Source organism: Cervus elaphus, chromosome 20, assembly GCF_910594005.1.
Source record: "Cervus elaphus chromosome 20, mCerEla1.1, whole genome shotgun sequence".
NCBI lineage: Eukaryota > Metazoa > Chordata > Mammalia > Artiodactyla > Cervidae > Cervus > Cervus elaphus.
In genome coordinates, this window is record NC_057834.1 from 63,079,319 (window position 1) to 63,140,266 (window position 60,948).

At 35.3% G+C, this 60,948-nt stretch overlaps 1 protein-coding gene across 1 annotated transcript; it reads right to left on the reverse strand.

Annotated features, from left to right (window-relative positions):
- Positions 1-46,827: 46,827 nt before the first annotated feature.
- On the reverse strand, positions 46,828-59,489 carry LOC122676563 (pancreatic alpha-amylase). Its single transcript, XM_043875945.1, has 10 exons — positions 59,322-59,489; positions 58,683-58,829; positions 53,850-54,047; positions 53,239-53,469; positions 52,258-52,391; positions 51,322-51,444; positions 51,128-51,227; positions 49,361-49,479; positions 48,793-48,918; positions 46,828-47,041 (listed from the first exon to the last, which is right to left on the reverse strand). Exons 1-10 carry the CDS (start codon positions 59,487-59,489, stop codon positions 46,852-46,854), a joined length of 1,536 nt encoding a protein of 511 aa, XP_043731880.1. The 3' UTR covers positions 46,828-46,851.
- Between the last annotated feature and the right edge of the window lie 1,459 nt (positions 59,490-60,948).

The following is a 60,948-nucleotide window of genomic DNA, read 5'->3' on the forward strand; positions in this document are numbered from 1 at the left end:
GCAAGGATCTCATTCAGATATGAAGGAGAATTCAAAAGCTTTACAGACAAGCAAAAGCTGAGAGAATTCAGCACCACCAAATCAGCTCTTCAACAAATGCTAAAGGATATTCTCTAGACAGGAAACACAGAAAGGTTGTATAAATGCAAACCCAAAACAACAAAGTAAAGGGCAACGGGACCATACCTATCAATAATTACCTTAAATGTAAATCGGTTGAATGCCTCAACCAAAAGACAAAGACTGGCTGAATGGATACAAAAACAAGACCCCTATATATGCTGTCTACAAGAGACCCATCGCCAAACAAGGGACACATACAGACTAAAAGTGAAGGGCTGGAAAAAAATATTTCATGCAAAGGAAGACCAAAAGAAAGCTGGAGTCGCAATACTCATATCAGATAAAATAGACTTTCAAATAAAGGCTGTGAAAAGAGACAAAGAAGGACACAACATAATGATCAAAGGATCAATCCAAGAAGAAGATATAACAATTATAAATATATATGCATCTTACATAGGAGCACCACAATATGTAAGGCAAACACTAACGAGTATGAAAGAGGAAATTAATAGTAACACAATAATAGTGGGAGACTTTAATACCCCACTCACAACTATGGATAGATCAGCTAAACAGAAAATTAACAAAGAAACACAAACTTTAAATGACACAATGGACCAGCTAGACCTAATTGATATCTATAGGACATTTCACCCCAAAAGAATCAACTTCACCTTTTTCTCAAGTGCCCATGGAACCTTCTCCAGAATAGATCACATCCTGGGCCATAAATCTGGTCTTGTAAAATTCAAAAAAATTGAAATCATTCCAGTCATCTTTTCTGACCACAGTGCAGTAAGATTAGATCTCAATTACAGGGAAAAAATTATTAAAAAATTCAAACATGTGGAGGCTAAATAACATGCTTCTGAATAATGAACAAATCATAGAAGAAATCAAAAAAGAAATCAAAATATGCATAGAAATGAATGAAAATGAAAACACAACAGCCCAAAACCTATGGGACACTGTAAAAGCAGTGCTAAGGGGAAGGTTCATAGCATTACAGGCTTACATCAAGAAACAAGAAAAAAGCCAAATAAATAACCTAACTCTACATGTAAAGCAACTAGAGAAGGAAGAAATGAAGAACCCCAGGGTTAGTAGAAGGAAAGAATCTTAAAAATCAGGGCAGAAATAAATGCAAAAGAAACTAAAGAGACCATAGCAAAAATCAACAAAGCTAAAAGCTGGTTTTTTGAAAAAATAAACAAAATTGACAAACCATTAGCCAGACTCATTAAGAAACAAAGAGAGAAGAAACAAATTAACAAAATTTGAAATGAAAATGGAGAGATCACAACAGACAACACTGAAATACAAAGGATCATAAGAGACTACTACCAGCAGCTCTATGCCAATAAAATGGACAACTTGGATGAAATGGACAAATTCTTAGAAAAGTATAACTTTCCAAAACTGAACCAGGAAGAAATGAAAGATCTTAACAGACCCATCACAAGCAAGGAAATCAAAACTGTAATCAGAAATCTTCCAGCAAACAAAAGCCCAGAACCAGATGGCTTCACAGCTGAATTCTACCAAAAATTTAGAGAAGAGCTAACACCTACCTTACTCAAACTCTTCCAGAAAATTGCAGAAGAAGGTAAACTTCCAAACTCATTCTATGAGGTCAGCATCACCCTAATTCCAAAACCAGACAAAGATGCCACAAAAAAAGAAAACTACAGGCCAATATCACTAATGAACATAGATGCAAAAATCCTTAACAAAATTCTAGCAAACAGAATCCAACAACATATTAAAAAAAATCATACACCATGACCAAGTGGGCTTTATCCCAGGAATGCAAGGATTCTTTAATATCTGCAAATCAATCAATGTAATACACCATATTAACAAATTGAAAGATAAAAACCATGTGATTATCTTAATAGATGCAGAGAAAGCCTTTGACAAAATTCAACATCCTTTTATGATTAAAACTCTCCAGAAACAGGAAGAGAAGGAACATACCTCAGCATAATAAAAGCTATGTATGACAAACCCACAGCAAGAATTACCCTCAGTGGTGAAAAATTGAAAGCATTTCCCCTGAAATCAGGAACAAGACGAGGGTGCCCACTCTCACCACTACTATTCAACATAGTTTTGAAGTTTTGGCCACAGCAATCAGAGAAGAAAAAGAAGTAAAAGGAATCCAGATAGGAAAAGAAGAAGTGAAACTCTCGCTGTTTGCAGATGACTTGATCCTCTACATAGAAAACCCTAAAGACTCTACCAGAAAATTACTAGAGCTAATCAACGAATATAGTAAAGTTGCAGGATATAAAATTAACACACAGAAATCCCTTGCATTCCTATACACTAACAATGACAAAACAGAAAGAGAAATTAAGGAAACAGTACCATTCACCATTGCAACAAAAAGAATAAAATACTTAGGAGTATATCTACCTAAAGAAACAAAAGACCTATACATAGAAAACTATAAAACACTGATGAAAGAAATCAAAGAGGACACAAACAGATGGAGAAACACACCATGTTCATGGATTGGAAGAATCAATATTGTGAAAATGGCTATACTACCCAAAGCAATCTATAGATTCAATGCAATCCCTATCAAGCTACCAACGGTATTTTTCACAGAACTAGAACAAATAATTTCATAATTTGTATGGAAATACAAAAAACCTCGAATAGCCAAAGTAATCTTGAGAAAGAAGAGTGGAACTGGAGGAATCAACCTGCCTGACTTCAGGCTATATTACAAAGCCACAGTCATCAAGAAAGTATGGTACTGGCACAAAGACAGAAATATAGATCAATGGAACAGAATAGAAAGCCCAGAGATAAATCCATGCACCTATGGACACCTTATTTTTGACAAAGGAGGCAAGAGTATACAACAGAAAAAAGACAACCTCTTTAACAAGTGGTGCTGGGAAAACTGGTCAACCACTTGTAAAAGAATGAAACTAGAACACTTTCTAACACCATACACAAAAATAAACTCAAAATGGATTAAAGATCTAAATGTAAGACCAGAAACTATAAAACTCCTAGAGGAGAACATAGGCAAAACACTCTCCGACATAAATCACAGCAAGATCCTCTATGACCCACCTCCCAGAATATTGGAAATAAAAGCAAAAATAAACAAATGGGACCTAATGAAACTTAAAAGCTTTTGCACTACAAAGGAAACTATAAGTAAGGTGAAAAGACAGCCCTCAGATTGGGAGAAAGTAATAGCAAACGAAGCAACAAAGGATTAATCTCAAAAATATACAAGCAACTCCTGCAGCTCAACTCCAGAAAAATAAATGACCCAATCAAAAAGTGGGCCAAAGAACTAAACAGACATTTCTCCAAAGAAGACATACACATCACTAACAAACACATGAAAAGATACTCAACATCACTCATTATCAGAAAAATGAACATCAAAACCACAATGAGGTACCATTACACGCCAGTCAGGATGGCTGCTATCCAAAAGTCTACAAGCAATAAATGCTGGAGAGGGTGTGGAGAAAAGGGAACTCTCTCACACTGTTGGTGGAAATGCAAACTAGTACAGCCACTATGGAGAACAGTGTGGAGATTTCTTAAAAAACTGGAAATAGAACTGCCATATGACCCAGCAATCCCACTCCTGGGCATACACACTGAGGAAACCAGATCTGAAAGAGACACGTGTACCCCAGTGTTCATCGCAGCACTGTTTATAATTGCCAGGACATGGAAGCAACCTAGATGCCCATCAGCAGACGAAGGGATAAGGAAGCTGTGGTACATATACACCATGGAATATTACTCAGCCATTAAAAAGAATTCATTTGAATCAGTTCTAATGAGATGGGTGAAACTGGAGCCCATTATACAGAGTGGAGTAAGCCAGAAAGATAAAGACCAATACAGTATACTAATGCATATATATGGAATTTAGAAAGATGGTAACGGTAACCTTATATGCAAAACAGAAAGAGAGACACTGATGTACAGAACATACTTTTGGACTCTGTGGGAGAAGGCAAGGGTGGGATGTTTCAAGAGAACAGCATCGAAACATGTATATTATCTAGGGTGAAACACATCCCTAGCCCAGGCTGGATGCATGAGACAAGTGCTCCGGCCTGGTGTACTGGGAAGACCCAGAGGAATCAGGTGGAGAGGGAGGTGGGAGGGGGGATCGGGATGGGGAATACATGTAAATCCATGGCTGATTCATGTCAATGTATGACAAAAACCCCTAGAATATTGTAAAGTAATTGGCCTCCAACTAATAAAAATAAATGGAAGAAAAATGCTATTCATTAGCTTACACACACACACACATATATATATATACATATATATATATATATAAAGCCTAAATTAGAAAATTATGAGATTGACCAAATATGTTATCTCCCTAGCTATGTACTTCCCTACACCCTTTAGTAGTTTTTATATTAAGGTATACTTGTGCTCGCTTTGGCAGCACATATACTATATTAAGGTATACTTAACTTGATTCTTAGCTTAGTGCCTGTCAAGATTTAAAATTGTGCTAACAATGATTTTGTGCATTTGGACAGAATAGTCATATTTTCTTTATGGCCTCCTTAGAGAAATCCTGAAGGAGGTAAAAATGAATGAAAGCTGAGGTACCTTAATATTACACAGTTTGCGGAGGCTCCTTCATGTTAAATTACTTGCTTATTAGTGGTAGAGCTGGATCAAGATTTTAATACTCCTGATGTCAGTAAGATCATAAGCAGAAATTATCCATACATTTTTGCTTGGAGTTCATTTATTTGGCCCCTGCTTTGTTTGTTTGACATTGTGTTGGTTAATAATGTGTTGGTGCATTGCTGCACACTTGATAAAAGAGTAACTATTCTGCTATATGTATATGCTGCTATTTGGTAGAGTATGATAAAAATGTCAGTTAGTTGAAGTGGGTTGATTGTATAGTTCTCAGTTTTCTATAGCTTTACTGATCTTGCTGTTTCCTTGTTCTATCAATTAGAGAAAAGTACTGAAATGTCTTGAAGGAGGAAACGACAATCCACTCCAATATTCTTGTCAGGAAAGCTCTATGGATAGAGGACCCTGGAAGGCCACAGTCCAGGAGGTTTCAAAGAGTCAGACCCGACTGAGTATACACACACACACACACACACACACACACACACTGAAATGTCTATAATCGTGCATTTGTATGTTTTTCCTTTTAGGTTATTTATTTATTTATGCTTCATGTATTTAAAATTTCTATTACTGGGTTCAGGTTATATCTTCTAATGAGTTGGTAGTTCAGTTACTCTAATGTCTCCCTTTATCATTGGTAACGTTCCTGATATTAATATACCAACTCCAACTTTCTAATGATTAGTGTTTCCATCATATATTATTTTCTACCTTTTTATTCTCAACCTGTTTTCATCTTTACATTTAAAATTGGTTCCCTGTAAATTCCATGTAGTTGGTTTTTACTTTTTCAAAGGTCAGAGCAGAAATAAATGAAAAATAAATGAAGGAGACAATAGCAAAAATCAATAAAACTAAAAGTTGGTTCTTTGAGAAGATAAAATTGACAAACCATTAGTCAGATTCATCAAGAAAAAAAGGGAGAAGACTCAAATCAATAAAATTGGAAATGATAAAGGAGAAGAAGGAGAATTACAACAGACGATGGAGAAATGTAGTACAAGGGATCATAAGAGACTACAATGAGCAATTATATGCCAAAAAAGTGGACAACTGAAAGAAATGGACAAATTCTTAGAAAAGTACAACCTTCCAAGACTGAACCAGAAAGAAATAGAAAATATGAACAGATCAATCACAAGCACTGAAATTAAAACTATGATAAAAAAATCTTCCAACAACCAAAGTCTAGGGCCAGATGGCTTCACAGGCAAATTCTACCAAATATTTAGAGAAGAGTAACACCTATCATGGTTGAACTCTTTCAAAAAATTGCAGAAGGAAAACTCCCAAATTCATTCTACAAGGTGACCATCACCCTGATTTATTTTTAGACGGAGGATAGTCACTTTACAATGTTGTGTTGGTTTCCGCTGTCCTACAACGTGGATGTTATAAGTAAACATATATCCTTTCCCTCTTGAGCCTCCCTCCCACTCTCCCCTCCTATCTCTCTAAGTCATCACAGAGCACCAGCTGAGCTCCCTGTGTTATATAGCAGTTTCTCAACTATTTTATACATGGTAGTGTATTTCTGTCAGTGCTACTCTCTCAATTTGTCCCATCCTCTCCTTCTTCCACTGTGTCCACAAGTCCATTCTCTATTTCTGCATCTCTATTCCTGCCCTGAAAATAGGTTCATCAGTACCATTTTTCTAGATTCCATATGTATGTGTTAGTAAACATCTTTTTTTTTCTCTTTCTGATTTGTTCACATTGTATGACAGAATCTAGGTAGGGTTCTCCAATGAAATCATCTGGTCCTGGAGATTTTTTTAGGGAATTTTATAATTATAAATTCAATTTCCTTAATAGCTATCAGGCTATCGAAATTACCTATTTCATATTTGGTGAGTTATAAATTGTGTTTTTCAAAAACAAGTCTACGTTGCCTAAGTTGTCAAACAGAGTTGTTTATGCTGCTGTTCAGTCGCTAAGTCAGGTCTGACTCTTTGCGACTCCAAGGACTACAACATGTCAGGCTCTCCTGTCCTTCACTATCTCCCAAATTTTGCTCAAGCTCAGGTCCATTGACTTGGTGACGCCATTTAATCATCTCAGAAGTGCCACACCCTCCTCCCTTTGCCTTCAGTCTTTCCCAGCATCAGGGTCTTTTCCAATGAGTCTTCTCATCACATCAAGTAGCCAAAGTATTGGAGCTTCAACTTCAGCATCAGTTCATGTAATAAATATTCAAGTTTGATTTCCTTTAAGATTGACTGGTTTAATGTCCTTGCTGTCTAAGGGACTCTCAAGAGTCTTCACCAACACCACAATTCAAAACCATCAATTCTTCAGGCTCAACCTTCTTTATGGTCTAACTGTCACATTCGTACATGACTACTGGATAAACCATAGCTTTGACTATACGGACCTATGTCATGAAGTGATAAAACTGGATGCCACAATCTTAGTTTTTGAATGGTGAGTTTTAAGCCAGCTTTTTCACTCTCCTTTCACCCTCATCAAGACTCTCTCTAGTTCCTCTTCACTATCTTCCTTAGAGTGGCACTGTTTATAGCACTCCCTTATCCTATCCTTTGGTTGCCTGCAGGACCTGTTTCATTCATCATTTCTGGTATTAGTAATTTGTGTCTTTTGTCTCATTGTAAGCATTGTTATAATTTCTCAATTTTATTGATATTTTCATAAACTAGCTCTTTAGTTAATTTAGTTAATGACTTTGGCTTCTTTTATATTTATTATTTTCTTCCTTTTGCTGGATCTCAGTTTATTTAGCTCTTCTCTTTTTCTAGATTCTTGAAGTGGACATTTACATTATTGAATTGAGAATTTTACCTCTCAGCACTCAGTTTTGTCCCACAGTTTTTGATGAATTTTATTTTTATTTTCATTCAGTTCAAGGTATTTTTAAAATTTTCCTTGGGACTTCCATTTCAACCCATGATTTATTAAATGTTTCATTTCCAAATAATTGTACATTTCTCTGTTATCTCTCTGTCATTCTAGTTTGACTCCATTGAGCTCAGAGAATACACTCTGTAATTTAAACAATTTTAAATTTGTTGAGGTTTATTTTGTGGATGAGGATATGATCAACTTTCCATAGACATTTACAAATAATGTATATTTTGTTGCTGTTTGGGTGCTCTACAAATGTTGATTTGAATGTGTTGTGTGGTGGTGGTGGTATTGATTTTTTTCTATATTCTTTCTGATATTCTACTTATTCTATAAGTCCAGTTTACAAATATAGTCATAATTTGTCTATTTCTCTTTCAGTTATCAGTTTTTGCTTCACATACTTTTTCAGATCTGTTGCTTGATGCATACACCCTTAAAATTACAGGTCCTCTTGTTTGACATTCTTATTACATAATGATCTTCTCTGTCTCTAGAAACTTACCTTGCTCTTGTGTTTACTTTATTTGATATAAATATAACCACTCCTGCTTTCTTTTAATTAAATGTTTGCATAAAATATCTTTATTTTTTAAAACACTCTTAAATTTGAAATGATTTTCTTATAGACAAAACAGAGTGCTTTTTAATCTATTCTGTCAATCTATGCTCTTCCTAGTCATCATTCACCACCCTAAACCCCAGCAACTTCTGATCTTTTGATCAGTCTATTGTATCATTATTTCTATTTTTGTATACATTTGGAAACTTTTTTGTACTAAAATTAAAGAAATAAAGAGGAAAAATATAGTATCTACATTGAAGACATATTTTGTTTATCAGAGCCTGTACACTTGATGAATAATAAGTAAATAACATAACATAAAATAAAATATCTATATGCTCAAAATATTTCTTTTGGTATTTTAAGGTTAAACTTTATAAATTGAGGGTGGGGGCTATGTTGAGATTGTTAAGCCTATATAATAAATCTGGAACTTCAAAATATGAAATATCAGAAATGAGAAACAAACTCTGTTTTTACATAAAAATTTCTCTTGTTCCTTAGTTTAATTTATACTCCCATAATTTTTAAGGGTGGGGAGTGTCAGTATGATAATACAGTTAAGATATATTTAATACAAAATGAAATTGTCTGTTTTTGATTTCTTCTCTTATTAAAGTTTCATATTAATGGCCTGTCATCCTAAAATATATGTTTAAAAATGACACACTATAGATTTGAACTTTGGATAAACTCACATTATGGGACATTTTATTATTTATTTATAGTTTTTCCTGCCCTTCCAAAGTGACAAACTTCCTTCAGGCATATTTAGGAATTTTGAAAGAGGTATATATTAGAAACTAGAACCTGATCAATCATGTAATTTAAAGCTCTCATTTTACAGATAAAATCATTTCGTTCCTCTCCCTCAGATTTCCTGGGAACTACATTTCACCTGTTTCATCCACATGATTTCTATTTTGATCTTCTTCATTCATTTTCAGTTTACCCCTGGCCACAGTTGATTGTTCTAGAAGTTGGTATCTTTACAAAGATTGTTAGAGATTGATAAGGTCTAAGTTTAAAATTGTTAGCAGTTATGCCTTCTATCATTTAGGAAAAAACTCATTGGCAACAAGAGAAAAAGCTAAAACTGATAGGGAGAAGCAGAGATGAGAGACTCCTCAGGACTCAAGTCTCCAACCCCTGAACCTCTACCCAAACCTTGTTTATTCAAATAAATACCCCAACATCCTCCAAATAAATTTCCTCTCTTCCTTTGGCTAATTTATTAATAAGTAAATGTCACTGCAACATAAAGAACCCCAATTAACAGCACTATGAAGATTAAACAACTTATCCAAAGCTTAAAAACCAGTTCAAATTTGCTTTGGAACCCAATATTCTCTCAGCCTAGTAATAGGAACTAATAAATTCTTGTTGGAATCAGACTGCAATATATCATGTTTTTTTTTTTTAATTTGTCACACATTTCATATATATTTATGACATTATGTTGCACTATCTTTAGTAGAAGTTTGCCTCAAGTAATAAAATATGCTGTGTGCTATATTTGTGAAGTGAACTGAAAGTCACTCAGTCACGTCCGACACTTTGCTACCCCATGGACGATACAGTCCATGGAATCCTTCAGGCCAGAATACTGGAGTGGGTAGCCTTTCTCTTCTCCAGGGGATCTTCTCAAGCCAGGGACTGAACCCAGGTCTCCCGCATTGCAGACAGATTCTTTACCAGCTGAGCCACAAGGGAAGCCCAAGAATACTGGAGTGGGTAGCTTTTCCCTTCTCCAGTGGATCTTCCCAAACGAGGAATCAAACCAGGGTCTCCTGTATTGCAGACAGATGCTTTACTAACTGAGCTATCAGGGAAGATATATTTGTAAATTCTAACAAAATTGGGCATTTCTTAAAGTGGAAATAACATTATGTCTCGGATTTGTTTTAAAATACTGTAGCACAAAAAATGGGGGGTGGCAATATATAAAACAAGATTAGCAAAACAACAATGACTGTTAAAGCTGAGACATGACTAAGTGAAATTCATTACACAATTTGCTCTTTTTAGTGCATGCTGGAAAAATTTCATTATACAAAATTATAAGAAAAAGTATAATTATAGGTTCTTATTAAATACTGGCAATCTCTAGTACCCCCCCCAGCCCCCCCACCCCCCATAGCTCAATTTGGGGAAAAAATAGGAAGAAATGAGAATAATCAAGAAAGGTAGGGGTCATACTTGCTAACTCTGGTACATCTGCTTTCTGAATTACGAGTGATAGAAGAAATTTTAAAGCTCAAATCTCTGAATAACTAGTTCCAAATTCTATCCACTTTTCTCATATCTTTCACCATTTGACCATTTCGCCATTTGGAAATTAAATTTTTTTTAATTTTAATTTTCTTTTTGCATTTTATTGCAGTTTTACTTTTTGACTCACTCTTTTATAGTGAATGAAATGAAATGAAATGAAATAGCATAGGAAATGCAAACGTTTTACTTGTAAAAATGGGATTATCACTTTTACTTTGGTATCTTTTAAGTTTACAGGTTTTCTCAGCTTCTTTGTTGTAGCTAAATTTAAATGAAACTAGGGAAGTTCTCATACTGTATTCACTGGGGGAAAATATGTACAAATGCATATACAGTATATTTTCTTTGTTCTTCAGTGTTTTCTTTTGCCTTTTAAAAAATGAAAATAAAACCCCAAATGCTAATTGTAGGTTTCAATCTAGGATATAATTTAAAGATCCACCATTCAGATCATCTGACTGAATAGCAGACTATATTGATTCTATTTATTTCTATATTATTTTTTGTTCTGTATACATGTTAAGTAAATGTGTATTGCTTTTATAATTAGAAAAAATATATTAAAATTTAAGATTTCTGCAGTGTATTCTAATCTGGGTAGCAAGGTCATTTTCGTTGGGATAGAAAATAATCCAAACAGAGCTGAGATGAAATGAATCATTATAGAAAGGACAGAAATTCACCTTTCTTCAAGGAGAGAAAAGGCAAAATTCAATGGAAGCCCATAAGAATGACCACGTAAGGCCAATTAAAGAATTCCTCAAATGTCCATGATGAAAGAAACTAATAACTTTATATAAAAAGAACTTTTTTATAAAAACTCTGTAAAAATTACACAAATATGCAGATACACACATATAAGTATGTATATACATATATCTATAATGAGGAAATTATGTTTTATGTATCTGTATAACACAAGCATATTTGAAAGATATGCAAGGCTATTTGTTACTTAGGATAGGAACAAGGTGAGAAGGTAAATAAAAGTAAAGAGTTGGTTGAAAAGAGAGGGACAGAAATAGAGAAAAGAAATAAGAACAAAATAAGCAGTTTTATAAAACAACATTTATATATGACTCCACTTATGCAAATTTACACATTTGTGTATATGTTGAGAGAATCTTGCTAAAAAAAGATCACTCCATCTTTAACAGTGGTATTGTTTGTTGATGGACCTTCACTAGTTTTTACTGTCTTTTTGTTTTGTTTTTAAAGTTAGCATTTCACATGTATATAACGAAATTACATTATTTTCATTTTCTAAAAACAAAGCACATGGAGTGAAGTCAGAATATCTGGATCCTTATCCCAGCTCATTGCGTGTATTAGACAAACTGGCATATCAGGCTGACTGCTGAATCTAACTCTTCCAGTTTTCTCTTCAGTAAAATAGAAATAATAAATACTATATCATCGACATGGGGTCAGTGAGAAAATTGAAATAATTCACATATGTATCAGTACTGCACGCTGAAAGTAATCAGTAAATATTAACTATTATCATTATTTTAAGATGGAAAAGAATTTTTGTTAAGTGAGAAAAGCCGAGTAGAGGTGGCTGCATGTGGTGATATGCTAGCATGTGTCAGGCATTAAGGTAGAGATTAGTTAGTTATTCAGACTGGTCTTCATGATTGTATTAGTTTTCTGTTGCTGCATAATAAATTACCCAAACCATTGGCTTAACACATTGCCCATTCTGTTCACCACAATTAGGTAGGTGAAGAGTTCAAAACAGTGAGGTTGGACTCTCTGCTCAGCATTTCAAATCAAAGCCAAAATTAAGATTTTAGTCAACCTTCATGTTCACCTGGAGTTCAGGGTTCTCTTCCAAGCTTATGTGGCTGTGGCCGGATTCAGTTTCTTGCTGTAATGGGACAGAGGTCCCCGTTTCCTTGCTGGATCAGCAAATGACCCCTCTAAACTCCTAGAGGGTTCTCACATTCCTTGCACACAGCTCACTTCATCTTCAAAGCCAGCAATAGAGAACCTTCCTAACATCAAAATCGTTCTTCAGGAAGAACTCAGTTCCTTTTAAAGGCTCACTTGATAGATCCGATCTCAGATAACTGCTTTTGTGCCATAAGGGCTTCCCAGGTGATGCTTGTGGTAAAGAATCCATCTGCCAATGCAGGAGACTTAAAAGATGTGGGTTCAATCCCTGGGTCTGGAAGATCCTCTGAAAGAGGAAATGGCAACCCATTTCAGTATTCTTGCATGGAGAATCCCATGGACAGAGGAGCCTGGCAGGATATAGTCCACAGGGTCACACAGAGTTGGACAGGACTGAAGTGACATAAAAGATAACCTGATCATGAGAGTAACTATCTCATCATATCTGCAAAATTCTTGTGCAGAGAAAGAGGAGCTTGGGGGGCTGTGTCAGAATTTGACCTAACACAAGGATGTTTCATTATCTTAGACTATTTTATTTATGAAAGTCAGATATTCAGATTGTCTATTCTAGTAATTTTTTTTTGTGGGATCTACACCATTTAGTAAGGTTTGGTTTGGGTTTTATTAGCCTAATGGCAGTCTTTTGAGAGTACACTTGGTTACACTGACTATGTCAGTTTACTATGAGAGATATGTGGGAGAAAATGTAGTTACTTCTGTCTAAGCTTAATTGTATGCCTTATATGTTGGATTACATTATCATCATTTAGGACTACATAATGTGGTACTCAAGTTCCAACAATAATCTCAAGAAACAGCAATTTTCCATAAGTCAACATAATTTCACTTCTATATGTTCTTCCTTCTCTTTTTACTTCTTCCACAAAAAAAAGATGCAAATGAAGAGGGGCAATTTTAAAAGATAAATATATATTAACAATGACAAATATAAGCCTAGTATATAGAAGTGAAAGTAAAATGCCACACATGGCTTGCAAATAAAATAATTTTACCTTCTGGAATTTAAATACTGTATAATCAGAGCAGAGATATGTCCTTGTAAAATAAACTAAGGAACATTATTTTTCCCTTCATTATTTGATACTCTTTAAACATTTTAACATCTCAAATCTGGATCATGTTACAATTGATGGATACATTTAAAGTAAATTATGTCTTTTCAGAAAAAAAAGAACAGTTAATATATTGATAGAAAGCCTTACAATAAATAGAGAAAATACTAAATAACTCCTAGCCAGCAAGACTAAAGTATTAACATAATTAAAGAAAAAAGTGCCATTTAACGAACTCTCTGCCTCACTTCATTTGTACCTTTCTGCTCTCAGCCCCATGGAGAACTATGAATGTGGCACTCAGCCAGCTATTCCCAGGAGGCAGACATGCCTCAATCTGAGAAGCTTAAATTGGTTAAATTATCATTCTGAAAATAACATTGTCTTCAGTAAGAAGATTGAATAAGAAGACAATGTTTGTCCAAGACTAAAGTCAGACCTAAAATATGACAACTTTACCAAGTAAATGCCCCTCAGCAAGTCCCCCTGGTGACCACAGCCCAAATATTCTGACTCCTCAAATTTGACATATTTCTTATATGTTCTATGTTACATATTCATTACAGAAAATGATACATCCAAACATCCAAAAATTTTAATCAGTTAGGTAAAGCCAGGTTTCGGGCTTTGTCTAGCAATAGCACTTCAAATTCATGTTTAATAAATATTTACTATAGGTTTATTATGATGAAAAAAGTAATTGTATATCTAAATCCATAATGTATGAAAATTCACTCATTTATTGAACAAATATTTATTGAGAGACCTATTATGTGTTAAGTGTCTCAAACACTGAGGAAGTGAGAGTAAACAAATCAGTTATCTGCTCCCATGGAATTGGTAGTCTAATGAGGGAGACAGACAACACACAAGTCTAAATCTGCCCTGTCAGGACACTGGGAGTTAAGAGGAAGGAGGAGTGAATACTCAAGGAAGGGGCCCTCTGCTAAACTGATATTAATGGAGGAATCTCTTACTGGAGTGATTTATGCTGTTTGGTCTTATTTTCTTTTCTTCTTCCTCTTTTCTACTTCTTATTTCCAAGTAAGTGAAAATGAGAATATTCAGAGAATTGACTTATTGCAAACTAACTTCAGAGGATATACCTAGAGAATGGCATCCTGTCTATGATGCTAGCAAGACCAAACCAAGTATTAAATCCAGAGACAAACACACAATCTGTTTATCTATGGCAAGCAGGTTCATTCAAAGTTTGAGATGTAACTTAACTATTCCTTAAGAACGTAAAATTTGCTGAGTTTAAAGCTGTTGTGCTATTCTTTCTAAAACTGTACTTTTAAACAACTTCTATCTCTCTTGGTAACTTCAGGCAGAAAGGTTGTTTTTAACATTATTCCTTTCTCTTTAAACTTGTGAAGGTGACTGTTTGCCTTTAGCAAACGTTTATTCTTATTAGTCTTTCCAGCCTGCTTAATGAGCATCACCTCTCACCGTTTGGCTTCTGTAGCTCAGATACTTTATTCTGAAAGTGCTGCTTTCATGTGAAAAATGATACTCTGTAGCTGTAACTATAGCTATAGAAATCATATGTACAGTGAAAATAAGTCTAAATGAGTATTTCTCACAGAAAATGTAAGAGTACATAATGGTATTTTATTCTATTTTTATTTCAACTTTGTGCATATGAGATGTACTTTGGTAGTAAGCTCTAATATACTGCCTTCTTTTCAAAATACCAATTCAGAAATTTGAATTTTTCTCTTTCCTAGAAATAATGTAATTACTAACTTTATGGAAAAAAAGTTGATTGTCACACCCTAATAACAACATTAATGAAATTGATTATTTTCTTAACAAATTAAAAAGAGAAACACAGAAGTATTATGGCCTGAAATATGTCTGTCTGCTTACTTTTGTCCCCTAAGAGCATTGGATTAAATTAGTATGTCTAAATTCAAAGTCAGCTGTTAGAGACTGGGAACTTCACAAACCTAGATGGGAAAAAAAAAAAAAAAGAGCCTGGGAAAATTATAGCCAATAGGCAACACTAATTACAGATGTTACTCTAAAAGTTTATCTGAGATTTAAGTTCCTTAAGGTAGTATGAAGTATTTTTAAAACATTTAAAACATTTTAAAAGATCACCCCAAAAAAGAGAAAGCATAGGTATAGCTTCATATTTGAAACAGCAGTGCCACCTTGTGACAAGCTACTTCAACATAATTCTGTTCCTTGTTTCCCTATGCCTAGCCAATTCTATTTACTTATGCCATATAATGATAGATGAGAAAAATAATGCACTTCGATTTCCTTCAGTCAGTTCAGTTGCTCAGTCATGTCCGAATCTTTGCCACCCCATGGACTGCAGCATGCCAGGCCACCCTGTCGATCACCAACTCCTGGAGTGTACTCAAACTCATGTCCATTGAGTTGGTGATGCTATCCAACCATCTGTCCTCCCCTTCTCCTCCCACATTAAATCTTTCCCAGCATCAGGATCTTTTCAAATGAGTCAGTTCTTTGCATCAGGTGACCAAAGTATTGGAGCTTCAGCTTCAGCATCAGTCCTTTCACTGACTATTCAGGACTGATTTCCTTTAGGATGGAGTGGTTGGGTCTCCTTGAAGTCAAAGGGACTCTCAAGAGTCTTCTCCAACACCACAGTTCAAAAGCATCACTTCTTTGGTGCTCAGCTTTCTTTAAGGTTCAACACTCACATCCATACATGACTACTGGAAAAACCATAGCTTTGACTAGATGGACCTTTGTTGGCAAAGTAATATCTCTGCTATTTAATATGCTGCCTAGGTTGGTCATAACTTTTCTTCCAAGAAGCAAGTATCTTTTAATTTCATGGCTGCAGTCATCATCTGCAGTGATTTTGGAGCTCCAAAAATAAAGTCTGTCACTGTTTCCATTGTTTCCCCATCTATTTGCCATGAAGTGATGGGACCAGATGCCATGATCTTTGTTTTTTGAGTGTTGAGTTTTAAGCCAATATTTTCACTCTTCTGTTTCACTTTCATCAAGAGGCTCTTTAGTTCTTCTTCACTTTCTGCCATAAGGGTGGTGTCATCTGCATATCTGAGGTTATTGATATTTCTCCTGGAAATCTTGATTCCAGCTTGTGTTTCAACCAGTCCAGCATTTCTCATGATGTACTCTGCATGTAAGTTAAACAAGCAGGGTGACAATATACAGCCTTAATATACCCCTTTCTCAATTTGAAACCATCTGTTGTTCCATATCTGGTTCTAACTGTTGCTTCTTGACCTGCCTACAGATTTCTCAGGAAGCAGGTCAGGTGGTCTGGTATTCCCATCTCTTGAAGAGCTTTACACAGTTTGCTGTGATCCACACAGTCAAAGGCTTTGACATAGTCAATGAAGCAGATGTTTTTCTGGAACTCTCTTGCTTTTTTGATGATCCAATGGATGTTGGCAATTTGATCTCTGGTTCCTCTGCCTTCTCTAAATCCAGCTTGAACATCTGGAAGTTCATGGTTCATGTACTGTTGAAGCCTGGCTTGGAGAATTTTGAGAATTACTTTGCTAGCATGTGAGATGAGTGTAATGATGTGGTAGTTTAACATTCTTTGGGATTGCCTTTCTTAGGGATTGGAATGAAAACTGACCTTTCCCAGTCCTGTGGCCACTGCTGAGTTTTCAAATTTGCTGGCATATTGAGTGCAGCACTTTCACAGCATCATCTTTCAGGATTTGAAATAGCTCAACTGGAATTCCATCACCTCCACTAGCTTTGTTTGTAGTGATGCTTCCTAAGGCCTACCTGACTTCATATTCCAGGATGTCTGGCTCTAGGTGAGTGATCACACCATCATGGTTATCTGGGTCATGAAGATCTTTTCTGTATAGCTCTTCTGTGTATTCTTGCCACTTCTTCTTAATATCTTCTGCCTCTTTTAGGTTCATACCATTTCTGTCCTTTATTGTGCCCATATTTTCATGAAAAGTTCACTTGGTATCTATAATTTTCTTGAAGAAAACTCTAATCTTTCCCATACTTGTTTTCCTCTATTTCTTTTCATTGATCACTGAGGAACGCTTTCTTATCTCTTCTTGCTATTCTTTGGAACTCTGCATTCAAATGAGTATATCTTTCCTTTTCTCCTTTACCTTTCGCTTCTCTTCTTTTCATAGCTGTTTGTAAGGCCTCCCTAGACAACCATTTTGCCATTTTGCAAATTCCTTAGGACACTTTAAAGTCACTTATTTAAGGAAAGTGTCTATTTTTCTTTTTAAGTAATTATCAGACTAACAATTATCAACATTTTTATGCAGTCCTATATTAAAATTTTTTCTAGGCTAATTTAAATAAAAATGTGAAAAAGATCAATAGAATGAAATTCCTTTTGTGCTGGAGGCCTACACTAACAAACACTTTAGAAACTTTTTAATGATTTCCTCTGTATTTTTTTCCTCCAGATGAAATTGCTATATTTAAAGGGATATTTTTAAATCTACTGAATAATTAAATTATTATATAACACAATCTATGCTCCTAATTGTGCTTAGTTGCTCATTTCTATCTGACTCTTAGCAACATGATGGACTATAACCTGCCAGGCTCCTCTGTCCATGGGATTCTCCAGGCAAAAATACTTGAGGGGGTTGCCATTCCTTTCTCCAGGGGCTCTTCCTGAACCCAGGGATTGAATCTGGTCTCCTGCACTGCAGGCAGATTCTTCACCATATGAGCCATGAGGGAAGTCCAACATGATCCATAAGGGTCTACAAACTACAATGAGGTTTAGTGCATATGGCTTAATACAAACCAACCATTAGTATTGAATGTCTACTGACAATAAAGGGATAGCAGACACATTTATCTTCCTGGTGTGCAAGTTAGAGTTAATAGCAAGAAAAATTGCCCATTTCCCTGCCCTAAGATCCAGCTTCATTACACTCCTACCTGTGGGGCTAGGCTAGACTACTCTGGAGCTGGACTAATCTTAATTTTGGAACACTAAAGAGAAACAAAAAAGAAGCAATATAATGAAAACTACTGCTAGTTCCTATCTTCCTACCCCAGTCAAAAGTATTGTAATTTAATCTTTTTCTACAATATCTAATTTGGTAACCAAAAAAGTAAATCAGTACAAGGATAGGAAAATTGGTCAAAAACTTTTTTTCTTTAAATTCTAAGCTCTTTGAACACTGAACATTTTCTTGTTCTCTGTGATCCTGTAAGGCTTAGCAATGATAAATAGCCATTCAATTATTTTCTTAAAATTCTTTTATCAATACTCTTAATCCTAATATATTTCAAAATTCTTTTGTTTATTTTTAGAGAGCAACCAATTTTTTTTTGTTTTTGCTTTTTTAAAAAATTTTTTTTTTTCCATTTACTTTTATTAGTTGGAGGAGTCATTTTATGGACTGGCAAATGAAATTTAGCATTAACCTGAAAGATAACTATGTCTTTTCAAAATTCTTAGAGTCATTTTATGGACTGGCAAATGAAATTTAGCATTAACCTGAAAGATAACTATGTCTTTTTTTTTTTAATTGGAGGAAAATAGCTTTACATGTTGTGTTGTTTTCCACCATACAACAAGAATCAGTCATAATTATGTATTTATCCCCTCCCTCATGAGTCTCCTTCCTCTCCCCCCAGATAACTGGGTCTTATCCTCTAAATAATTCTTGTATAGAAAATAGATACATTTTAGACATTCAGTAGTTTTGCAGTTCATATTTAATTATAATTTTAAAATAATCTAAGAGGATATTTCCCTTCTAAAGACTGCTATAAATATGACATCTTCTCTGAATCCACTGATATTTTAATACAGAAAATTAAAGAGAAGTGTGTTTTTCCCTTAGGCTAATCTACTGAAAATGTGCAGACTTTTTGCCCATATTGAAAAACACTTATTCTTGCATAGAAGTTCAATTTGTTCTCTTCCCTTGATTTTCTGGGTTCTCTTCCACATGTCACTGCTACCTTAAAAAAAAGAAAAGTATTTTATTTGAATACTTTAACCTCACCATCTCTCTCTTTAATTTGTATATATATTCAATATACATATATTATATTTATATAAACATAAATACATGCACAGGTTCACATGCTTTCCCACCAAATTCTCAGTTTTAGAGCTTACTTACTAGTCATTATTTAACAACATATTTACTATGTTGTGGACTTCCCTGGTAGCTCAGACGGTAAAGCGTCTGCCTATAATGCGGGAGACCCGGGTTCAATCCCTGGGTTGGGAAGATCCTCTGGAGAAGGAAATGGCAACCCACTCCAGTACTCTTGCCTGGAAAATCCCATGGACGGAGGAGCGTGGCAGGTTACAGTCCATGGGGTCGCAAAGAGTCGAACACTACTGAGCGACGTCACTTTCACTTACTATGTTACTTAGAAAGTAGCTTTCATTTTCTGGCAGAGGTTGAAGCAAGTTTATGAATGACTACTTTTAATTATAAAAGGTGTTTAATATGCAACCATGGATCTAAAATATAATTTCATTAATATATTCTAAAAGTTAGTCTGGTTGTTGGTGATGAATATTTACCTTTTTTAGCTGGTTAAAATTGTGTTGACATGCAGAGGTAACAGAAGATAAGATCTCTTTGGATTCCATTGCATAACAGGATCACTTTAGGTGACAAAGCAGATGGTCAGCAATGTGTAAACAGAGCACTGATTTAACCAGATAGATTACAGCATTGGTATAACTCAGATGTATTTGAGACTCACTCTCATCATTTAACTCTGCCTATATCAATTCCTCCCATTCCCTGATACATAATAATAGTTTTCATAGAAAAATAACTAATAATTAAAAGTTTATTTATGCTATGATCATTACTACATACTATTTTATATACCAATGTTATTAGCATTATAAATATGCTCAGAATTATTCATTTTAATTTCATTTACTTTAATCTTACATTGGATATGTTTATTTGACTCAATCATAGGTAATATATATGACACCATATTCTTTTATGTAACTGGTCATGCAAAAATAGTATTCAAGAGTAAAGAATACAGTTGTATTGTTTTGTTCAGCTTTTTCTCTTTCTGTTGCTACATTTGGTATGATCTTTACCCTGAAAAAATATATGAGGATTACATGTGACACATCTGATTGTTCATGGCTAAATTTTGAAATAGAAATGTAAAATCTTTGTTAATTTTGAAGTGCTAAGTAAATATTTCTCCAATTCTTCCTTTAAAACACATTAAAAATAAGCTGTAGTTTTAACCTTAATTTAAAAAATTTTATACATTGTCCATTCACATTTGAAGTTTTATATTGACAGAAGTAGAGCTAGATATTAAATAAATATATTTTCTGTTATAAATGAAAACAAATTTTAAAAAACTGACAAATTATTGGGAAATCTAAATTGAAATTATTTTGAAGAGCCCTAATTTTTCATCCTTCATATTCATTCTTCCTCTCTACCCAGTTTGTATATCTATATATTTCCTGCTTATGGCTCATAATTGTCTTTTTTGGTCAAGAGAGAAAGTGGTTCATCAACGTTCAAATTTCCAGGGGAAATTTTTTTTTATTTTTCTTACAAACTGTGTAGTGAGGAATTTCTTTTTTAATCTTTCTCATTTCTACTTAATCTAGCCTGAGGGAAAAACACAATTACTCTTTAATTTTTTGTGTTAAAATACCAGTGGATTTAGAAAAGGAGTTATATTTAGCAGTCTTTAGGGAGGAAATATCCTCTTAGATTATTTTAAAATTACAATTAGACATGAATTACAAAGCAGTTGAACATCTGAAAAATATCTATTTGCTGTAAAAGAATTATTTAGAGGAAAAGACCCAGTTATCCATTGGGTTAATGCTCAGTTTCATACTTCAGGATTCCCTTGTAGCTCAGTTGGTAAAGAATCTGCCTCCAATGCAGGAGACCCAGGTTTGATTTCTGGATTGGGAAGATCCCCTGGAGAAGGAAATGGCAACCCACTCCAGTATTCTTGTCTGGAGAATCCCCATGAACAAAGGAGCCTGGCTGGCTACAGTCCATGGGGTCACAAGAGTCAGACACAGCTTAGCAACTAAACCACCACCAGAGTAATAAAAGGACTCCAAGAATTTTGAAATATATTAGGATTAAGAGAATTGATGAAAGAATTTTAAAATTAATTTAATGAATATTTATTATTGTTAAGCCTCCATGGGGTCATAGAGAACAATATGTTTGGTTTCTAAGGAATTTGATATTTTAAAAAGTTTTTTGACCAATTTTCCTATCTTTTATTCTTACTGACTGCTTTTTTTGATTACCAAATTAGATAATGTAGACAAAGATTAAATTACAATACTGTTGACTGGTGTGAGGAAGACAAAAACTAGCCACAGTCTTCACTGTACTGAAATCATCTAAAATTCAATAGATAATATTGAAAACTCTAATTGATCTCTCTGCCCCTTAATAAAAATATCTCGCTGTGAAATAAATTCAACCCTGAAAACTCAACTCTTTCTTTTTAATTCAGTTCAATCTGTAACAAATAGCTACAATTTATTTTCTTTCTGTGTGGGTTCAGACAGTTTATTTGAATATATCAAATGTTCAAATCTATATTAGCCACCTAGTTTAGTTTCTAAGTTGTATCTGACTCTTTTACGATCACATGGACTGCAGCCCACCAGGCTCCTCTGTCCATGGGAGTTCTCAGGCAAGAATAGATTGGGTTGCCATTTCCTTCTCCAGGGGACCATCCTAACACAGGGACTGAAACCAAGTCTTCTGCATTGCAGACAGTCTTCTGCATTGCAGGCAGATTCTTTACTGCTGAGCCACCAGGGAAGCCCATCTATATCTAGGCAAACCACTTCCATCTACACTAACCACTAACGTGTCCAGGTAATAGCAAACAAGAAATTTTGAAAGTCATTGTTGTTGTTGTTCAGTCACCCAGTCATGTCCAAACCTGCGACCCCAGGGACTGCAGTAAGCCAAGCCTCCTTGTCCCTCACCATCTTCCAGAGTTTGCCCAAGTTCAGGTTCATTGCATCAGTGATACCATCCAGCCGTCTCATCTGCTGATGCCCTCTTTTCCTTCTGCCCTTGATGTTTCCCAACATCAAGGACTTTTCCAATGAGTCGGCTCTAATAGATGACCAAAATACTGGAACTTCAACTTCAGCATCAATCCTTCCAGTGAATATTCAGAGTTGATCTCCCTTACGATTGACTGGTTTGATCTTGCTGTCCAAGAGACTTTCAGGAGTCTTCTCCAGCACCACAGTTCGAAGGCATCAGTTCTTTGGTGTTCTGCTTTCTTTATGGTCCAGCTTTCACAACTGTATGTGACCACTGGGAAGACCATAACCTTGACTATTTGGACCTTTTTCGGCAGAGTAATATCTCTGCTTTTCAATACATTGTCTGGGTTTACCATCGCTTTCCTGTGAAGAAGCAATCGTCTTCTGATTTCATGGCTGCAGTCACCGTCTGCAGTGATTTTGGAGCCCAAGAAGAGGAAATCTGTCACTACTTCCACCTTTTCCCCTTCTATATGCCATGCAGTAATGGAGCCAGATGCCATGATCTTAGTTTTTTTAATGTTTAGTCTTAAGCCGGCTCTTTCACTTTCCTCCTTCACTCTCATCAAGAGTCTCTAGTTCCTCTTCACTTTCTGCCATAAGAGTGGTATTATCTGCATATCTGAGGCTATTGATGTTTCTCCCACGTATCTTGATTCCAGCTGGTAACTCATCAAGCCCAGTATTTCTCATGATGTGCTCAGTGTATAGGTTAAACAAACAGGGTGACAGCAGACAGCCTTTTCATACTCCTTTTCGATCTTGAACCACTAAGTTGTTCTATACAGAGTTCTAACTGTTGCTTCTTGACCCCCATACAGGTTTCTCAGGAGACAGGTAAGATGGTTTGGTATTTCCATCTCTTTAAGAGCTTTCCACAGTTTGTCATGATCCACACAGTCAAAGGCTTTAGCATAGCTGATGAAAAAGAGAGAAATGTTTTTCTGAAATTCCCTTGCTTTCTCTATAATCTAGCGAATGTTGGCAATTTGATCTCTAGTTCCTCTTTTCTAAACCCAGTTTGGACATCTGGAAGTTCTTGGTTCCCATAATGCTGAAGCCTAGCATGCCAGATTTTAAGCATGACTTTACTACATGGGAGATGAGTGCAACTGTCTGATGATTAGCACACTGTTTCCATTCCCATCTTTTCCATTGCTTTTTTCTTCTTTTTCTTACCTTCATTTCATCTCTTTTCACTTTATAAATTTAAGAAAAACTCCACATGAGGCCTCAACTACCATTTGTATGTTGAAGACTCCAATACATACAGCAAAGATTTTTCTAATAAAGCCTGAATCTATATGGTCAGTTGTGCACTGAACCAAACTACCTAGAAACTCATGTGTTCAAATCTGAATTGTCATCTTTATCCCATTTCATTCACCTCCAATTCTTTATTCCTTTTCAATTCTTTTTTCAACTCTTCTCCAGTTCTTCTCCATTCATATTCACCCTGTTCTCTGTTTTAGTGATGGCACCATCTATCTTCTAAAGTAAATAAGAAATTTTAGAGACTATTCTGATATCATTCTTCTTCAACGTCTATCTTATCTTAATCAGGAAACATTCTTAATTCTGCTTCCTGAACACTATAAAGATTATTTTCTTAATTTCTATATTCACAATACTGCTTGTATGCAGTTTCTCCGCATCTGTCACTAGCAACATCTTGACTGGTTTCCCAACCTCATCAAAATCATCTCCCTCACTAAAAGCACACTTTCTTCTCTTTTCTTTTTCACAATACTACCTTGTTATAGTAAATACATAGAAAACATAATAGACTCTCCAGAACCAACACAAATAAAGTGATATTCTCTTCTCCTTGCTCATATATTACCACACATTTAACAGTGAGTGTTTACCTAATCAGATGTCATGTAATTGGTGACAGAGACACAAACACTAGTTTCTCTGGGAGCATGCCTAATTTCTAAAACTGTGGCCTATAATTCTTCCATATTTATCCTTCACTTTCATACTCTAAGCATTCCACTCTTTTGCATTTTACAAACATCCCTATCAGAGTAACACTTGCTTCATAAAATGAGCTCAAAAGTATTCCTTCTTCTTTGATTTTTTGGGAAAGAGTTTGAGAAAGAACACTATACTTCTTTTAGTGTTTAGTGGAATTCACCGGTAAAGTCATCTGGTCCTGAGCTTAGATTTTCTATTTATTTTTTATCCAGTCTTGATAGATTGTATGTTTCTAGAAATGTATTACTTTCTTCTAGGTTATCTAATTTCTTGGCATATAATTGCTCATACCAGTCTCTTGTGACCCGTTTTATTTTATGGTATCAGTTGTAAAATCTTCTCTTTTATTTCTGCTTTTATTTGTATTCTCTCCTTTTTCTTAGTTATTTTAGATAAAAGCTTGTGAATTTTGTTTATCTTTTCAAAAACCCAGCTTAGTTTCATTGATCTTTCTATTCTTTTTCTAGTCTCTATGGCATTTATTTTTGTTCTAATCTTTATTGTTTTATTCCTTCTTCCTACTTTGAGTTGAATTTTTCCTGCTTTTCCAGTTCCTTGAGGCATGAGGCTAAATTGTTTATTTGCTATATTTATTCTTTCTCAATGTAGGCAATTATTACTATACTTTTCCCTGAGAATTGCTTTTGCTGTATCCTGTGTTTGGTATGTTATATGCCATTCTCATCTGATTTTTGCATTGAGGTAACATTGGTTTATATATAAAGTTTCACATGCACAACATTATATTTCTACATATATATACTCTCCAATATGATCACCACCAAAAATTTATTTTCCATCTATCACCATACAGTTGATCCCATTTATGCATTTCACCCTCAACCCTAACTCTCTCTGTATCTACGTGATTGTTGTTGGTTTCTTTGTTCATATGCTTTCTTTTGCAATTCGTGAGCAAAGAATATTTTTGCATGTATTTGTGTCTTTTTCTATTTATTTCAACAATGTCTATAGTTTTTAGTGTTTAAGTCTTTGCACCCCCTTGGACTGTAGCCCACCAGGCCCCTCTGCCCATGGAATTCTCCAGGAAATAATACTGGCATGGCTAGCCATTCCTTTATCCAGGGGATCTTCCTGACCCAGGGATAAGACTTGAGTCTCCTGCATTGTAGGCAGATTCTTCATCACTGAGCTTCTATTTCTTCCCACTTCAGTCTTGGAAGATTGTGTGGTTCTAAGAATATGTCCATTTCTTCTAGGTTGTCTATTTGCTAATTTTATTTATCAGAGCCTTTTCTCTTTTTTTCTTATTGAATCTAGCTAACAGTTTGTTGGTTGTTATCTTCAAAGAACCAGCTCTTAGCTTCTTTGATTTCTTTTTTTTTTTTTAGTCTCAATATCAATTACTTACTATTTGATCTTTATTACTTCCTTCCTTCTTCTAACTCTGGGCTTCATTGTTCTTCTTTTTCTAGTTCCTCTGGGGGTAGGGTTAGATTGTTTATTTGAGATTTTTCTTACTTCTTGAAGAAGGCCTGCATTGCTATAACTTCCCTCTCAATACTACTTTTTCTATATTCCATCAATTTCGGTATGTCATATTTTAATTTGTCTTCAGGTAATTTCCAATTTCCACCTTGATTTTATTTTCATTGATCCAAAGTTTATTCAGTATCATGTTCAGTTTCCACATATTTATGATTTTTCTAGTTTTCTTCTTATAGTTAATTTCTAGTTTCATTCCATTTTCATAGGAAATGATGTTTGATATGATTTCAGTTTTGTTAAATTTATTGAGACTTATTTTGTGTCAAATATATTGTCTGTCCTTCAGAAAGTTCCATGTGAACTCCAAAAATGTGTACTCTGCTGAATTTGAATGGAATGTTCTGTATAAATCTATCAGATCCATCTAGTCTAATGTTTCATTTAAAGCTGTTTGCTTGTTAAGTTCTGTCTGGATGATCTGTTCAATGATGTAAGTAGGGTGTTAAAGTTCCCTACTAATAGCATTGAAACAAGTATATTATCAAGGGTGAAGCAGATCGCCAGCCCAGGCTGGATGCATGAGACAAGTGCTCAGGGCTTGTGCACTGGGAAGACCCAGAGGGATGGGATGGGGAGGGAGTCGGGAGGGGGGATCGGGATGGGGAACACATGTAAACCCATGGCTGATTCATGTCAGTGTATGGCAAAAACCACTACAATACTGTAAAGTAATTAACCTCCAACTAACAAAAATAAATGAAAAAAACAAAAAACAAAAAAAAAGAAAGCAAAAAAATAAATAAATAAAGTCCCCTACTATCATTGTATTACCATCAGTTTCTCTCCTTAGGTCTGTTAATAATTGTTTTTTATATATCTGTACTCCTGTGTTAGGTACATATATTAATTGTTGTTATATATCTCTTGGTGATTCATCCCCTTTATTTTTTTGTACTGTCCATATTGTCTCTTATTACCTTTTTTGATTAGAAGTATATTTTGTCTGATATGAGTATAGCTACACTAACTTTCTTTCAGGTGCTATTTGTTTGGAATATTATCTTCCATCCCTTCACTTTTAGCCTATGTTTGTTTTCAATGATAAATTGTGTCTCCTGGAAGCAGCATATGTTGGGTTGTGTTTTTCAATCTGTCTGGCCACTTTGTGTCTTTTGATCTCCAAATATGATCCATTTACATTTAAGGTGATTATTGACAGGTGAGGACATACATTAGTATCTAATGAAGAACTACATTTTTTTAATTACTCATCACATAATTCATTAAAGCCTGTTTTGTGTCAGCATGTTTGGTGCTAAATACTTAATGTATGCTTAGATGTAAATAAGTACTTGAATAATTAAGAAGATTTTTCCTCCTAACATTTTATGAGCATTTGTCAAATTACATATTTATTAAAATAGATAAAACACTTATTTTATTAAAATATTTACAAATATTTTATATATTTTTACAAAATAGATAAATATTTATTTTATTAAATACTTATTTATTAAAATAGATAAAATACTACTAATACAGTAATAAATTTTGAAAACATTTTTCTAAACTGCCCAAGATATCTCCCACCCTTAGAATCCTTGCCAGTGCTTCATTTAAACTTTCTCCTCCAAAATCTCTGGAATAGTGAGTGCAGCCTTGCCTGACCTGTAAACGGGCTCACTTTCCCAATATATTGAACATATATTCTTGTGTTTGTTAACTGTCCCTAACATACTTGTTCATACTTGCACAGTATTCATCTTTAAGCAACAAAATCTAGGACAGGAATGATAGGAAGATTTACCCTAATTGGCAGCATGTCAGCACTTTTCTAGGAGACAAGCAATGATTGAACTTGATGGCAATAAGAACACAGACATACCTGACTAGCAGCACATAAAGTATTCACATAGCACAGATGATTTAACTCCATGACCAGCCAATACTCTCAGCATAAATCTTTTTTCTTCTCAAACTAAACCTATCATGTTTAAAGTTTAAAACATGCATTAAAATACAGATTTGACTTTAATAACCTAACAAGGATGAACTAAATGATATAAACCCATTCCAAAATGTAATATGACTTCAATTAATTTGGTGGAAGATAGAAGATATAGAACAACAGCACCTTCTTGGACATACTTTAATTTGCACCTAAACTGGATTTCAGAGTAATCCTTGGCATGCGGAATGGTCTAGGTCCTACACGAATATCTCCATATTGGCTTGTGCACCTACTTCTACTTCAAATACAAGATGATGTAAGATATTATCTGAGACATGTGAGAAAGAGAGAGAGAAAACAAAATCCTTATAAAGATAATTCTAAAAGTCCTGAACTTTTACTCTCCTGTGTAGATGTCAGTCATTTCTGAAAGTTGGGAGAGATTAGAGCCAGACATACAAAAGGAGAAATTCAAGACAGTGAACCTGATTCTCCCCATAGCCCAAAGGAAATAAAAAATACGGAACAGATAAACTCTAACACAGAATTTCTGCCTGGACACAGCTCATTCCTAAAGATCAAGCCCATCAAGTCTACTTCTTCTAGGAGTGCCTGTTTCTTCAAAGCGCCATAGTGCAGATCTCTAACACTCATTATCCAACTCTGTCTGTCATGTTGGTCAAGCTGTACAATGTGTTTCTCATATAGACCAAAGCAGAACTGCCTAGGTTTTAACCTGAGATGGATCAGGCAAATTACACATATGCTTGTGGCTTCAGGAACAGAAAATAGGGGGAAAAAAAAAATGGAGAAAACTTGTATTTATATTTTCAAAACATTGAATTGAAAATGAAAGTGAAGTTGCTCAGTCGTGTCCGTCTCTTTGTGACCCCCGTGGACTGTAGCCTACCAGGCTTCTCTATCCATGGGATTTTCCAGGCAAGAATACTGGAGTGGGTTGCCATTTCCTTCTCCAGGGGATCTTCCGACCCAGCGATTGAACCCGGGTCTCCCACATTGCAGGCAGATGCTTTACCCTCTGAGCCACCAGGGAAGCCACACTGAATTATCATAATACAAAACTCAGAACTTTGTTAGAATTCTTTGCATTAGAAGAAAAATTAGTATTTTTTTTTGTTTCTTTTTTAAAACTATTATTAAAAAGGAGTGTTGGTTCTAAATGGTTTCAGTAATTAGTGACTACTGGAGAAGGAAATGGCATCCCACTCCAGTATTCTTGCCTGGAAAATCCCATGGATGGAGGAGCCTGGTAGGCCACAGTTCATGGGGTCGCAAAGAGTCAGACACGACTGAGCAACTTCACTCACTAAGTTTGAATCTAGCACTGGTTTTGGCTTGGCACTCTAATTCAAGTGACCACTGATGTTTAGAAATCCATGTGAAGTGAAAAGTAAGATTTATTTTTTTCCAGGAAAAAAGTTTCTATCTTGTCTCTCTCCTCTGTGTTGTATACATTGTTTTGGTTTCCAAATTTAGCACTATAATACATCCCTCTCATATGCACATTTTCTGTTTCCCATCTTCCCAATATGGTTTCATTAATAAAACCCAAATTTATTGCTATTAATATTATGTCTATGTAAACACTTTTCATTCTGAGTCAAGCACTATGACAACATTCCATTATTTTTCTTAGACAAGAGTTTTTACTTTTCCAAAAGTTATTTTTTATTTATTTTTACCTGCCTGGTATTCTTCAAACACCTATGTAATTTTCTTCTTTCTGGTTTTAATTCCTCATTTCTGTGGCATTCTTCAAATACCTGATTATGTCTGCCAAAACTTCTAACAGCTCTCTGAAATGCTTATCAGTCAATGCTTTTCAAATTATTAACAGGGTAAAAATTTTAACTTTATTTTATTTTTCTAAAAAGACTTTTTTCACAAAAATCCCACTAATGAACTAATTTCATATTTTCTGGAGTCTGCTTGAGCCCTACACTCTTGGAAATTTCTTGTTATTATATTAAGAATTTCCCTAGTCTCTCTTCTATCTTGTATTCTCTCTATTTCAGAAAACTTATTTTCCTCTTTCTGGGTTTAACTCCTCATTTCTATAAAAAAAAAAGCATATAGCAATTAGATATTTTTGGATTTTTTTTTAACCTATGATAAACATCGATGAAAGTTAAAGTGTTAGTCACTCCGTCATGTCCAACTCTTTGTGACCCATGGACTATAGCCCACCAGGCCTCTCCGTTCATGGAATTCTCCAGGCAAGAATACTGGAATGGGTTGCCATTTCCCTCCTCAGGGGATCTTCTGACCCAGGGATCAAACCCGTGTGTCCTGTATTGCAGGCAGATTCTTTACTGTCTGAGCCAGCAGGAAAGCCCAAATACCTATTCTCTCCCACAAAACATAGCTGATGGTATGGATGGCCACAAAATTCTAAGTTGTAAATCACTTTCCTCAGGATTTTAAAGAGATTTTTTTACTCTGTTCAAGCTTTCAGTTATTGTTAATCAGTTCAGTGCAGTGGCTCAGTCATGTCTGACTGTTTGCGACCCCATGAATCACAGCACGCCAGGCCTCCCTGTCCATCACCAGCTCCTGGAGTTCACCCAAACCCATGTCCATTGAGTCAGTGATGCCATCCAACCATCTCATCCTCTGTCATCCCCTTCTCCTCCTGCCCTCAGTCTTTCCCAGCATCAGGATCTTCTCAGATGAGTCAGCTGTTCGAATCAGGTGGCCAAAGTACTGGAGTTTCAGCTTCAACATCAGTCCAACCAATGAACACCCAGGACTGATCTCCTTTAGGATGGACTGGTTAGATCTCCTCACAGTCCAAAGGACTCTCAAGAGTCTTCTCCAACACCACAGTTCAAAAGCGTCAATTCTTCTATGCTCAGTTTTCTTTATAGTCCAACTCTCACATCCATACATGACTACTGGAAAAACCATAGTCTTGGCTAGATGGATCTTTGTTGACAAAGTAATGTCTCTGCTTTTCAAATTGCTGTCTACTTTGGTCCTAACATTCCTTCCAAGGAGTAAGTGTCTTTTAATTTCATGGCTGCAATCACCATCTGCAGTGATTTTGGAGCCCCCAAAAATAAAGTCTGACACTGTTTCCACTGTTTCCTCATCTATTTGCCATGAAGTGATGGAGCCGGATGCCATGATATTAGTTTTCTGAATGTTGAGCTTTAAGCCAACTTTTTCACTCTCCTCTTTCACTTTATCAAGAGGCTCTTTAGTTCTTCTTCATTTTCTGCCATAAGGGTGGTGTCATCTGCATATCTGAGGTTATTGATATTTCTCTTGGCAATCTTGATTCCAACTTGTGCTTCTTCCAATCCAGAGTTTCTCATGATGTACTCTGCATAGAAATTAAATAAGCAGGGTGACAACATACAGCCTTGATGTACTCCTTTCCCAATTTGGAACCAATCTGTTGTTCCATGTCCAGTTCTAACTGTTGCTTCCTGACCTGCATGCATGTTTCATAAGAAGCAGATCAGGTGGTCTGGTATTCCCATCTCCTTCAGAATTGTCCACAGTTTATTGTGAACCACAGAGCAGAAATAGATGTTTTTTTCTGGAACTCTCTTGCTTTTTCGATGATCCATTGGATGTTAGCAATTTGATCTCTGGTTCTTCTGCCTTTTCTAAAACCAGCTTGAACATCTAAGTTTTCTATATAGCTAATATTGGGCTTCCCTGATAACTTAGAATGGAAAGAATCTGCCTGCAATGCGGGAGACCTGGGTTCAATCCCTGGGTTGGGAAGATCCCCTGGAGGAGGGCATGGCAAACCACTCCAGTATTCTTGCCTAGAGAATCCCCATGGACAGAAGAACTTGGCAGGCTGCAGTCCATGGGGTCACAGAGTTGGACCTGACTGAACGACTAAGCACAGCACACAGCTAATATTAATTTATCTCTTCCTGTATACCATCTTCTGTATTAGCCTGTTTATTTCTCAAAACAAATGTATGGAAATGTATTATTATCCCTAATGACAGATGAGAAAATTGAGGTCTAAAGAAATCAAGAAGATTGTCTCAGGTTACTTAGCAAATAAATTGTTTTGTTAAAATCTGAATCCACACTCTACTAACTGTCTTGTATTGACCCATAGGTACTAAATTTATTCTGATTCACCATATGCAAACTAGTCATTCTCTTTCTCTGGAAGTTTTTAGAATCATCTTTTCCCCTTTAATTTTCTGAAATATTACTATATGCATTGCTTCCAACATTTCATTTTTATTCTACATATTCATATCCTGAGCTCATAATTGCCTCCTTCCTGTTTACTGTATAGTGTCTTCAAAAAAGATCTTTATTATAATTAGAGGTTGAAATTCCTAGTATTCCAGCATCATCCATTTATAATAATTTCAAAGATACAGTCAATCAAGATATTCAGACAAAACAGAGAAAGGCCTGAGATACTAACAGCGGCTCTTCAGTCCCCATATTTCTACACTGGGAATTAGTATCTAGCTGAGAACAGTAGATCAGATTTTGTAACTAGGATTTACCTCAGACTATAGGAGCAGTTAAGGTATAAAAAAATTTCCATTTATATCTCAGAGAACTGTATAACTTACAAGATAAACACCACGCATCATAGATTCTAGGTTCTATTTATTATAACCATTAGCCAGGATCACTCTCTCTATATATATATAAAGGGCATTTCAGAGATAAATTTTCTTCCCCCAGCCAATACCAATAGTTCATTTTCCCAGAAGTACACATGTCAATGAGAGTAGATCAGGTCACTTGTCTTCTATTCTTTCTCCCCAGGGCATCTGACAGTAAGGAGAATGAATAGACTGCAGGTTAACTGCTTTAATTACTTCTTTATACTCCTGATAGGATTTTAAATAACTATCAAGCTGATTAGCAAACATGCTACTTGGTAATACTTGCAGCTGTTACTAACCTCTTCTGGAAAATACAGGTCTTCTTTGTGGCTTTTCTGCTCTCACAGTAAAGAATAGGGTTTTTGTACAGTTTCAAGGCTCACCACATCATGATAGCTCACTGTTCAAATAAAGGAGTATTTGATTAGAACTTTAAGGTCAGAGACTTCCATATTTCTAAGCGGTTTGGCCATGCACAAAGTCTGTTGGTACTATTTCCTCTATAGATGAGTCCAAATTCCACTCTACTGAAAATTTTTATGCTAGACATTATAGTTTATTATTTGGGCTGGAAATCTCAGTTTTGTTAGAGATGAAGGGGATTATTACCTATAGCTTTTGCTCTTATTACTTTCTCATTTCATTAAGGAGGTCTTGGAGTAGAAATAACTTTACTCTGTGATCTTCAAATGTAAGAAAATGAAAAAATTTTAAAGACCTTATACCGCTATAATGAAAACTTCTATGATTTGAAGAAGCTTCCTAAAACAAAATTTGCTTCAAACTCATGGTTTTCATGTTGTTTGAAAGAATCCACTTAAAAAATTTTAGGATTAACAAAGACCCTATATAAACTTAGAAAATATGCAAAAAGTTTTTGAAAACCAAGTTGTTAAATTTTGTGATAATTGTTTTGGATTCTAGAAGTATATAATTGATACTAGTAAACATAAGAGTTAATAAAAGAAAAACAAAACTAAGATTTATTTTCAGCTATTTTAAATCAGTAACTACAGTGTTAATTTATATATGTAGCAATAAGGAACTTAATTAATTTCAAGAACACACCAAAAAATATTGTATTCTACTATATGGTTCTGCTTTTTTCCATGTTTTAGGTTAGCCTTTTATACTGTGAATTAACAAGAGAATCAGATGTAAAACTTTCTGAGGGTATAGAGAATTAATAGTTCTACTAAATGATAGGTCTTCCATAGCAAAAGCCATACCTTATCTCTTTACCCCTCATAATTATCATCCTACCTTGCTGGTGGTAGTTAAGTCTTCAAGAGGGTGTGCACTGTACTTATATCAGTAATGTGATGAAAATATCTAAACAATATATTTTATTGACACATTTTCCAATTAATTAGTATATGTCAGTTAAAATACTGGCACTTTCTTCATAAGCACCATCTCATTCATTTCTAAGAAATCTAAAGATTCTTTTAAATGAATTAAAAGACAACAAGTTATTCTCTATTAGAAGGAGAATAGCAAAACTTCAGCAAAATAACACTTGGCAATAAAAAGATATATCTCAGTCAAATTAAATTATAGAGAGTATTAACATTGATAGAATATAATTTCCTAAGATAAATGGCACAGAATTCCTAAAGTAACACCCGGTTCTTATAAAATGTACTACCAGGAAACAGAGGTTCCATTTTACATCTCATTGCATCTGCACCAAGCAATCACCTTTAACAAAGTCCCAACATCCTTCTTCAATTTGAGTATGACATTTTATTCTCAGGTTAATAGATATTAATAATATGTACAATCATAGAATATCAACTATGTCAAGACACTAAATATATAGAAGGTAATTCTTTGGCTTCTATTCCATTAGGACACCATCCCAGGCCCCAAATCTGACCAGATACAAGATCTTTAGAGTCATTCAGTCTCCTACTACACCACAGATTATCTGAGCAAGCTTCTCAGTTGTACCTGAATATTCTTCCAGACTTATTTCCTCTTTCACAGGATTTCACAGCAATAAAACACTGGAAACTAATAGGTTGTATCATACAAAGCAGTGTCACTGTGAAAGACTTTGGGTTCAGATAAGAAGAGTTACTAAATGCTAATAATAATCACAGTACTGAAGTAAAGCATATTTCAAAATATAAGCATGATGCATCTAAATTGTACTGCTAACCTTGTAAATACATAAGGGTAACTAAGTGAAGGAACAAGTCAATTCATATGTAGGCAGGGTAGGGGGCTTGGAGCAGTGTTAGGTGCCTGAGTAAGTTCAAAGTGACAATTCCAGACAGTAAAATTAGGAGACAAAGAATAGATGGGATATTTGAAATAATTCTAACAGCTATATAATTTCTAACTCTGAATAATGGAACCATTGAGAATTCTAAAGTGTTTCTACTTGGCTACAGGGTATGTTCCATTCTATTTTGCTGTTAAGTTTCTATGATCTTAATCTGCAGTATATATTTGTTGTTCTAAGAATAAGAGAAGACTATGGAGTTGTTACAAATAGCTTTGAAACAAAGAGAAGTGAAAAGCAAAGGAGAAAAGGAAAGATATTACCATTTGAATGCAGAGTTTCAAAGAATAGCCAGGAGAGACAAGAAAGTCTTCCTCAGCGATCAATGCAAAGAAATAGAGGAAAACAACAGAATGGGAAAGACTAGAGATCACTTCAAGAAAATTAGAGATACCAAGGGAACATTTCATGCAAAGATGGGTTCGATAAAGGACAGAAATTGTATGGACCTAACAGAAGCAGAAGATATTAAGAAGAGGTGGCAAGAATACACAGAAGAACTGTACAAAAAAGATCTTCACGACCCAGATAATCACAATGGTGTGATCATTCACTTAGAGCCAGACATCCTGGAATGTGAAGTCAAGAGGGCCTTAGAAAGCATCACTTCGAACAAAGCTAGTGGAGGTGATGGAATTCCAGTTGAGCTATTTCAAATCTAAAACATGATACTGTGAAAGTGCTGCACTCAATATGCCAGCAAACTTGGAAAACTCAGCAGTGGCCACAGGCCTGGAAAAGGTCAGTTTTCATTCCAATCCCTAAGAAAGGCAATCCCAAAGAATGCTCAAACTACCGCACAATTGCACTCATCTCACACGCTAGTAAATTATTGCTCAAAATTCTCCAAGCCAGGCCTCAGCAATACGTGAACTGTGAACTTCCAGATGTTCAAGCTGGTTTTAGAAAAGGCAGAGGAACCAGAGATCAAATTGCCAATATTTGCTGGATCATTGAAAAAGCAAGAGAGTTCCAGAAAAACATCTATTTCTGCTTTATTGACTACACCAAAGCCTTCAACTGTGTGGACCACAATGAACTGTGGACAATTCTGAAGGAGATGGGAACACCAGACCACCTGACTTGCCTCTTGAGAAACCTGTATGCAGGTCAGGAAGCAACAGTTAGAGCTGGACATGGAACAACAGACTGGTTCCAAATAGGAAAAGGAGTACGTCAAGGCTGTATATTGTCACCCTGCTTATTTAACTTATATGCAGAGTACATCATGAAAAACCCTGGGCTGGAAGAAGCACAATTTGGAATCAAGATTGCTGGGAGAAATATCAATAACCTCAGATACGCAGATGACACCACCCTTATTTCAGAGAGCAAAGAAGAACTAAAGAGCCTCTTGACGAAAGTGAAAGAGGACAGTGGAAAAAGTTGGCTTAAAGCTCAACATTCAGAAAACTAAGACCATGGCATCTGGTCCCATCACCTCATGGAAAATAGAAGGGGAGACAGTGGAAACAGTGACAGACTTTATTTTGGGGGGCTCCAAAATCACTGCAGATGGTGATGGCAGCCATGAAATTAAGACACTTACTCCTTGGAAGGAAAGTTATGACCAACCTAGATAGTATATTAAAAAGCAGAGACATTATTTTGCCAACAAATGTCCATCTGGTCAAGGCTATGGTTTTTCCAGTGGTCATGTATGGATGTGAGAGTTGAACTGTGAAGAAAGCTGAGTGCCGAAGAATTGATGCTTTTGAACTGTGGTGTTGGAGAAGACTCTTGAGAGTCCCTTGGACTGCAAGGGAGTCCAACCAGTCCATCCTAAGGGAGATCAGTCCTGGCTGTTCATTGGAAGGACTGATGCTGAAGCTGAAACTCCAGTACTTTGGCCACCTCATGCAAAGAGTTGACTCATTGGAAAAGACCCTGATGCTGGGAGGGATTGGGGGCAGGAGGAGAAGGGGACGACAGAGGATTAGATGGCTGGATGGCATCACCGACTCGATGGGCATGAGTTTGAGTAAACTCCGGGAGTTGGTGATGGACAGGGAGGCCTGGCATGCTGCAATTCATGGGGTCACAAAGAGTAGGACACAACTGAGCAACTGAATGGAACTGAACTGAACTGATGGAGTTTTATCTTGGAATTCAGCCTATAAATTTAATGTCCATAAAAATCCATGACTCCAGTACACCCAGTCAGAAATGCATTGTGGTAGAATATGCAACATTGTCAGAAGCTGTAATGCAGATAAAAGTCAACCATAAAAAAGAACTGAGAGAGATAAGACCTTTCTCTTTCCCCCCAAATTAGGAAATATTGAAAAAATAACTCACGAGGAGATAAAGGCAAAACTTGATCAAACAGTTAAAGGAAAGGAGTGAGTCTGAGTACAATAATGCTTCTGTCTCTCAGCTGGTTTTTGGTCAAGTTCCCACATTTTGATTGCTAAAGCCTGGATAAGAAAATTATGCATATAAACTGAAATTCTTCAAGATATATTTGAATTTAGAGGCAACACTCATTTGAGACTTAAGACAACATAGTGTTGCAGGAAAGAGATTCTTCCCAAATAAAACAAGACTTTGGCACATCAAGAACTCTATTAATGGCTTTGACCTGGAAGCATAGCTTCAACAACACGGTCTTTTCACAAGGAGAATTACTAGCAGCAGAGAAAGGATTGGTGGTCTATATTAGTCAAAAGGTAATTTCACATGGTAGCTTAAAATGCCTCTAGGAAGCCATAAGGTAAAGGAGGAAAGCAGCAAGTTCCCACACAGTTCAGAAGAATACAGTCATGTTTGAGATATGGCATCACATCTTCCAGATAGAGAATCTGTAAGAATTTGAGGGCAAGCTGTCAGTGTCACAGTAAATAAATGTAGTCAGAGTTTCAGACATACCATGAAACACATGAATCTTGGGACACATCTCCACTGAGCCCAGGGAGTTAACTGAGGAAACAAAGATACAGGTTAAAGAACCCATTATATTCACCAAATCTGCATTTTCAGGAGAAATAACAAATGAGTTGATTATGAGTTCATGATATGGTGATATATTGAAATATCATGAAAGTTGATAACCCTTGAAATGAGGGGTCATGTGCGTGCCAGCAAAGTGATATGGCGAGTCCAGAAAAGAGAATTTTGGAGAGACTGCAAGAGCAAAAAGAAGCATAGGTTTGAGTGCTTTGATTTTGAGTGACAAAAACAATCAAGAAAAATGTGTTACCTTGATGACTGGGAAGTAAGGGATACAGATAGCTTTGGACTGGAATTAAAATCTCAAAAAACCTCAAGACTTTTCTGTCTCTATCTCTTGGCTCTGCATTCCAATTTCTTGGCTTAATTCTCAGACAGGTTTACCCCACCCAGTGGCAAAGGTTTTGAACGCAGTGTGTTCAAAGCTTACTTTCCACCCCACTGGCAAACTCAGAGAAAAATGTAAGCATCTTTTTCCCAACAGGTTAAGCCAAAGACTCAAGACTGAACCCTCGATTGATTTGATTATAAAGCCAGCCCTGAACTAAACATTATGACAAGGGAATGGAATGCCCTGACTGTTTCAGCACAGATCACATGCTACCCCTGCAGGTGAGAAATAAGGCTAATTGTGCCTTACAGGATGCATGAAACATGGTCTCTGTGTGGTTCATTAACAGGAAAGCTATGTACTGTTATCAATAAAGGAATGAGAGAGTCATTGCTTAGGCAGGTTGATAAAAAGTCTAGGGGTCCCCAAGGAGAGAGGGGTCTGGAATTCTCAAGGAGGAAGAAAGGACAAACTTTTTTTTCTTCTACATTCCTTAGGATTATATAACAATAAGTATCTTGCCTGAGGACAGTCCCTGGATTAAACCTTCTGGCTAATTCTGTTATCTTAAAAAGTAAATTATGGGAGTAGGTCTGGTGAGGTCTTTACAACCTCCAGACTTTCTTTGGATTCATTGGAGAGTATATAACTCCATTGCTAACACTAGCAAGCAGATACTCTTTCTACCCCCTTCTGATGTCTATGTCAGAAGCTTTCTCTATCTCTTCTATACTTTAATAGAACTTTATTACACAAAAGCTCTGAGCGATCAAGCCTCGTCTCTGGCCCTGGATTGAATTCTTCTCCTCTGGAGGCCAAGAATCCTGGCGTCTTTTTGAGGTTCAGCAACAACCTTTCAGGAGCAGATGTTTTACAGGGATAAACAATAAATATTCATCACATGCACATGTTGAAATCTCCTAATTCATGTGGATAATATCTTAGAAGATATTTTCACTAAAAGTTATTGCTAATTGTAATAACTAATTACAAAGGAAACTATATAATCTTAGAATTATGGTAGTGGGAAGGGTGCATGTACACATATGTTGTCCTATACATTGCTAATTTAGTATACCATATGTGTCCTGAAATAACCAGGATAAAATCTGAGTTTGGTTTTTGCTTGTACTTGCCTTTAATATTTTTTATTTGGGTTAATATTTTAAATTCTGTAGTTTTTCAATGTTAAGGAAATATACACCCATGTCTTTCATCATATGACTGCGATTCCTCCTAATAAAGTACATAGAGCATAGTTTCTCACTCCGTTGGTAATACTTCTTACTCAAAGTCACTAAAAGAACTCTTAGGCTTATACATAAGTCTTCCTTTAACCAACGGAATATTTTCAGAATGAAGCAAGCAAAGGCTTTATGTGTACTTTCATGATTAGACTTGGTCCCTGTATTTTTCCCTTGCACCATGAAAATAACATACCTTGGGTAGGTACTGATTGAAGAAAATGGATCAGATATCACTTCAACTCACAGCCTGAAGTCAAGCCCAGGTAAACTGTAGCATAAATCAGAGCTGTCAAGTAACCTGCAAGAAAAATTAGCATTTGTTGTTTTAAATTCCTGAGATTTTGAGGTCCTTGATTTTGCAGCATTTTTGCAGGTAAGAGAGTAAATATGCAATGTTTATAGTACTTCTGAGTTACATGTCACTAATTTTCAGCATAATATATCATAAAATCATGCTGTTAAAACTAGTAAGAAATTTTGACATGGTACAGATTATTTCATAATATTCTTTAAAAGAATTTAATTTTTATTAAACATCTCAAAAACATTTCTCAAACAAAGCATTGAAATTAACCATAAAAATATAGCATTTTAAGATTTTTTTCCTGTACTTAAGTTTAAAAGCAACATATTATGCTCCTATGGATCTTTTTAAGATATCCTGGACAAGGAGGGAGAACGTGAGGACAGGCAATCCAGCCCTCCAAGATCCCACTGTAACTCCAAGAGAGAAACCTCTCATTATGATATTTTTACACATTGATATTCCACATAAGATTGTAATTTTAGGAGGGTCAGGGAAAGAAGATTCTTCCGATAAATTAAAAAAATTGTAACTTTTGACCACATAGTCATCTTCCCAAGAAAATTACAAATTTCCCCTTTACTCCTAAGAGTAATTTATGTATACACAAATTAAACCCACATATTAGTAGCTAAAAAATAAATTTTATGCTAAATTACACATTATAAAGGAAATATCCTTTTTTTCTTCAGCCCAAGTAATCACATTATAAAAAGTGTCTTTCCTATCACCCTTTAACCATGCCATTACCAGAATATGTTCCATGTTAGATAGATAGATAAAAGTTGCTCAGTTGTGTCCATCTCTTTGCAACCCATGGACTATACAGTCCATGGAATTCTCTAGGCCAGAATACTGGAGTGGGTAGCCTTTCTCTTCTCCAGGGGATCTTCCCAACGCAGGGATCAAATACAGGTCTCCTGCATTGCAGGCAGATTCTTTACCAGCTGAGACACAATGGAAGTCCATTACCAGACTATGTCCCATGTTGGATAGATAGATAGAATAAGTCCCATGTTAAGTGTTGTCAACTTAAAAGATCCAAGCTTCATGTAAAGGGTACTCTTGAAAAAGGAAATGAGATATTCTATTGTTTTGCACTTTTAAGAGTTTATACCTGTGGAATATTACTGCTAAATAGAAAATAAACATACTTTCATGCAACTTTTCAGCAGATGTGTAAGTAGAAATTATTAGTACAGATTTTGTCACTCAGAGAATTCTTTAGTCTTAAGTGGAAAATTATAGAATAGGCAGTGACTGATATTCAGTGGTTTGAAGACTGCTCAAAGTCTACTTACAAGTCTTCCCCAATATGATATTACTACCAATGCAGTCACACCTCTGAGTTAAGACATTATTTCCAGGAAATTTTTAAAATAACTATTAAAATAATTCAGCTAATATAAATGCTATTAAGCCATTAACATCTATAAAATTTTTGTGGTAATAAAAGGGATAGATTTAATCCTCTTTGAAGATTCATTTCACCTTGTCTTTTGGTAGGTTATTAAGATTGACTCCACAGGTCTGAGTGAGCCCAGTGGAAGAACAGGTAATACCAGAGGCTGAATTCATAAGCCAACTTTTCTAAGAAAGTCACTTATTTGTTGTTCCCTCCTCATATTTGTGTCATTTGTGGGAATGGCAGTCTCTGTCTACTGAAGCACTTTCAGTGGGCACGCAGTCCACATGTGCTAGCTAAAGGACAACTCTCTGTGGAATAATGAAAGCTCTGAGGCATTATATCTGTTTGTAACATTTCCCAGCAAATACTCTTTTACATTTATTATAATGAAGTTGTGGGTTTCCCAGGTGGCACTAGTGGTAAAGAAACTGCTTGCCAGTGCAGGAGACATGAGACATGGGTTCAATCCCTGGGTTGGGAAGAGCCTCTGGAGGAGGGTACGGCAACCCACTCCAGTATTCTTGCCTAGAGAATCACATGGACAGAGGAGCCTGGTAGACTACAGTCTACAAGGTTGTAAAGAGTCAGACATGACTGAAATGACTTAACACACACGCAGGCAAAGTGAAATTGTATCTCCTTTGAATGACAGATGTTACTTTTTGAGATTAGTTAACAACAAGAAAAAAAAGTTCTAATGGAAGAACTTGGGAGAGTAAAATTATAAAATCATGGGATGCTATTCTTGTGAGATCTCCCTGACCAAATATTGCATATGGGTAGGAAGGTTCTAAAAAGGAGAGAAAAGCAACGGCAATCATGGGACATGGATTGGAATTCCAGGGGTTCCAAAGAAAATGAACTATTAGAGAGAGCTCTGAATATTAATTACAATGTCACTAGCAAGGAATAGTCAAAATATATAGAAAGAAACTGTAATTGAGGGTCTTTATTTTTTCATATTTTTTTTCTTCTTTAAAATTGTTGATTTTAACACAAAATACTTATTACCCTCCTAAAACACCAAGGACCAAAGAGATTTTTTTCTTACTCATTTTTTTTTTCTTTTTTTAAGGAATAACTACATTTTCAGAATGCTTTGACTTCTCTGCCACTTCACTCACTAAAGGAGTGGATAGTCTTTTTGATTAATTTGGAAGGAAATATTGGACACATGTAGCCTAGCTCCTTCTCTTTCTCTTGGCAGTGATTTATATGTTGATAAAGATACTCTGCATTTTTCTTCTGGAGAAGCTCTGCCTGTCCAAGGGAAGCCTGCACCAGTTTAGGCTGTTGAGTATAAATGTCTGTCTAATTCTTAGGTTCACTATTAAGACTGCTAATTGCCTCTCATAAAAACTATCTGAGGTCCAGGGAACTCTTCAGGTAGGAATACTGAAGGGGGTATAGCCACCATTTCTTTCTCCAGGGGATCTTCCCGACCCCAGTATCAAACCTGTCTCATGCGTTGCAGGTAGATTCTTTACTGCCTAGTCATCCGGGAAGCCCTCTCTTACATTATTAGCTTTTAAATAAAGATAATATTTTGATTTCTATCTTCCTTATACTTTTGTTTGCTTTTTCAGTAAATTTCACCCTAGGACCTGAGATAATGTACTATTTATTGGACACCTTTAAGCCTGCACACTAAAAATGTTCCCATATAGTAACTCTAAAGTTAAACCTCTATAAAATAAAGCTATATTTTACAGAAAATAGTCTCTATATCAGAAAAAAATATAGTTAGATATTAGTCCTTTTTATTTTTCTTCTGCTTTTTGGCTGGTTTTTTTTTTTGACAAAAAAAATAGATACAATTTTTTTCACTGATTTGGTAATTTTAGAATATAAGGCAGAAAATACTTTATACCAAATAATGCTCTTCCTCCTCAAATGAAAACTTTTAAAGTTTATTCTTATTGTAGCAGAATTTTGCTGGATGTAAGTCTTTATTTTAATTTTTTTAATGTGTTCATGCTCATTATGATATAGGAAAATATTTTATAGCTGAAGTTTCTTCTACAAAGCCACCAATATTATTATAACCATTAACTTCTGGGAGATTGAGGGTTAGGGTTAGAGTTTAAAGTGTTTAAAAATTTATAGCATGCTTGAGGTGTTATTGGAATGACGGTTAAATCAAGGGATAGTTCTATTATTTCCATCCCCACTGATATAAAAATAGTAAGTAGGATGTTGGCTGTCATTTAAAATCAGTTATTTCAACACATGACAACAGAAGCCTGGAATGAGGACTGATAAATATATGTTTATGCAAATCTGAAATGATTCACAGATTGGCAGACTTATGTGCTAGTGAACTACAGTAGAATTCAGTTTATTTAAACTACACAGATGGGGTCAGGTGGGAGGAAAGAAGTAAACCATAAATGTAATATAAGCTAAAATTAAATGAATGAATTCTGTATTACTATCAGTATAAGAAATGATAGTTTCTAGAATTTTCCTCATGGTAACATATGATTATTTTTCATAGTGATAGCCTATATAGTTAGAAATGCCATTGCTGGTATCAATATATCAAATCTAATAGGGAAGCTTTGACAGGAAATATATTTGTATGTAGTTAGTCTCTTTCTACTTATTCAAACTATTTCCTACTAGTATCCCATGGATCTCCCTCTTTAGCTTCACTATTTTGAAGTTAAAAAATAACAGATGATGCTGTTTTATGTGAGGAGATAGGGCAAGTAGTTAAGAGAAAGGGGGGAAAAATCAAGGAAATACTTCAGCTTTCTAAGTGAGTGGTGAAACATAGCAGTAACAAAAGCCTTGCTGAAGACAAAAATTGAAGGTCACATTTTGGATATGTTAGGTATGAGATGTCTGTGAAATACTGAATTAGAGATATGAAGCATCTGTTGTAACAAGAAGTTGAGTCCCAAGAAAAGATCTGGTTTGCAGATATAGGCCTCCATGCTAAAGAATGTGTTTTAAACCCATGGAAACAATTGCAGTCACTTAGAGAGAGGATACAGAAAGAAGAAAATTCAATCCAAATGAGATTGTAGGCCAAACAGAAGCCAAGTCAACAAAATAAAATCTGAAAAAGAGTAATTAGTGAGAGAAGGAAAACAAAGGAAGAGTAGAATCACAGAGACCAAAGGAAAAGAAGATGTGAGATTGTCTCTCCATATTGAGTAGTGTTGTGAAATAGAAAAAGATGAGGACAGTGAAGTACATTGCATGAGAAACATAAATATTTTTTATTATGTTGACGAGTAGATTAAATGAAGTGATGATGGACACTGAAGAGTAAGGAGATGAAAAATGACTAGTGTTGAGGATGTTGAGACTGTGTGATGAAAATTCCAAAGTTTGACTAGAAAGAGAAAAATTGAGGTCATGAATTTTTTCTTAGTTGAAAGATTCTAATATGATATATGTAATCTGAGGGGACTAACATGTCAATAAAAGAAAGACTGCTAAATCAGAAGAGAAATATAATCTAAGCAGTAAAGTCCTCAAAAAGGTAAAAAGGGAGGGAGCGGACTTTGGTAAAATGCACTTTGTTCATTATGACAGGAGGAAAGAAGAGAAAGATCAGGCCAAGTATAGATAGATTTGTGAGTAAAAAGAGGAGAGCATTTCCAAGTTATGGCTTCTATTTTCTTATTCAACTATGAAAATAAAACACCTGATAGTTATAAGACAGAGCTGAGAGCTTTAATAAATCCCACATTGAGAGTCAAGGTGAAGAAGAATAAACAGCTAAAGGATCAGAAAAAAAAAAAAACAAACAACTTAGTATAGGGAGTCATGAGAGCCCTATGAAAACATCCATCCATATTAGAGATTAAGACATGGAACAAAAGTCATACAACATCATCATGCTACAGCTATTGGAAAGAGAAATAATGAAATGAATACGGAGAAAGTAGGAGAAGATTCCTGTGAGCAGACATCCTGGAATGTGAAGTCAAGTGGGCCTTAGAAAGCATCACTATGAACAAAGCTAATGGAGGTGATGGAATTCCAGTTGAGCTATTTCAAATCTAAAACATGATACTGTGAAAGTGCTGCACTCAATATGCCAGCAAACTTGGAAAGCTCAGCAGTGGCCACAGGACTGGAAAAGGTCAGTTTTCATTCCAATCCCTAAGAAAGGCAATCCCTAAGAATGCTCAAACTACCGCACAATTGCACTCATCTCACACGCTAGTAAATTATTGCTCAAAATTCTCCAAGCCAGGCTTCAGCAATACATGAACCGAGAACTTCCAGATGTTTAAGCTGGTTTTAGAAAAGGCAGAGGAACCAGAGATCAAATTGCCAATATTCACTGGATCATCGAAAAAGCAAGAGAGTTCCAGAAAAACATCCATTTCTGCTTTATTGACTACACCAAAGCCTTCGACTATGTGGATCACAATAAACTGTGGACAATTCTGAAGGAGATGGGAACACCAGACTACCTGACCTGCCTCTTGAGAAACCTGTATGCAGGTCAGGAAGCAACAGTTAGAACTGGACGTGGACCAACAGACTGGTTCCAAATAGGAAAAGGAGTATGTCAAGGCTGTATATTGTCACCCTGCTTATTTAACTTATATGCAGAGTACATCATGAAAAACGCTGGGCTGGAAGAACCACAATTTGGAATCAAAATTGCTGGGAGAAATATCAATAACCTCAAATATGCAGATGACACCACCCTTATGGCAGAAAGTGAAGAGGAACTAAAGAGCCTCTTGATGAAAGTGAAAGAAGAGAGTGAAAAAGTTGGCTTAAAGCTCAACATTCAGAAAACTAAGATCATGGCCTCTGGACCCATCACCTCATGGCAAATAGACGGGGAGACAGTGGAAACAGTGTCAGACTTTATTTTTGGGGGCTCCAAAATCACTGCAGATGGTGATTGCAGCCATGAAATTAAAAGACACTTACTCCTTGGAAGGAAAGTTATGACCAACCTAGATAGTATATTAAAAAGCAGAGACATTATTTTGCCAACAAATGTCCGTCTGGTCAAGGCTATGGTTTTTCCAGTGGTCATGTATGGATCTGAGAGTTGGACTGTGAAGAAAGCTGAGTGCCAAAGAATTGATGCTTTTGAACTGTGGTGTTGGAGAAGACTCTTGAGAGTCCCTTGGATTGCAAGGAAGTCCAACCAGTCCATCCTGAAGGAGGTAAGTCCTGGCTGTTCATTGGAAGGACTGATGCTGAAGTTGAAACTCCAATCATTTGGCCACCTCATGCGAAGAGCTGACTCATTAGAAAAGACCCTGATGCTGGGAGGGATTGGGGGCAGGAGAAGGGGACGACAGAAGATTAGATGGCTGGATGGCATCACCGACTCGATGGGCATGAGTTTGAGTAAACTCCGGGAGTTGGTGATGGACAGGGAGGCCTGGCGTGCTGCGATTCATGGGATTGCAAAGAGTCGGACATGACTGAGCGACTGAACTGAACTGAACTACATAATTTAATTTTCTTTTATTTTTTAACTCATTAACTATGATAGGGCCTTTTATATTGTAAAAAAATATACAAATGTTATGACTTTGTATGTGAACCATTATTAAATTAGCTACCCTTAACTGTTAGAAACACCTTATGTAAGAAATATAAACCTGGATTAGAGATATGTAGCTGGGCAACTTTATTAACAGTAAGAAACAAATTTTTCATCATGCTTTTCTGAGTTCTGAGAAATTCCTTTGACAAACAGCTTAAAGAGAATCTTCTAAAATGTAACAAAATGTTGATTGCAATTACAATTGTTAAGTATATGTGTTTTTATGTTTTTTTGAGTTTTACAGTTTGAATACTTCTTATAATTTTACCAAAAATTAATGAATTATGAGAAGTTATATATTACATACATAGAAGAAACAAAACACATTTTATTTCTCTGGGTGTATGTATTTAATTCAATTCAAATTTTATAATTTAGAATCAGCATGAATTGCAATAAATGGATCTTCAGCAGAATTACTAATAGAAAAATGAGCTTTGCCATCACTGGAAACACTGATTCGAATCCCTGTACAACTGTTACCACTTTTATCTCCAGAAATAACATCACAATATGTACCAGCAGGAAGACCAGTTTGCAAAGTTTGAGATAATGCACTGTAAAAATAAAATTTAAGATTTAATATGAATTCAACACAATTAAAAGCAAGAATACAGACTCTCTTAAATAGTTTAACTGTGTGCTATAGAACTTTAAGCAGTCAAGGTGTCGATGAAAATAAAATTCAAACATAAAGATTTCTCCAATGGTTGTAACTAGTTTTCTCAGGGTCAACAAAATTCTTATAGAAGATTTAGGAATTTCCTAGTCAATAGTAAATATTATATAAAAAATAAAGTTGAAGAGTATCAGTGAAGATTTGCATGACCTGCTTCACTTAGAGAAAATAATTTTAAATTACTTTAAATGTATCCTCATCTGAACTTAAGAAAATACTGATTATTTTCAAGAACTTAAAGTTGGTTATTTCCTCAAAAATCTTTTTTTTCAAGAGGTTAAAATAAATTTGGGCTGGAGATAAAAATAATCTTGCATTTCTATAAAGAAGTATATAATTTTAAAATATAAAGCTGTCTCATAAATATGTTTCTTCCCTCTCCCTGACAGCTCAATTGATAAAGAATCTGCCCACACTACAGAAGATGTGGGAGACACAGGTTTGATGCCTGGGTCAGGAAGATCGCCTGGACAAGAAAATGGCAATCCACTCTGGTATTCTTGCCTATAAAATCTCATGGACAGAGGAGCTTGGCATGCTACCATCAATAGGGTCGCAGAGTCAGACAGGACCGAACACTATACACATATGACCAAAGACAGAAAAATAAAAGGACTAGTAATGGATTCTTGGGGAAGATAAGTATATACTTTATTTATTTATTATTATTATTTTTTGCCAGTAAAATATCATTTGGGCAAAGAGTGAGCTAAACATGGGTGGAATCTAGTTGGGACTAAAACATTACAAGTGCTTGCAAAGACGACTTCTGAGCTATAATTCCATATGTGAGGGAAACAGTATAATGGAGGCAGAGAATACGTTTCACAAATGAAAAGCCAGTAATGAGATGTCTCAGAACTAAAAGTAAAATATCTCCCGAGGTGAATCAAGACCATAATATACATATTCATCATAAATATATATATGCTTTAAAAAGTATTATTTGTCACAGAGAGATGGGAATGTGAAAAACAAGACTAAAGAACTACATACTAAAGTAGGTAAAAAAAAGAGAAAAAAAGACATTTCAGATCTGAGGCAGTAATTTTCCATTATTGATTTTTAAATTTTTATAAGATATTCTTCTATGGATTTCATGACCTTTTATATTAACGACTTTGTATATTTTGGGGGCTTCTCTGGTGGCTTAGACAGTAAAGAATCTGCCTGCAATGCAGGAGACCTGGGTTCAATCCCGGGGTCAGGAAGATCTCCTAGAGGAGGAAATGGCTACCCATTCCAGTATTCTTACCTGGAGAATTAGATGGACAGAGGAGCCTGATGGGCTACAGTCCATGGGGTCGCAAAGAGTTGGACATGATTAAGTGACTAACATGTGTATATTTTATGTGAGGTGTATATGTAAGCAGTACACATGCATCACATCTGCCCATGATGTGAAGAGTGCACAAAATATGACTCCACTTAGAAAAGAAAGCCATTATAAATAGAGAAGATCAAAAAAAATCAGTCATCATAATTTTTCTTCTGACCCTCTTCTAATCATTATGTTTTTTTAATTTGCCATCTAAAGAATTTTTCAGATGTGAAAAAAGTAAATGAGCAGGAAAAGAATAAACCAAGAATATATTAGCATAAAACATTATTTCTAATTGATCTACTTACCTGTCATCATTGTTAAAGACAATGAATCCTTTGTTTCCTCTTCCAAAAGCTACTTGGTTGCTGCCATTATCCCACCAGTTTGTAAAAGGCTGACCATCAACTACATTACGGAACATTACCATATTCCTAAAAACAAAAGAGTATGTGAAATGCTGATGATACTTCAACAATTTAAAACAAAACAATAGACTTCCCTGGTGGCTCAGCAGTGGAATATCTGCCTGCCAAGGCAGGAGAAATGGGTCTGATCCCTGATCCAGGAAGATCCCATATGCCACGGAGCAACTAAGCCCATGAGCCACAACTGTTGGGCCTGTGCTCTAGACCTCGGGAACTGCAATTACCGAGCCTGCAAATGTCCTAGAGCCCATGCTCAGCAATAAGGGAAGCCACCTCAGCGAGAAGCTCCCACACCACAACAAAGAGTAGCCCCGCTCACTACAAGGAGAGAAAAGCCTACACGGCAACAAAGATGCAGCTCAGTCAAAAACCAATAAATAAATAAAGGTATTTTAAAAATGCTAAGAAAGTTTACTGTTAGAGAATGTGTCCAAATAAGTATTCTTACCTTATTTGACGCCATCGATGTTCACAGACCCAGTCATTGCCACAAGTAGTATCTGCATTAATAGTGACTTCTTTAATTACTCCATTATTATTTGGTGGCCCGATCCAATCATTAACATCCTCAATTAGTAAAAAAAAAATAATAAAATAATAATCAATTTTAAAAGCTCACATTTTTAACATTACCTGTGTCCTTATTTAGGACATCAAACCGAATCTGTCCTGATTTTGTTTTTGTAGTGGCTTCACTTAGAACTCAACTTGTTCAGGATTTGTACTAAGTATATCTTCCCCCTAACTTCTCATTCCCTAGTGCCATATTTCAAACAAGAGTATGATTTTTTTGGTCTCTAATTTTTTACCAAGGAATTGTAATGACTTCTTAATATTATTATAGGCAGTGTGATGCTATTGAAATGGCAAGGACTTTAGTGTTAGAAAATGCAGGACTAAAAGATAGGCTCCGTTACTACTGGCTGAAAGACAGTTAATATACACAACTCCTATGCCTCATTTTCCTCTTCTGTAAAATAAAGATATTATTAATTACTATAAAAATTAAGGTATGTAAAAATCTTTGTACATGATAATTGCTAATAAATAAATATTTCTTTAATCTTTTTTCAATAAAAGTTCTAATCAAAATATCAAAATACTCTTTACTAAATTGACCAAATTTTTATTATTGTGCTTTTCTAATTGGTACTTTCAAGGTAATCATAGGAAAAAATAGATTATGTCTAGGAAGGTTATAAATATCTGTCTTAAATCATATGGTATGATAAATGATGGAAAAGCTAAGAGTTGTTAGCATGCAGAAGTCACGGAGAAGACTTTATGGGAAAAGGAGAAATGAACATATGCCATGACTCCTGCCATCAGAAAAAGACTAATTAGTGGAAATTATAAGAAATTGATTCAATATAAAGGGAAATATCCTAAATATTTAGGATATCTAAGGCTATCTAAGACTAGAATGAGTTGCTGTACAAAGTAGTAGTGGACTTCTCAATTTGTAAAGAACCTACTAGAAACTAGAGGAATATCTATCTGGTTCAGAGTGAAGAGAATTTTCTACTTCAGGTATGAAGTTGCTGTATGATTCTACAGAAATCTTCAGTTTGAAAAGAAAACTTCCCACTAACTTTCTAAATAACTTAAGTCCTTATTTCTCAGTTTCTTTTTAAAATATTTACTCAGATAAATGTCTTTACCATGCTGCTCGAATTTTTCTGATTTTTAGCATTTTCAGAATAGTTAGCAAATTTCTCTTTAATAAATGTATTTTCCTTCCTGCTATATTTTCCCTACTGAACTTCGACTCAACTAGATAATGCCCTTGCATTCCATAAAACTTTCTTTAAAAAAGTATTTAATACTTATATTTCACATACCATGAGCAGGTACTCTTTTAAATTTCTTTGAAGTGTTAATTTGTAATCCTCATATCAACTCTATGAAGCAAGTACTTACGAGTACACATTTTATTCATTGTATCCTTATTTTTAAGTGGTATTTTTTAGAGTGGGTGGGCAAGAGGGTATATTTCTCATACTTTGAAATAGCTTACATACTCTTTATCAACAGAGATCATTCATTTTAATTTTTTTAAATATCCACTGCATTGTTACAAGAACCCTGCCTCAGGTTTTCACTTAATAAATATTTGATAAAATAAATAGTGAATGTTATAGCATTATATGAAATTATAACAAAATTAACTTATTTTTCTTGAGAAGAAGATATTTTGGACAACAACAAAACTTACTTTTCCGTCCACAAAATGTCTTGTCCAACGGTAGCTTGACATCACTCGTGTAAATCCATAGGGATGAGCGAGCATAAATCCAACTCCCATTTTGTACAGTCTAAAAGGCATAAAATTATCTTATTATAAAAGAAAATAATACTTTTAATACCATTAAAATGGTAGGTTTAAAAATGGGGAACTTTGTTTCTTACCTAGCATCCCAGAATGTAAGAATAGATGCTCCCCCAGCTCCATGCCCTCGCTGATTGTCATGGTTATCAACAAAGACAAGTGCCCTGTCAGAAGGCATGAAACCCCAGCCTTCTCCCCAGTTCCTATTAAAAAAGAAAATCTTAAGAATATATATATGTATTCTTTTACAATAACTTTAGAATAATCAAAATGTGCACTTCTTTCAGTATTGCACTCTTTAATGAAATTCTCTCTCTCTAGTTAAATGATTATTCTGTAGGGTTTTAAAATTTTTTAATTTTTAAAATTAATTTATTTTAATTGTAGAATAAACTGAGCTTTTTAAAATTACAAACTATATATATATAATATCTACAAATATATTACATGCATGTATATATGTAGAAATTACTTTAATTACATTCATGTTATAGGAATTTTGCTATAAAACTTATATTAGAAGTTTTAGCATATTATAGTTTAGATGGAGTTCAGAAGGGCCAAGATCCATACCATTTTATACAGAATTGCAAATTGGATTAAATAAGCATCAACTTTATATTGTTATAAACACTTTAATATTTGAAATTAATTAATATATGTAAAGTCTATAGAATGGCCACATTGTAGGAATTTCATAAATTATAGAATCACTTTAACAAGAACCTGGCTTTCACAAATTATGTGCAAACATTAATTAAATCTAGTACAGTCATATAATGCATAAATTACAATCTCTAGATTGGTGTTGGGTCCCTAAAAAAGCTTCCTTGTGATTGATATTTTAAATAATAAAGATTATCACTTGGAATGTGGGGATATACAGCACTTGTTATTAGTAAATGAATCCTTGAAATTTGTCTAAATAAGAAGGCACTAAGAAGAAAACTCCTGTTAGGGTAACATCACAAATAAATCTATGAAATAATTCAAAGGATAAAACATATTTTATTTACTTTAAGTAAGCCATCTTCTCTCCACTCCACTTGCGAATAACTGTTCCTAGTTTTGCACCATATTTAAATTCTGTCACACGGCCATTTCCAAAGTACTCACTGCTTGTAATTGCCTCACCACCCAGATCAATTACCTTGTCGAAATGAAGAAGAAAATAACAATTTAAATAAAACTTTTAATTAAGTTAAAATTACATTAAAAATAGCTCTATACTATTTTATATTTTATGAAATGCCCCAAATGGTTTTCCTTATATCAAGAGTCTCATTTATCTTTGCTAAAATATATCTATCCTACAGTAGTAAAAGTAACATGACAAAGTAACTTGTCCTGTGAGAATGCTGACCTAATTTAGACTTGCACATAAATTATAAGACTAGCTCATATTTGTATAGCACTTAATATCTGGCTGGTAATATTTCTTGCTACTTGATAAATATCATCTCTTCAAATCTCCAAAGTAAACAAAGACATAACCATTATCATTATTCCTTTCGATAACTTCTGAAAAAATTGTTGCTCAGAGAGGTTAATGAATCAGCCTAAACAAACACACCTAATGGTGATCTAGCCAAAATTTAGAGTCAGATATTCTGTCTTAAGACAACTATATTATTATCTGTCTTCTATAATGGCCTCTGGGGAAATGATACATGACCTGGAGATTTTTGCAGCCTAAATAAATTTTTGTCATTTGGATAACAAACCTCTTGTGATAGAGTTAGACGTACAGTCCCTGAATAAAAGGAGGTTAAGGAACATTCTTCTATGTAAATGATTCAGCCATTAAGCTAAAGAAACTGCATTTTAAATTAAATCTGCCATTTATTTTCTGATGAATTATTGATGATGAACTATTTTCTAAAGAATAATAAATGGTCATATTTTATATGGACACACATATATATATATATATATATATATATATATATATATAGAGAGAGAGAGAGAGAGAGAGAGAGAGAGAAAGAGAGACATACCTCCTGGTAAATGAAAGGTTTACTTCCTGAAGGAAACCACTGTGTGTTTAGGTTATGCAGTTTATCCAAAACTGCTTTTATGTCTCCAGGCCACATGTGCTTAGAAGCATCAATTCGGAACCCTGCTACACCAATGTCAATGAGATGGTTTAGATAGTCAGCAATCGTGGAGCGCACATAATCTTTCTCCAGTGCAAGATCAAGAAGACTAACCAGACGACAATCCCTGACCTATGGAGGTAAAAAATTTGTGATTGATACATAAAACATCACCTTCACTTGAAAATCCATTCAATTATTCATTCATTTATTCATTAATAGATATTTCAGTAGTGATTTCTTTGCACCAGTCTCTGAGGATATTGACATTCTAGTATTGACATACCTTTGAAATATTTTTCGTTATACAAATGGAGAAAATGGAGAAAAAGTGGATGAGTTTTTCCATTTTGAAAAGTTAAATTGAGGAAAATGTTTTGAATGTTAATATGAGATTCTGAAGTCAGACTTGGGATGCTGTTTTCCTAAACACTCTAAACTAACATTTAAAATGGAGCTCAATGAGCTACATATGGATAATAAAAGATGTAGATAGATATTTTGCTAAGTACCTGATAAGCATCATTATAGCTCTCAATATCTCCACTTCCAGTTTTACATTTTCCATCATTAAAATCCCAACCAGAGTATGGGACTGCTGGAAAATCCTCACTTCCAGGATTGAAGTAACTTCCACAAGTACTTCTTGTTCCCGCACTCACGCCACTTCCAGTCATATGATTAATTACAGCATCCACATAAATGCGGACCTGAAAGGGAAAATTTCCATTTCAGTTTGACTTACAGATATAAATTTATAATATTATTAGTTAGATTTTACAGCACATTGATAACATTCCAAAATACTTCTTTGTTATTTTATAATTTATCTTACAATAAAAACAGTCAAGTGTGAAAAGAAATCATTGTGAATTGAAGCCCTATAAGCGTTCTAGAGCTTGGAAAATGTTTATACATATAATAAATTAAGAGAACCCCAAGCTAACAGAACTGTGAAAAAATGCAAAGAGACCTTTTTTTGGCAGTAGATAGGAATCAGTTGAGGCAAAAGAGATTATTATTAGTTATTGAAATTTCCATAGGTCATCCTAAGAAATAAGAAGCCAGACTCTACTATCTATTTAGGATCAGAAGAAAAAAGGTAGATATTGTCTCTCATCTCCTTCATGAATCACAGCCATGTTGTGGCAAAAAGGATCTTGTGTAACTCAGTGAAGCTATGAGCCATGCCATGAAGGGTCACCCAAGATGGATGGCTCCTAGTGAGAAGTTCTGACAAAATGTGGTCCACTGGAGGAGGGAACAGAAAACTACTCCAGTGTTCTTGCTGCAAGAACTCCATGAACAACACAAAGAGGCAAGAAGATATAGCACCGGAATATGAGGACCCCAGGTTAGAAGGTGTCCAATATGCCACTGGGAACAGTGAAGGGCAATTATTAATTGCTCCAAAAGAATGAAGTGGCTGTACCAAAGTGGAACAATGCTCAGTTGTGGATGTGTCTGGTGGTGAAAGGTCCAATGCTGCAAAGCACAATATCACATAGGAACCTGGAAAGTTAGATCCATGAATCAAGGTAAATTGGACTTGGTCAAGCAAGAGATAGCAAGAGTATACTTCAACATCTTAGGCATCAGTGAATTAAAATGGATGGGAATGTGCAAATTTAATTCAGATGCCCATTACATCTACTACTGTGGGTAGGAATCCCTTAGAAGAAATGGAGTAGCCTGCATAGTCAAGAAAAGAGTCTGAAATGCACTACTTGGATGCAATCTGAGAAACAACAGAATAATCTCAGTTTGTTTCCAAGGCAAACTATTCAGCATTACAGTAATCCAGTCTAAGGCCCAGCCACTGAAGCTGAAGGACCTAAAGTTGACTGGTTCTCAAAGACCTACAAGACCTTTTAGAACTAACACCAAAAAATAATGTCCTTTTCACATGGGATTGAAATGCAAAAGTAGGAAGTCAAGAGATATCCTGAGTAACAGGCAAGATGCCTATATATTCTTTGTAGCTAAAGATCAAAAAGCTCTATGTATCCAGCAAAAAACAAGATCTGGAGCTGACTGTGGCTGACATGGGGTCCTTATTGCAAAATTCATGCTTAGATTAACAAAAGGAGGAAAAACCACTAGGCCATTCAAGTATGACCTAAATCAAATTCCTTATAATTTACAGTAGAGGTGATGAACAGATTCAAGGGATTAGATCTGATAGACAGAGTGCCTGAAGAACTATGGACAGAGGTTTGTATCATTGTCTAGGAGGCAGTGACCAAAACCATGCCAAAGAAGGGGAAAAAAAAGACACAAAAAGGCAGCGTAGCTGTCTGAGCAGGCTTTAGAAATAGTTGAGGAAAGAAGAGAAGCAAAAAGCAAGGGAGAAAGGGAAAGATATATCCAACTGAATGCTGAGTTCCAGAGAACAGCAAGGAGATTAGAAGGCCTTCTAAAATGAACAATGCAAAAAAGGATAGGAAAACAATACTCTTCAAGAAAACTGGAGCTACCAAGCAAACAGTTCATGCAAAGATGGGCTTAACAAAGGACAGAAATGGTAAGGATTTAACAGAGGCAGGAGAGATTAAGAAGAGGAGGCAAGAATACACAGAAGAACTATTAAAAAAAAAAAAAAAGGTCTTAATGACCCTGATAACCAGGATGGTGTGGTCACCCACCTAGAGCCAGACATCCTTGAGTGTGAAATCAAGTGGTGTTTAGGAAGTATTTCTACAAAGAAAGCTAGTGAAGGTGTTGGAATTGAAGTTGATTTATTTAAAATCCTAGAAGATGATGCTATGAAAGTGCTGCACTCAATATGTCAGCAAATTTTGAAAACTCAGCAGTGGACACAAGACTGGAAAAGGTCAAGTTTCATCCCAATCCTAAAGAAGAGCAGTGCCAAAGAATGTTCAAACTACACTACAATTGCTCTCATTTTACATGCTAACAAGGTTATGTTCAAATCCTTCAAGCTAGGCTTCAGCAATACCTGAACCAAGAACTTCCAGATGTAAAAGCTGGATTTTAGAAAAGGCAGAGAAACAAGAGATCAAATTTCTAACTCTCATTAGATCACAGAGAAAGCAAGGAAATTCCAGTAAAACATCTGCTTCATTGACTATGCCAAAGCCTTTGACAGTGTGGATCATAACAAACTGTGGAAAATGCTTAGAGAGATGGAAATAAGAGACTGCCTAACCTATCTTCTGAGCAAACTAAGTGCGGGTCAAGAAGCAACAGTGAGAATCTTACATGGAAGCACTGAATGGTTCGAAATGGGGAAAGGAGTAAGACAAGGCTGTATATGGCCACTCTGTTTATTTAACTTCCATGCAGAGTATATCATGCGGAATGCTGGGCTGAATGAATCAAAAGCTGTATTCAAGGATGCCTGGAGAAATATCAGTAAGCTCAGATATGCAGATGATACCACTCTAATGGCAGAAAGTGAAAAGGAACTAAAGAACTTGTTGATAAAGGTGAAAGAGGAGAGTGAAAAAGCTGGCTTAAAACTCAACAGTCAAAAGACTAAGATCATGGTATCTGGTCCCATCACTTCATGTCAAATAGTAGAGGAAAAAGTAGAAGCAGTGACAGATTTTATTTTCTTGGGCTCCAAAATCACTGCGGATGGTGACTGAAACACTGAAATTAAAAGACGCTTCTTTGATGAATGATTGGCTCTGAGGCCCCTGCCACACTCAAGAAATATTAGTGCAGCTGCTTTAAAAAAAAAGAAAGAAAGAAACTGCATGTCTAGTCACTTATTTCTTTAAAATTAGCTCATTGTCTGGGATTCAATCTTCTCTCAATATACTTGTTCTAGAACATTATGTACACAGCAAATGTAAACAGATTTGAAGGAGGACCAGGAAAGACAGTTAATATTAAAGAAAAATGTATGTTTTTGCTTCACGTTTAACTTTTTTTTGAGTTGCATAAATGGAAAAAACAAACAAATCCCGTATACAGGATCTGTAAAACTATCTTGTCTATTTAAGTTTCTTGCTCAAACCCCATGCAAACTAGAACTCATTGTGGTACATGGCCATATTTAATTACCTAAGAGTCAAGCAACTGACACTTTGGTTTGAAGAACCTAATCCTTTCTTTCAAAGCAGACACTACCATACTGCATTCTTACTGAGGATTTTGTCTATTCATATGTTGCCATGAATTATCTCCACCACCTTTTCTCTCAAGAATCAAAACCAGCTTGATCTGGGAATCTTCTCTTTTCCAAATGAAATAGAGATGCAATACTTAACTCTCCTTGGTGTTTGTAGATATTGTCTTGTGCATTCCATTTAAAACCATAATCTAGTTTGTAAAAGAGATGGTGACACATGTCAATAAGGCATCAATGACAAAAAAAAAAAAAAATACTTGGAAGGAAAGCCATGACAAATCTAGACAGTGTGTTAAAAAAGCAAAGACATCACTTTGCTGACAAAAGTCAGTATAGCCAAAACTATGTTTTTTTCAGTAGTCATGTATGGATGTGAGATTTGGACCTTAAAAAAGGCTGAGTACCAAAGAATTGATGCTTTCAATCTATGGTTCTGGAGAAGATTCTTGAGGGTCCCTTGGACTGCAAGGAGATCAAAGCAGTCAATCCTAAAGGAAATCAACCCTGAATATTCACTGGAAGGACTGATGCTGAAGTTCCAATACTTTGGTCATGTGATACGAAGAGCTGAGTCACTGGAAAAACCATGATGTGGGAAAATATTGAAGGCAAAAGGAGAAGAGGACAGAAGAGGATGAGAAGATTAGATAGCACCACTGACTCAGTGAGCATCAATTTGAGCAAAGAACAGGAGATAGTGAAGGACAGGGAAGCCTGGCATGCTGCAGTTCATGGGGTCACAAACAATCGGACACAATTTAGTGACTGAACAACAACAATTCTCTCTCATTATGCTCCTCATCAAAGAGAAAATAATTACAAACCATCATAGTACTTGTGGGAAGGAATACCCAAGAATTATGCGTGGCCATACAATTCACATGAAAGAAACAGCAAATGTTGTAAGTGGAACTCCTAATTCCTAACTGGAAAAGTGTTCCCCAAAAATGTGTACAACCATAATGGTTAAAAGCTGATGTTTTGCTTTATAAAATAAAACTTAACCTTATACATTAGTTGAAGTCTGTGGTCTTAAACTTTTAATTACATCTTCTTTAGTGGATAAATTGTACATATACAAATAGTTATAATAATTAAACATAAGGTAACAATTACATTTTAATTTATAGCTAAAGCATGAGGTAAATTTTACATGTATGAAAACTGTTCTTAAAAGGAACAAGAGACAAGAGAGAGAAATTATTTTTCTATATCATATGTTTAAAGGAAACTTTAAGTCACTTACACCAACATTGTTACATCTGGTCACCATGTCTTTGAATTCATTTTCATTTCCTGATCTTGTACATAACTTGTAGCTAACTGGTTGGTATCTTTCCCACCAAGGTCTTGAAGGGTCAGTAATCACAGCATTTTCATTGGGTGGGGAGACCTACAAATAAAACAATGTTAATAAGTATCAATTTATGATTCACTTTATATCACTGAGAGAAGGCAATGGCAACCCACTCAGTACTCTTGCTTGGAAAATCCCATGGACGGAGGACCCTTGTAGGCTGCAGTCCATGGGGTTGCGGAAGAGTCAGACACGACTGAGCGATTTCACTTTCACTTCACTTTATATCACTGAATATTCTCTAAATTAATCAATAGTCTAAAATTATTTCTGAATCTTTGGTAACTACATTTCTTTAAAATTGGTTGAAAATATTAACATTGCATTGGAAATATCCTTCTGAAAAAAATTTATCTTAGAAATAAAACATAAAGTCACCAACAATTTCAAATTTTTTTCTTCCTCAGAAAGCTTTTATTTAGAGTACTTAACTGTGAAGTAAAATGTCCTAGCTTTCAGACACAGAGGATACTACCACTTACTCTCAGCACAGCAAAGTCTGCAATTTATACAATGAACAATACTCACCTGAACCCCTCCAAATCCTTTGGGGGCTAAGTATCGCTCACATTCAAGAGCAATATCGACCCAGCGCCATTCAAACAGATGAACAATGGATGTCCGTCCAGATTTGACGTGTGGGTCATACTGAGCCCAGCAGAACCCAATCACTGAAAGCAACAGAAAAAACTTCATTTTGCTTTGAAGTTGTCAGTGTTCTTTCCAGCAACTATTTATATTCCTATAAGAAGTATGTATTACAAAGTAAATGTTAACATGAACAAACACTTGAGCACAAACTGTTTACTCATAATCTGAAAAGAAATATTGATAATAATTTAAACAGATGAAGAACATCCATAAAATCTCCCAGGAATGCCATCTAAATGAGCTTTAATAACAATGTTTTCCTTATCGTGGGAATATTAACCTTTTAAACATCCGGCATTATATATACATAAAGTGTGTAATCATGTATTATTTAACGAGGATTAGACCTTATATCTAAAGTCCTTCACTAATAGAAGGAAAATAACAATTAGAGCCACCTGAACTCACAGTCCAAGTATTGCCCTATCTATTGCAAACATTTGCAGTGTTTCAATTTCAAAACGAACAAAATATTCAGTTCAGTTTTGGTTTCACCCCCAACCAAAATTTTTCATTATTGAAGTTTCTGCATTAAGAAGTTAAGTTTCAATACAACATTTTATTGAGGTTAATAATAGATTTAGTCATACATACAATCATAGAATATCAGATATATCAAGAGACTAAATAAAGAGAAGTTAATTCTGTGGTTTCTTTTCCATTAGGACATTATCACAGGACTCTAGTTTGACCAAATATGAGATCTTTAGGTTTATTCACTCCAGGAATGCACACAGAACATCTGAGCAAACCCCTTAGTGAAAGTATTGCATCAAAACATCTATTCCAATGTTCTGGATTTTTTTCAAAACTATAGATTTTACCATCAAAAGCAGTGTCACTGTGAAAAACTTTGGATTCAGATAAGGTAAGTAATTAAATGCTAATGATCACAGTACTGAGGTAAAGCATATTTCACAATATAAGCATCGATGCATTTACATTCTACTTCTAATCTTAAAAATACATTAGGGTAACCAAGTGAGGCAACAAGTCAATTCTCAGTAGACTTATATGTCGATTGAGTAGGGGGCTTTGAACAGCATTAGGGGTCAAAGTGAGCCTGGAGTGATGATTCTAGATAATCAAAAAAGAAACAAAGAATAGATCTGATGATTGAAATAATTCTAACAGCTGTCTAATTTCTAACAGAAAATGATAAAAGTCATTGGGAATTCTAAAGTGTTTCTGCTTGCCTACAGGGGGTGTTCCATTCTATTTTAGTGTTAAGATTCTATGGTCTTAATCTGCAGTAATACAGTTGTTTGTTGTTCTGAGAATAAGAGAAGACAGTGGAGTTTTATCTTGGAATTCAGGAAAATTTAACGTCCATAAAATCCATACACCTAACATTTCCAGTCAGAAATATTTTGTGGTGGGATTAACATAATCAGAGCTGTAATAACAATAACATTTAACTAAAAAAAAAAAAAAAGAACTGAGAGACAAGATTTCTCTCTTTCCCAAGAAATTAGGAAATCCTGAAGAAAGGACTCATGAAGAA

Coding starts and splice junctions, on each gene's coding strand:
- LOC122676563 (XM_043875945.1), bottom strand. CDS start 59,489: ATGAAGTTTTTTCTGTTGCTTTCAGTGATTGGGTTCTGCTGGGCTCAG. Junction 54,048..58,682: donor CCAGATGTAACAATGTTGGT/GTAAGTGACTTA, acceptor TTTCCCTTTCAG/GTCCGCATTTATGTGGATGC. Junction 47,042..48,792: donor GTCTTTAACAATGATGACAG/GTAAGTAGATCA, acceptor TTATTTTTACAG/TGCATTATCTCAAACTTTGC.